The 72,089-nt window shown below is 45.2% G+C and overlaps 1 protein-coding gene across 1 annotated transcript; it reads left to right on the top strand.

Annotated features, from left to right (window-relative positions):
- The first annotated feature begins 23,972 nt into the window (after positions 1 to 23,972).
- PROKR1 (prokineticin receptor 1) lies at positions 23,973 to 53,915 on the top strand. The gene is made up of 3 exons (XM_059720088.1): positions 23,973 to 24,758; positions 46,696 to 47,363; positions 51,896 to 53,915. The coding sequence occupies exons 2-3, from the start codon at positions 46,699 to 46,701 to the stop codon at positions 52,590 to 52,592; spliced, it is 1,362 nt and encodes a 453-aa protein (XP_059576071.1). The 5' UTR covers positions 23,973 to 24,758; positions 46,696 to 46,698; the 3' UTR covers positions 52,593 to 53,915.
- The last annotated feature ends 18,174 nt before the right edge of the window (positions 53,916 to 72,089 follow it).

Raw genomic sequence — 72,089 nt, 5'->3', positions numbered from 1 at the left:
CATGCACTTTTCATGCTGTGCAGAGAAACAGATCAGACTATCACCTAATACTCAATACATGAGTAGGAGTGGCTGGAGACCATGGGTAGCTTTGTGCTGCCCATGTTTGCCTGCCATAAACAAGCAGATGGGGGCTACAATAAAGCAGCCCAATTTTTTATTACCTTCTGTCATAGCCACTAATTTGAATGTTTGTGGCGCACCAGAACTTTGTGCCTCCATTATAAATTTTATAGGGGTACAAAGGTACGTCTGTTTTCACCCACTGAATTAGAAAGAGTAAGTAGGTGAAATTCTCTGGCCGGCATTATGCAGTTTTTTCAGACCAGGCAATTATAATAGCCCCTCCTGCCATTAGGCTCTGTAGAACTGAAACCCATTATGAAACTCCATACAATGGATATACTGAAATCCTGAGGTCAATTAGCAATGGCTCAATACCACAAGGTGCAGCCTTGGTTCAGAGAAACAAAATACCTGAACTGTGCAGGGGCACTATGCCTCTGCCTCTGCAACAAAATCTTATGATGACTCCTGACTACCATGTACTCAGTGACTTCCCATTCATTAAGCCACAATGCTCAGCCCTGCTAAGTGTGCCATACAACATTCTGGAAATACAACAAAACAACCTGCATTTTTCTTTTACTTCATAGGTGCCGCTCAAAAAAAATGAAAATATTTAGACAAGCCCTCTGAGGTGAAATCACAAAGTCTCACAGGCTTTTACCATCACTCACATGCTGCTCTCTACAAAATTGTATTTCTATTTTTGGTATTAGTCTTCATTTCATTTTCAGGTGATGTAGAATATCAGTCCGAACCTGCACCATATTCCTTCCCCATGTGACTTACATCTTTCTATTTTTAATGCAGATATAAAATCCGCACCACAATTCAAACACAAAACTTGAGCAATAAAACAACCTGCCAACAGTTCTTTTCTTTTTTTTAATTTGAACTGTTTTCCTAACTATGCTTCCTGTAATTTTTAAGCAATTTACAATTCATTGAACTTCAACAAATGAGATCTTTGAAAACAGAGCCACCCTGAGAGCTTAATAACTACATCTCACTAATTCTCACCTCCTCTTCCAGGACTCTAAGATGTTCATAAGTTATGGCTTTCCCTTTCAACCTAATTTTCATCCATAATTAAAGAGGAAAATGCAAGAGCAGAGCAGCCATAAACAGTTTTTTAAGCATGAAGATTTCAGAGTGGGATAGGCAATAACATTCCATTTTAAAGCAGATGCTGTCTTTAATATGGTATTATCTCCAGTTTTCAAACATAAAATGAACTTAAAGCTAAAGTTAAGTGGGTTTATAAGTTCCCATGTGATAATAGGAAAATTAGGTACCTACAGAAGGCTTGTGAATGCCAATGAACTAATAGGTACTACCATTACATTTTTAATGTCATAGAATGAAATGCTCTCTTTCATTAGGTTTTTCTCAACATCAAGAAATCTGAGTCTTCCAATGCTGTAGTGTTATTGCTATAGGACGTGACTTTTGGGTAAAAATAAATCCAGAATTTATGAAAAACAAGATGGCTGTTCCAGGCAAAACATGGTAGCTTGAACACAATGTAAAATAGTCAGTGTAACTATTGAGTTCTAAATATCTATAATGGTCTCCATTAAAAAAAAAAAAAAAAAAAAACAGTTACCAAGAATTCAATCTGAGGTATCAGAGATTCATCTGTGTAAGAATGTATTTGGGAATTTCTAGAGTCAGAATCCCACTTTGCAATAACTGTTGACATTTAAATGGAGATAACTGTATTTTGCAAGTCATTTGATACTTGTTCAAAGAAATCCTATCAATTTTCCACCCATATCACATGACAGATAATATCAAATAACATGTAAATAACTAGAAAATAGCCTCATAATAGTCTATTATATTTCTTTGCTGAGCGGATGACCACCACTATAAAATCATTACAAGTTTGTCAATTTTTCTTAGATCTACTTTGGACAAATACATTATCAGGGAATGTGTATTTCAAAAGCTCAACCAAAAATTATTGTGGAGTTGCGCAATATGGAAAAAAACAGGAAACTATTTTTTCCAGTGTTTATGGAAAAACACCTATTCTACTTTCTTGCTTTGGTCTGCACAACACTTGTCAGGGCATGGAATAATGTGGCAACAGAAATATATGGCAAATGCATAAAAATGTGAAAAACATGGTGTAAATCTAATCCCATTTCAATTTTTGAGTGGTCAGTGTCGAATTCTTTTGGCAGGGTAACAGAACCCATCTTAATGTTTATTGTTTGTACCATCATTCCACTGTGCACCACAGTAACACTTGTTAACAAGTTATAGTGTGATTGAACACCCCAAACCTTTCATCTCCAATAAGTGGCACATCTGTTGAAGTTTCCAATGAATATTAACCCTGACTTATGAACTAAAGCAGATATATACTTTCTATCACAGACATTATATCAAAATGAATCATAGATATGATATAAACAATGAAGCTGAACTGATGTTCATATCACTGAATTAAAAAAAAAACAAAGGATACAATGCTATTTCCTTAATCGGGTCATGTATATTTCCAGGGCTAGCGAATGGAACTGCATTGATTTATACGAGCTAAAATTCTGGACTCAATATTCAGATGTATAAAACTATTGCATGTTGTGGCTACTAAATTACATGAAACCTGTGAGGCAGATTGTGGAATGTAGTACAGAGGTCTGGCACCTCAAAGAACTATGGCGAGTGGACTATAAACACAATATAAATTCTGATAAATTGTTGTTTTCGCAACAAACATGAAGGAATGGCTTTAAAGCAAATTTATCGAAGATGAGCAGATTTGGTGTCCCTTTAACTTTTTCTGTTACAAACATCTAGAATGGAAATGTTAAACCTCTGCTCTTATTAACCATTCAATAATCTAAGGATAGCTGAGACATGGAATGGATTTGATTGTTAAACCAATGCAAAATGTTTTTACTTATTAACTCTTACAAAACTAAGAGGTCTTTAAAATGTACAGGTATATATGGATTAATAAAGGAATGGCACACAAATGTTATTCTAGTTTCTAATGATGTGAGAACAGTGTGTATTCATGAATTAATTTTACTTTTCTAATACTGCTGAAAATTTGTTTAGCAAGAACAATATACATTTAGCATACTCAAAAACTTAATACTATGCAACATGTAAGCAACGATGTAGGAAGTCAGTCAATGAACTGGAGAATGGTTACTATACTTTTGGCAAAAAATCCTGAATCATTAAATAGAAAGCTTGCCCAACTCCATTCACAGGAGGTGGGACTGTTTACATGAACAGAGACTGCATATGCAAATGCAAGTTCACAGGATCAGATCCTTATGATGAGAGATGCACTATTCCTCAACTCTGCTCAAATAATTTGATATTGGTTATTTTAAACCTGATTTACTAGAGATTTCAGTGAATTACAGGTTCTGCCAATTAGTCCTTTGTTTAATTCTGTCTAAGGACAGCATTTTTAGGGATTAAGACACTGCCCAGCTCAGCATGTTTAATGTCACCCCTGAGGAGGCATAAAACCTGGGCAGCAAGCCATACTCATGCCAGCTACACAAAGACAACCTTTCACATGCTGGTATACTGAACTTTGAATGGGGATGAAAAATAAACCCACTTGTTAAATTAAGCTTGAAAAGCAAATAGCAGCTTTGCTTGTTCCCCATGACAGAGAGAGATTGACTCATGCAGTTGCACAGTGGTGCTGATATGGAAATTCTTCTTCCATCCTTCATAATGGCCTGCAGAAACAGCAGTCTCTACCATGCATAGGGCCTGTAAAGAGGCAGGGAGCAGGAAAAGCCTGGCAGATGCCTCTTGCAGAACTTTGTAAAAAATGCAGAATTGTTCTCTCCATCAGCACAATGGAGAGCTCCAGGGAGCCCTTTGCTTCTGAGACATACTGGGTATTTGCAGACATTTAAAAAACGGCACTTTAAACTTTGTGCATACCCATGCAGAGCCCCACACATGCCCAGAGTAGGCAGCATATCATTTTAACCCAGCTTGCCCAACATCTGTAAAGACTGAGTGCCTTTGTGGGGCATTTATGCCACTTTTATCTAATAGCCAGCTTTAGCTAAAAGCGCCAAATAGCCCTGCTGAAGTGCCCAATCTTTACAGACACTGGACAGCCAGGTCGAAGTAACGCACTGCTTTTTCCAGTAAAGCACAGTTTGTTTGTATTTTTAATGTCTGCAAGCAGCCAAAGTGGGCAGTGCCCCTCTTGTGGCAGTGTGCCCTGAACAGGCCCAACCAAGCATGAGAACACTGACCACATCTACATGAGACACTGATGGCTCAGTAGCCCGTGACTACTGCACAGTAGCATTGTGTGGCAGGAAGCATGATGTGACGTTATTGTGCAGTAGTCATGAGCTACAGTGCAAGCAGTGTCATGAAAAGGCCCTTCCTCGACTTCACTAGGAAGTACTCATTCCTAGTGCTTCTATAAACAAGTACTAAATGACTGCGCAGTAACAACTGCGCAGTCAGCATTTCATGTAGATGCCACCATTATCAGGTTAACTAGGTCTTCTAGCTGATCATTAGCCCTAACTGCTGTAATTCTAATATTTAATCTAAGAGAACATAAACCATATAGGAATAGGAAACCTACTGTGTTTGTCACAGTCCTTTCCTCATTTTACTAGCTTCTACTCTCCCTGTCAATGATGCATTTCTGTGTGAGTGTTTCTAAAACCTCAGCTGGTTGTATCCTGAAATAATGCTGTTTTAAAAATCTGTTTTCCAGATCCTCTTTCCATATGCAGTTCCTCAGGGCAAGAATTCTACAGCTTTGCCCCTTCACGGTTCTTCCCCAAGAGAAAATGATATAGCTATCTGAGAATCCGCAATATTACTTTGTATTGCCATTTACTTATATTGTAAAAAGCACCTGGAATAATGCAAATACTGAGCTTTACTTAGCTCAGGGAGCTGGCAAAATTTTAAATACCTCCCCTATAACTGCCATCTTCTCCTCTAGACTGCAAATGTAGTACATTATGAGAGCTCTTTCTTATTCATAGATTCATAGATGTTAGGGTCAGAAGGGACCTCAATAGATCATCGAGTCCGACCCCCTGCATAAGCAGGAAAGAGTGCTGGGTCTAGATGACCCCAGCTAGATGCTCATCTAACCTCCTCTTGAAGACCCCCAGGGTAGGGGAGAGCACCACCTCCCTTGGGAGCCCGTTCCAGACCTTGGCCACTCTAACTGTGAAGAAGTTCTTCCTAATGTCTAGTCTAAATCTGCTCTCTGCTAGCTTGTGGCCATTATTTCTTGTAACCCTCGGGGTCGCCTTGGTGAATAAATACTCACCAATTCCCTTCTGTGCCCCTGTGATGAACTTATAGGCAGCCACAAGGTCGCCTCTCAACCTTCTCTTGCAGAGGCTGAAAAGGTCCAGTTTCTGTAGTCTCTCCTCGTAGGGCTTGGTCTGCAGGCCCTTAACCATATGAGTGGCCCTTCTCTGGACCCTCTCCAGGTTATCCGCATCCCTCTTGAATTGCGGCGCCCAGAATTGCACGCAGTACTCCAACTGCGGTCTGACCAGTGCCCGATAGAGGGGAAGTATCACCTCCTTGGACCTATTCGTCATGCATCTACTGATGCACGATAAAGTGCCATTGGCTTTTTTGATGGCTTCGTCACACTGCCGACTCATGTTCATCTTGGAGTCCACTAGGACTCCAAGATCCCTTTCCACTTCCGTGCTACTCAGCAGGTCATTCCCTAGGCTGTAGGTGTGCTGGACATTCTTCCTCCCTAGGTGCAGCACTTTGCATTTCTCCTTGTTGAACTGCATTCTGTTGTTTTCTGCCCACTTGTCCAACCTGTCCAGGTCTGCTTGCAGCTGTTCCCTGCCCTCCGGCGTGTCCACCTTTCCCCATAGCTTTGTGTCATCTGCAAACTTGGACAGAGTACATTTCACTCCCTCGTCCAAGTCACTGATGAAGACATTGAAGAGTATCAGTCCAAGGACCGAGCCCTGCGGGACCCCACTGCCCACACCCTTCCAGGTCGAAACCGACCCATCCACCACGACTCTCTGGGTGCGACCCTCCAGCCAATTCGCCACCCACCAGACTGTGTAGTCATCCAAGTCACAGCCTCTTAACTTGTTCACCAGTATGGGGTGGGATACCGTATCGAAGGCCTTCCTGAAGTCTAAGTATACGACATCCACCCCTCCTCCTGTGTCCAGGCGTTTCATAACCTGGTCATAAAAAGAAACTAGATTGGTCAGGCACAATCTGCCTGCCACGAACCCGTGCTGATTTCCCCTCAGCATAATTTGTCCTGCCGGGCTCTCACAAATGTGAGCCTTGATAATTTTTTCAAAGACTTTGCCAAGGATGGAGGTGAGACTGACAGGTCTATAGTTGCCCGGGTCCTCCTTCCTCCCCTTTTTGAAAATGGGGACCACGTTGGCCCTTTTCCAGTCCTCCGAGACTTGGCCCGTGTGCCACGAGCTTTCAAATATTCCCACCAGTGGCTCTGCAATGATGTCGGCCAGTGCCTTCAGCACCCTTGGATGGAGCTCATCCAGGCCTGCTGACTTAAAGGCATCCAGTTCTTCCAAATGACTCTGCACTATTTCAGGGTCTACACATGGAAGTCTAGCACCTTGCTGCTGCCTCTCTACAACCCCAGTGAGAGACTTGTCGTGTCCCTCACTTAAGAACACTGAGGCAAAGAACTCATTGAGGAGTTCAGCCTTGTCCCCCCTGTCCGTCACCAATTGTTTCTGCCCATTTAGCAGGGGTCCCATTCCTCCCTGGGCCTTCCTTTTACTCCCTATATATCTAAAAAACAATTTCTTGTTGTCTTTTACTTGGGTTGCCATCCTCAGCTCCATGGTAGCTTTGGCCCGTCTAACTGCCTCCCTACAAGCACGAGCAGAGGAGGTATATTCATCTTTGGTGAACTCTCCCTGTTTCCACTTTTTATGTGCTCCCCTTTTGTCCCTTAGGCTGCCCTGGATTTCTCTGGTCAGCCAGGGAAGCCTCCTGGCCCCTTTCCCTCTTTTGCCTTGCTCGGGGATCGTCTCGCTTTGTGCCTGAAGGATCATTTCCTTAAGGCACAGCCACCCTTCTTGGGCTTCCATCTCTTCAAATCTCCTACTCAGCAGTGCGTCCTTGACTAATCGCCTGAGTTCATTGAAATCAGGTTTCCTAAAGTCTAGCACTTTCACCCTACTAGTTACCTTACCCACTCGCCGTCTTATGGTGAATTCTATTATTAGGTGATCACTGTCCCCCAGATGGCTACCGATCTGGAGGTCTGCTACCATGTCATCTCCCGTTGCCAATACCAGATCCAGTATGGCATTCCCCCTAGCGGGACCGTGTACCTCCTGAGTCAGGTGGAGGTCCTGTACACAGGTTAGAAACCTGCGTGAGCGGTGGGACTTTATGGGGAAGAAGTATAGCCTGCTTTAATTTTATAGCACCAGTGTGGATTTATTTAATCTTCAACATCTTAGCAAGGTGCTCAAATCACTTCTGACAATATTTACAAAGTAATTCATGGCACTGAGCTTCTCCATCAGCCTGCACCTTGCATAACTATTTATCCTGAGAAAAAAATAAGTTCAAAATGTTACCAAATTTTTATTTTAACAGCCACAGTATAATGACCACAGCAAATACTGCTGTATGGAGAATTAGGACTGATAAAGATGGCACAAGTGGAAATACAGGCCTCTAGTATTAGGCACACTCAGAATAAGTATAAGTATCAGAATGGATAGGCTGAGAAACAGCCCAAAGTGCTTCAGATTGAAAGACCAAGAAAGTTGGCTTTTCTGTTGTTTGGAGGGAAGGGGTGTCCCTGGCACTGCTCTAAAATCTGGTTTGTCTTGCTCAGGAGTGATGGCTTGGGGCACCCATAGTCCATCTTCACCACCTCACATCCAGGCTGATGTATCTGCAGCTGGAGCACACGGCCAGAGCTCATTTTCTCAGCAGTGTGACTGAGCACTCTGCCACCGCAGTGTCAAGAGACTTTGAGAAAAGCCACTAAAGGTGACTTGGTTCTATACCGCAAACCCCAAAAGCAATTGGATTATATTCTTCTCCACATATAATATTACTGGTTATTGTAAATGAGATCAGCCAAGGACCTTAGAGAGCAATAAAACCTCTCTTCTGTTTACCATTTCCAATAAAGAGTGGCAAAGACTTTAATCAATGGAAGTTTCAAAATCAATTTTGTGGTTAACATGCATCAGTCTTGTTTTGCTTGTGCAGTACATACTGCATTCTATTCCCATTTCTCTGCTATATCCAGGCTTATAATTCAACATCTATCTGCATTATAGTGTACTTGATGTCAGTTTACCTTTTGTGGCTAGATTCTGTACTCTCTATCTGATATTTGCTTTTCACTTGTATTATCCACAGTACAGCTTTGGAAGAAGATATGATATTGAACAGTTTCCTTCAACTCACTTCACCATTAAACCAATGTTTGAAAATGAATAATGGTCCAGGAGAAAATGTTAGGACTTCTATTCCAATTGATGCCATGAGTGGATATGCAGAAACCAGGACTAAGACGTTCAGACAAGTTTCCCAGTACTTCTTAGTGAGCACATCTACCCAAGATGCTACATCACCGTAGCAATGAGCTACAGAAATTTAATTTGTCACTACAGTGATATAGGATCAGCGGGCACTAACCATGACACTGCCACTACTGCTCAGTAGCAATAAATTTGTTGCTACAGTGCAGTAGGGTCGAAAATGATCCATAAGCCATCAGGACTGTGCAGTAGTTTAGCAAGTACTAAATGACTGCTCAGTACCAGCTGTGCAGTCAGGGGCACATGCCCACTGTAGCCTGATTTTCAAAGGGCCTGAGCATCTGCAGGTCCATTTAGGTTAAAATGGAGAAGAGCAGACTGAGCAGTTCTGAAGAATCAAGTCACATGAGCTGAATCTTTACCTGGAGAAAAATCAGTGTAACATCAGTACAGCTTATTGTGTTGACTTCCACAGCTGACAATGTGGGCCATCTCTGTCTTTGTCTAGACTGCAATCTACCTGAACTATGGAGCAATTATAATTTGGTCTTGTACAGTGACAAATACATGGCAAGTACTTAACAAATTTGTTGTTTATAATAAATAATTATAATGGAGCATCTTTGTGCTAATCTTCAAAGGATATTAATTTATTTAAAAAATCACATTTTACCTTTCCACATCTAAATGGCACTTACACAGTATTTGAGTCCTTTTTGCACTTTAGCCTAAGAAAAGCCACAGGTAAAGAAGATGATGGTGGGTCCTGTCTCTAAGGGCCTAGAACCTGTCTCTCCCATTCTTCTAGGCTATTGAGCTAAAAGATAGGCACATCCATGTTCCTTTCTTTTTCTTCCTCCATTTTAGGTTAAGCAACTGCATGCATACCTGAGCAATTACACTGCAGATGGAAAGAGACTGTAAGGCCATGTCTACATGTCATCCTACATTGCTGTAGCAACACACTACATTGTCATATGATGTGCTACAGCAATCACGAGTCTACACATGATTGGCAGCTACTTCACCATAGTGGCTCACTCCTGAAGTACTGGCAAAAACTAACTGTGCGCTATGCACATGGTGCAGTATAGGCAGTTACTGTACCGTGCCTTAGTACTTCCAAAAATAAGTACTAAAGCAGGGCGCTGTAACAACACTGCCATAAGGCGACGTGTAGACATGCCCTAAAAGTACCAAAAATTGCACTCAAGCCTGTTTAAGATCCAATGGGCATGTCTACATGTGTGCTTTAATGGGCAGTAGCCTATTTTATTGCACATTAAAACGTCATGACAAAAACAATGCTAATACTCTAATGAGCAGTTAAATTAAGCTACTGCGCATTAAGCGTCACTAAAAAAATGCATTTGCACTACTGCACATTAGGGCAGCCTAATATGCATTTAATTAGTGGCTCACATCAGAAGGCACTTTTACATGTGCTCCAGGGTGCAGGGGAGGGGGCAGAGTTGAATTAAAGCGGCTCCAAGAGCTGCTCTAATTAAAGCGCTGCAGTATCTTGTGTATCAGAGTCCCTGTGATTAAAAATGGCGGCACGGGTACTTGAACTAAAGCTCTATGAGCTTTAATTCTATGAGCTTTAATTCAAGCACCCCTGCTGACATTTTTATGCATGGGGACATGACACACAAGACACAGGAGGCTGCTGGAGTGAGGTAATTGCCATGCTGTAGCAAACTCCATTAATTGAGTCTGCCCAAACATGCTGGATTTCAAGTGTGTCAGAGCAGCCTCTGCACACATGTATAGGTGCCCAGAGGTACTAAATTTAATGCACAGTAGCAAAAGTGCATTAATGAACATGTAGATACACTTACTGAAATGCATAAAGATGAAACAGTATTTGGCCCATAGCAATTTTCAGCCCCTCTAAAAATGGTTTCATTTCAAAAATACATTTCTGCATAACTGATCAGTTTATTATCTAAAACAAGCAGATTTCCCCAGCCAATGGAGTCTTGTTTCAAACCCTTTGTAGTGCTTTCCACTTACACTGATAGACTATAAAACTTGCTCACTACTGAAATGCATACTGAGCTTGCTCTCTTTACAGGAGTTCGCCACACCATTCCTGATACAGCCTACAGCAACAGCTTCACAGTTGCCCTGAACAGACTGAGATACACCAACAGTTCTCTGTAACACCAATGCGAATTCAGCTACAGATTGAGGCTAAAAGCATAGGTTATCAGAGCACAGTCCTCAGATCCTAAAGAGTGATGAGACACTTGCTGGGGAGATGTAGGGCACATGGAAAGATTTGCCCCCAAATCCATTTAACATAGGGGGGGGGTTCAGAATGACAATGTCAATGATAGCTGATTCAAGCTGTCAAATCTAATAACTATTTTATGAAAACAGTTTTCATAACAGAGGTGTATTTCCATTTCTATATGCACAGAAGTGGACAATCATGTTTTACCCATGCTCAGTTGTTTCTGGACACTTGGCTAAGTTCATCTTGTATTTTTACAGTCTGCTCTAATTATATTTGCATTGCACTCATATATGAAGTCTCTGTTCAATATCCTGTCCCCATTGTGCCATGTGCTGTTAGGGTTGGTTGAAAATTTTCAGATGTAATTTATTGCAATGAAAATTAGATTTAATAAAATACAAAATATACCCCCCCCCCCATCTTTGATTTAAACTTGGTTTGCAATTTATAAAAAATTATTCTGGGAGGTATTTGGTTTGAGAATACAACTCATAAACAAGGCATGGAAACAATGAGAGGGAGGAATATTGCCATTCAAACATGCAGGAAGAAATGGAAGAACAGAGAACTCAAGTGTCTTGCCAGTGTTATACAGAATCTACAAGACAGCTAAAGCATTGTGCCCAGAGTGCCAGATCACTGTTTTACCCATAAGGCCATGCACTGCATTCATAAACATGCCCCAGCAGTCCGTCCACCCATACTCCAAAACTGGTACACCTATTGTTTAGACATTGCATCAAATGTGTTCTAATAACCACCAGTTTAAATGCAGAGTATACGAACATCAAATTCTCCTTAGAAATAAGGAAAGGCTGATGGAGTTAAAGATATTCACTGGCTGGTAGGAGGGAAGAGTAAGAATTGGCAAAATGACTGCTTGAGGGCTAAAGTGATTTGGCTCTGCCCTGTTTAAAGGGCCAGCCCCAGAAAGGTATTCTGCAAACAAAATTTTCAGTGAACCAAACAGCCTTGCAGTGGATACAGCTGGTATGGATCAAGAAATCACTCAGCCAGATTTTCCTGAGAAATCACATAGAATTGATTTGTATCCAGCAAGAATTGTGTTGAACACTGGCCTTACAGCAAAAATATGACCCAAAACACTTGCTTCTATTTTCCATTGGCTCAAATCTCCAGACCTCCGACAGCCTAAAGTATTATGTAGGCACTGCAGTGACCAATAGTATTGTTTTCAGCAGGATCCACATTGCCACTACTGTATGCCAACATCCATTTAGTAATCCAGTTTTATAAAAAAACAACCCATAAAACCTTGCATTCAGTCAGCAGCCAATCCGCACCTGCCTTCTGGCCATCTCTGCTGTTTTATACAATGGCTTCAATTACTAAAATTTTCAAAGTCCCTAGCAGCACCAGTCAAACATTACAATCTATCACTAAACTATCAATGGTTGAAAAGTATCGTGTTGGTTCTGGTTCTTTATTCAGTATTTAATAGTACCTTAATTATTCATTTATATTTAAGCTCATGGCTATGTGCATTAGTAAATGTCTCTGGCAAGAATATTTCCATGGTGCTGTTTTGCCAAATTTTACTATACAAAGTCTTGATCCTATTCTCAGAAACAGGCATGGCTTTGCTTAGAAAAACATCTACTTAATGGTAGCCAATCTGAAAAGAAAAAACAATTCACACTTACCTATTATGAAAGTAGGAGTAAATAGTGTGAGCAAAATAATGTCCTAGAAAAAATAATCCAGAAGCCAAGCCCTATAATTTTTTTGGCTGCTGTAGTAATAAACTAATTGAAAAGAAATGTTTAATCAACTTAAATACTAGTTCTACATGTCATCATACATTTGCTGAGCCCACACTTTGCAAACTGATATATAGTTTGGTCAGCCTGATATTGATCAGCTAGCACAGTGTCCAACTACTCATACCTCTATTTTGACAGCTTAACAGTCCAAAACAATGTATTTGTTTGCCAATTATTTTAGAATATTGCCAAGATTGAACTATGGTTTTTCATTAAATAAGCCACCACTCTACGGGTCCCTTTGACTGTCCCTAGCAAAAATGAAAAGGGCTGCTTTAAAAAGATCAGAGAAATGTAAAGAAAACTTAGATTTAATTTTCCTTATAATAGTTCTCTTGAAAAAATTCCTCCCAGTGTTCCTAATAATTATGCTTATGATTTAACATATGTAAAATTATTCTGCAGAAAATAATAACAAATAATAAATTACAAGAAAGTAGTAGTACTGAGGCCACTGCAGGCCACTGTGTCTCCCTAGGCAAGCTGTAGGCTGGCCTCACCAACCTGTCTGCACCCCAGTGCTGCTGCCTGGCACTGCACTGCCATGTGGCTGCCACACCCACAATGTCCAGGCCTGCAGGGTGCTGCAGGCTGCTGCAGCTTCCTGCCAAGCCTGCCAGCCCCTGGGCCCAGCTGCAGGCAGCTTCTGGATACACCTGCCCACAGTGCACCTCTAGCAGCCTGCTCAGAGTCTACAGGTGCTGTGGGGCATTGCCTCCACCACGCGGGTGCCAGTCCCATGCTGTGCCCCTGCACTGGGTGCTGAAGGCAACGATGTGGGCCTGGCAGCACAGGGACAGCTGTGTAGTGGTTCAGAGCACCAGTGCAGGATCCCTGATGGTATTGTCCTTGCCCAGGCCTGTGCCTATGCCCATGCCCACCACCCAGGGCCCCAAATGGCCCAAGGAAGGGACTGGTGACCTCATTTTACTGTGGGATGAGGCAGAGGTGCAGCACCAATTCAAGCGGTGTGGGTGCTCCAATGCCCACATCTGTGAGTAACTGTGCGGTTGGATGCAGGTGCATGGGAACAACTGGTCAGCACAGCAGTGCCACATAAAAGTCAAGGCCTCGTGGGCAAAGTGGGTCACCATGACTGACTACAATCATTGGTCTAGCAGTGCCCGCAAGTCCATGACCTTTATGCGGCAACTGAAAGATATCCTGGCACCCAGGCCACAACTGTGCTGTTTACCCTGGCCTGGCAACTCTGGTGACACACCACCAGAGGAGGGCCCCTCAGGCATCCAGCGACCCATTCTGTTAAGCTCCCCAGCTACACCCTCCACCAGCAGCTTGAGGAGCCTGGGCCAGCATCTGTCTCACCAGCTCCACAGCCCCAGGGCCAGTCACAAGGTGCAGCCAGCCATGACACTGTCAGCCACCAGCATTGCCCGCTCCTCTCCTGCCTAGGTGCCTGCACACCACACCCCACCATCCAAGGATACTACCTGGAGCTGCACTCCATCGGCACCAGCCAGGATGAAGTGGAGCTGCCAGCCATGCCAGCCCTGGCCACATGGTAGGCCATGCACTGTGGGAAGGCTCCTCTCTGCCCTGTTCCTGCCCCACTCCCTGCCAGGCCTGCCTGCACTCCCCTGGCCCTGGGTTCCCCCCACAGCATGCAGGATGGTGCAAGAGAAGGTGGTTGGCTAGGGCCTCCTGCACCCGGTGCCTTGGATCCCACAAGCATGTGTGTGGCTCACTTGAGGTCTCAGCAGAGGGGGCCTGTCACTGTTGCTTCCATTGCTGCTGCTGCTGCTGCTGCCACAAGTGGTGCTCCTGCCGCCAGTCATTCTCCACCCATCACACTTCCTCCATGCAGGCCTCATGGGACACCTTCCCCCAGGCCTCACAGATGTTATGCAGCACACAGGCTATGATGACCCAGGGGAGGTTGTCATCAGTGAATTCAAGAAGGGTGGTGAGAGAGCATCAGTGCCCCTTGAAACGGCCAAAGGCGCACTCCACCAGGGTGCAGGTCCAGCCCAGGCAGCCATTAAAGTGGGTCTGATGGAGGTCTGGATGGCCAGTCTAGGGCCTCATGAGCCAGGGCAGGAGTGGGTTGGTGGTGTCCCCAATGAGGAGGGGCGAGACCACAGTGGTACCCAGCTGCATGTCCAGCACCTTCAGCATGAAGCACCCACTCTCCACCAGGCCTGGCAGGGCAGAGTTTCAAAACATGCTGGCATCATGGGCACCATCCACCCAGCCAGCACTCACATGAATGAAAACACCTTGATGGCCCAAAACAGCCTGGAGCACCATACAGTGAAATCCCCCGCAGGTGTTGTAGGGCCAGTCTCCATGAGCCAGGCAGGGGATGGGGATGTGGGTACCATCCAAGACTCCGATGCACTGCAGAAGCCCAGGGCATGGAACCCCACCACCACTGCCAGGGGGTTGTGCAGGTGCAGCACAGTGGGCCCCAGCACATCCAGGGGGCACCGCACACCTCCAAGATGGTTTTCACAGTGGTGGCCTTGCCTGTCCCAAAGAGATAGCCCTCACAGCAAAGGCCTGTGGGTGTGGCCAGCTTAAGCAGGACAAGAGCCAACTGGGTGTCTGCAGGGAGGGGCGGCCACATATTATTGTCCTAGGTGGGGCCAGAGCTGCTTGAGGAGATCCCAAAAGGCCTGGGTCATGCAGAATGCTTCCAACCACTGCTCATCGCCCCAGGTCTGCTGGATGACATGCAGCCATCAGTCTTGGCTGGCCAGCAGCCCAGTAGTGGTGAGGCTGGAGGCCTAGTAGGGCAATGGCAGCCCCAGCAGTGACAGCCAGGAGCCCATCATTGGCATCTCTTCCAGTGGCAGCTGTGCGGTGGTGGCTGCGGTCCTGGGACAGCATGCTGTGGCTAAGGAGGCGGTCACTGTACATGGGGCAGCTAGGAAGGCCATAGTGTGGGGAGGCAGAGAGGGCAAGGAGAGAGTTGCCACATGCTGTCCGTGCACTGAGCACACAGATCCTGGCCTGGGAAGTGGCTGACCAGAGAGGAGTAAGCTGGGCTGCCTTTTGAAGATGGCTGCCAGCTGCTGGTACCTGCAGCCAGAACCTGGAGCTCCCCCCAGCGGTAGCAGGGGCCCATTGCAGGGGTGCAGGAAGTTTGGCGCTAATCTGCTGCTTAGTCCCTGCATGTATAGATGCCTGCCCGGGAGCACTTAATCCACAGAAGTTGACTCGCGAGTAAACTGATCCTGGATCAAATGCATGTTTAGATGCACCTATTATATACTAATACATGTAAGAGAAGCTAATTAAACCTATTGTATAATATATTCCTTTATAGATCAGGTATTCTGGCTCTGTCTCTACTTATATTAAATATGTATACCAAACATCATGCCACTAAATTATACTAGTACATGTATGAGAAGACTCAAACCCTTCTATAGTTTTACCTAAAACTGTAGTGGTTTTTGTCCTTTGGTCTAATAAAATCAAAGCTTTGATTTTACTTTTAAGTAACACTATTCCATCAATAATGTCAAAATAAATACATCACCACAAGTCTCCCCCAATAGCAGCCAACTGAAAAAAAAACTAACAAAATTACTTTTCCTCACAGCAGCCATGCAAAGATGGAAATGTCACAGCTTAAATGTATGTAATGAAGCTTTGCTTGCCACTTTCTGCACAGGACAACTATACCTTGAAAGAGCAAGTGTTCTGTTGCACAGTAGAGAACATTGCTCAGTACATTTGCAAAGGTTGACTTTCAGTTTCCTAAATGCTAAATTTTACCCATATCTACAATTGGCAATTGCAAACACCTCTGCATCCTAATACATCTCTGCCTGCCATTTTAACAGCCTACCACCTCTCTCCAGACAAAGGTGGGCACAAGTTAATATGCTAGTGCAGGCATTCGTCTGTAGAAAACATGTCCACAACTATCAAAACTTTTAAAGAGCATACAGGCATTTAGAGCAGTCAACTGTCAACTAGTGCAGAAATGTTACCCCTGCCATGTGTTAGAACACAGTGGTATGCCCAACCTCATGCTATCTATGTTAAAAATGTAGATTCCTTCAGAAGAAATTAATGAGTTGCTTTAAAGCTACTTCATCTACCTTTGCCAGATCATAGTGTCCCTTAGATCATAATGTCCCTTAGCTCTTAAATGGTGTTTTCATCATGATATCACAAAGCACTTTACAAAGCAAGTGAGTGTTGTCATCCCCAAATTGCAGATAGGGAAAGTGAGGCACAAAGAGGTGCCTCACAAGCAGGTGAAATAACTTACCTAATATCACCCAGCAGGATAGGCAAAGAACCAAGAATAGAACCCAGGTTGCCTTAGCCCTAAGTCCAATGCCCTATGCCCTAATATACATAGCCTTCTAATGCTTTGATCCAAAATCTAATGAACTCAATGACTTTCCATTGACCTTAATAAACTTTAGATTAATTTCTATAAGGTTAGTGATAGATCTAGCAGTACAAAAGCATAGACAACTGACCTCTGTTCCTTGCTCTTGACTCATGCATGAATATGTGATGACATATTTTTGGAAACTTATCTTTTTTGTCCTGCAGACCTTGGATTCAGTTTGGGTGCAGTTCCTGCCTCATAGCATAATCATATTGCAGACAATAACAGGATGAAGTGAGACTCTTTCATTGAGTCCACTTTAGGAATTATTAACCATTTCTATTATTTCTTAGTGAAAACACCTATGCATATTTTTATGGATCATGGTATTGCTTCAAGCTATTCTTACCTGTACATAAAACACTGTCCATAAAACCAATGTACATCTGTGAATTTTTAAATCAGTCACTGATACATTTTAATCAGCCAGTATCCTGTAAGACAAAAGTTTAAAAAGCTAAAGACTTTGCAGGAACAAAACTTTCTCCCATTGAAGTCAATCAGTGAAGTCTATTGTTTTAACTTGAAGCTGGAATGGTCACAGCTATTTTAGGCAAATATATTTGTTAAAAGGAAAAGATTGTTCTAAGACCATATCTGAGACATTAATGATGAAGCTTGCAGAACCCAGCAAAGCCAGCAGCAAAGGTTACTTGTATTAGGAGAACTCTTGATAAGTGAAGGTCAGGGACACTCATCAGGCAGGCAAATCCTATCCCTGCCATGGAATAGAGTCAACTTTGTGAGAGGAACTCCAGAGACTATTTTCTCACATGAATTCCTCACTCAGTCTGACCTTTAGAGCAGATACATAAAAATTCAGTCCAGTAGCAGAAGTACTAATTTTTTTTTTTAATCAAACATTTTCTTCATGCATGTGTAGTTCAGGCAACATCAAGGAGATGTCTTCCCCATCCTTCAGATATAATATCTTTCCTTATCAAGAAAAGAAAAGGCACATTTAATTTAACATCACAGACATTCTCTAAAAGAGCAGGGCTTGATCACTTACTTCAGCATAACTGATGAGGCACAAAGTGACAGACAAAGAAGATTCTCATTTGGTTACAAATCTAGTATTAAATGCAGTGCACAAATTCTATACTCATTATCATCTTTGATCAACCTTCTATTATACAGTATTATAACTATTAGTAACCTTTTCCAATATCTTAGCTTTCTGATTAAACTGTTGTTGTCAAAGTAAGTGACGAATAAATTGCATTGCCTGCATATTTTTTTGAGATTAGTTTTACATTCTCTTTTTTGAAGCCCAAAGGACAAAACTTCAACCCCTGTTTAACCCAGTTGAGGAGTCCCTAAGTCAGAGAATCTTTGAGAGGCCAAAATGCCATACATGGCCACAAACTCTTGTATAGCTAATAGAATAACATCTGAGGAAGAAATATCAATTACAGCAGGCCATACCAATAAACTCCTTGCTGCTGGATGTTTGACTTCATGACTTAGTCTCTTCAAGCAGACCTGCTCATGGAGCAGAAAGGAAAACCAGGTACATATAGTCTTAAATTACGGGCGTGCTGCCAATAATACACAATTATTATATTTGGAACTCTGATCCTTCAGCTCCAAAAACACAACATGAAGTCAAGAAAACTCTTCCTTGGTTGGCAGCAGTAATAGCTCTATTGTCTTCTGTACGTCAGCTACTAAAAGGTGCAATACTTACATCTGGCTAGTGCAGTACACCCTCCTTAATCCATCATAGGTGGTCTGAAGTAAGCCAGCTTTAGGCTCTGACAAATGATTTCTTAGCTACACGTGCTGAAGTAAAGAAAAAAAGAAAACCAAGTGAGGAAAAAGCATCCCTCTAGCTATGCAATTTTTTTGAGTAGATGCGATGTCTTTTATTAGACCAACTGAGTAGTTGGAAAAAGTTCTTAGCAAACTTTCAGGCACAGTCACCCTTCTTCAGGCACAGGGAGTCTCTGCTGTTCTAAGACTCCAAGGAATGAGAGAAGCTAAAAGTATGGCAGATGTCAGTGAGAATGTAAATAGGTAGCGATTAGAAAGACAAGGTAAAGCAGGGAAGGGGAGGGGAAAAAACCAGGGGGGAAACAGGCCAAAGGACAACACTCCAGCGATAGTAATGCGAGGTAAAAAAGAGACTGTCTGTGAAAAAGGAAATAACTGAAAATTGGGAAGACAAAGGGCAGAAAAATAGGGGAGGGAAGGGGAGAAAAGGTGGGTGAAAAAAAGAATGTAAGAGGTCAGGTCTGGCAGGTACCTGATGAATCAGATGTCAGGCACATATTGTACTGTGTCATAAATCCAATGTCAATATCTAGTCCATGGTTTTTTGCATCCAGTAGATTTATGAAGTAAAGGTCATAGGCTTGTTCCCTTTGATGATTAGAACTGAGAGATCAGAGAGGGAGTGATTGTCCCATAAGAAGTGTGCCCCCACATCTAATTGGGTATTCTTGTCTTTGATAGATGTTTGGTGTGCATTTATTCTGGTGCGTAGTTGTTGTTTGGTTTCTCCTACATATTTTCCATCCAGGCATTTGATGCACTGGATGAGATATATAACATTTCTGGAGTTTTAGGTGTAAGATCCAGGGATGGTGATGGCTCTGTTGTGGGATGTAGTTATTGTGAGGGTGGTGGAGATGTGTTGGCAGGTTTTGCATTTCTTGTCCTGGCACCGTCTGGATCCATTCAGTGTGGTTTGGGCCATAGGGAGTTTGTTTCTGATGATGAGGTTAGCAAGGTTCAGTGCTTGTTTAAAGGCTAGGATGAGTGGTTCTGGAAAGATCTCTTTAAATAATGTGGTCTTCTTAGAGGAGTGTCCTTGTTAGATTTGGAGATTAGTGAGGTGGTGACCACGGGCACTCTCCTTGCTGCAAATTTGATGGTATCAGAGAGCTTGGCTGTAAATTATAGCTTTCTTGGTGTGTTTAGGGTGATTGCTGGTTCTGTGTAGTAGGGCTGTGCAAAATTTTGCCAGGTGTTTTATTTCAAAGCTGTTTTGATGCATTTCAAGCTTGAAACAGTGAAACAAAAGGCTTCAAAGCAGCTTTGAAATGAAACAAGGGCACTCAAAACGTTTAGAAAGTTTTGAAACATTTCAAGTTTTGAAGTCGGGCTTACTTGGCTTCAGTGCAGGTCCCAGACGACAGCAGCAGCTTGCTGTCACCCCACATGCAGATCCAGGGGCCTGCCCTCCTGGGGAGGAGTCTGGCACAGCCCCACAGCCCTCCTAAGAGTGCGGGCCCCCGGATCTGTGCGCAGGATGACAGTGTGCTGTCACTGCTGGCTGGGGCCAGCTGGCAGCAGCAGCCTCCTGTCATCCGGCATGCAGATCCAGGGACCCACACCCCCCAGGAGGAGTCTGGCACAACCCAACAGCCCTCCTGGGGGTGTGGACCCCTGGATCTGCATGCCAGATGACAGGAAGCTGCCGCTGCCAGCAAGTGTCATGAGTTTTGCTTTGAACATTTTGAGATGCAAACAGTTTGAGATGCAAACTGTTTTCCAGAAGCCTCTGCACCTATCTCCTTGAAACTTGGCAGACTTCATACCCTCAGAAGGGGCTACTATTCCTACAATTTTCATCCAAATCAGGCAAGAAATTACAAAGTTTTAGGCATTTTCATGATTCCCCATTATAGATGATGGGTGAAAAGTTGAAAGGCATCGAAACAGCGAAACAGTTTCAATGAAACCTAACAGAACAGTGCTTCAAAACAAAACAAAATGATGAAACAAAATACTGTGCCTTTGAAACGGACAAACAGAAGTCAAAACAAAACAGTGCTGTTTCACACAGCCCTACTGTGTAGGTATGTATGTTGGTCCGTGGGTTTCTTCTGGTGGTTTGAATGTTACCATCTTGGATATTGATCATGGTGTCCAAAAAGGAAATGCTAGTGTTAAAGTATTCATGTGATAGTCTGATGGAGGGGTGATGATTGTTGAATTTTTGGTGGAAATCAATCAGAGACTGCAAGGTCCAAATGATGAAGATATCATCTATGTATCTCAGGTATAGTAAGGGTTTGATGGTGAAGTTCTTGAGGAATTCTTCTTCTAGGTGGGCCATAAAAGGTTGGCATATTGTGGGGTCATTTTGATGCCCATAGCTATGCCCATGGTCTGGAGGAAGTGTTAATTGTTGAAACTTAAGTTGTTGTGTGTGAGGGTGAAATACATGAGTTCAGTGATAACCTAAAGTCTGTACTCTGAGTTGTAATCTCATTCTTGTAAACAAGTGAGGCAGATTTGAATGCCATCCTGGTTTGGGATGTTGGTGTATAAGCTAGTGACATCCATGGTGGCTAAAAGGGTATTGCTGAGAAGGTGGTCTATGTTTTTGAGTTTTTGCAGGAAGCTTGTTGCGTGTTGGGTGAAACTCAATCTTTGGGTAATGAGCAGTTTTAAGATGGATTTGATGAAACTGGTATTTCTTCCATTAGGGTACCATGGTTTGAACTGATACGTCTGCCGGGGTTTCCTTGTTCATGGATTTTGGAGAGCAGGTAAAAAGTCCCTGGATTGGGTAGTGGAGGGATCAGGGTCAAATTTTTTCTTGTACTTCCGATGGAAATGTTGTAATAGTGGTTTTGAGTTTTGAGTTTTCCTTCTAGCTAGGAAGCCAGTGTGGAATGCCCAGGTAATTCATCCATTTTTGCAGGGGGTAATCCTGGATCTCATCCTGTAGTCCTTTTCCACTTATTGGTCCCTTCATTCTTTAATAAGAGCTTGAAGTAAGAACTGTAGAATTCAGTTCCTCTGTCACCAAAGACACATCTCCTGGTAGCATTTTTTTCTGCACCTAGTCAGGTAAAGCTCTAAAGCGTCTAGGATCAGATTCCAGATCAGACAGAGCTTTGTTTAGCTAATCTGAGCAAAGGGGGCTAGATCACTTTCTAGTACCATGTCTACCAGTCCCTGGAAAGCTAAGGACCCAGGGCAAGTTATTAGTCTGATGCAATCCAAAAAGGAACAAGCTATAGATAACCAAAAATCTAGGGCAGTGGAAACATGCCATATCCAGTCTGATAAAAAAGCATTAGCTGGGATACAACTATACAGTGGTGGTAGATCAGCCAAGCCACTGAAAAAATAACTCACTTCCACTCAGTTCACATCAGTCCCAGAAATGAGTGGGTAGAGAGGTTCTCTACCCACTCATTTCTGGGACTGATGTGAACTGAGTGGGTAGAGATGCCCTCAGCGGTTCACCTGGCACCATGCTCAAGACCCGGATTTCCTGTGCGCTCAAGGAGGGCACTTTGGGTCACCCCAAAGGCATCCCCCACTACCTCATTTCTAGAATTTGCACAAATGGAGGGACACTGAGACTTATTTCCTTGGCAGCATGACTGTAACAGTACAGACATATTCTGAGTCCCAAATTACAGATGTTAACTGAAAAGCATCTGCCATATCATAACCATGTTGGGGAGAGCTTCTAAGGGTTATAAAGGAGGATGAGATGGGGAGAAACATGCTGTCAAATGTTCAAATATTGGTTTGTGTACGTGAGCTGTCTTCCCCCTTTAAAAAGGAATTTAAAGAAATACAGGGACTGAAAGAATACGAACATTAGACTTTCCAAGTGATTCACCTACTGATAAGTGACAAAACAAAAAGAAAATAAATAATTTCATCAGAGCAGAATTTCATCAAAGCAGGACAGCTTGGTTTAAATTTAGTTATTTCTGCTGGGAATGTCTCACATTTAGGTTTCCAATCTAATTTAATTCAAAATATACTCAGAAGAACAGTGCTGAAAAAAATATATTGGCTTGCATACTCGCTTCCTGTTGAAATTTACAATCCAGCAAATAATACACCAGTTGAAATATACAGAGCATAGGTTGCTAATTTTTCACATCTCCCCCCCTTCTTGTTCACTTCATAATATTGCAACCACTAGCAAGTAGATCCATGCCTAAAGAAGCATTGGGCATGGATTTATTTTGGAGCATTTCATTCTAACTGAATACTCTATGAAAAGAAAAGAGATGCTGAATCTGCATCCAGCATTTAATACCAGATCCTGACTTTTTTTCATGGTTCTGTTGTATTGCTGCACAACGGAGTTTTCACCACAGTGTCTTCTGTGCTACCTACAGGGTGTGTGTACATGAGATGCTTTACTACACATTAGGCTAATCTAATGTACAATAAAGTGTCACTGTCTACATGTGCACAGCAATTACTGTGAAGTATAGTAGTCTAATGTACCATACAGATACAGGTACTAGCAAAACAGTGCGTTAACTAATGTGCCATACCACACATGTAGATGCTGACTGGAAGCAAATTGCTTCTTGTCAGCCTAGGCAGCAGGACCACAAGGAATGGGAAGAGCTGATTTGGCTTTGCAGGATGCTGCCTGGCAGCCATGTGGAGATCAGGACCCCCACATGGCTAGGAGGCAGCTTCCCAGCAGCAAGACAGCTCTCCCAGCCACATGGAGATCAGGACCCACCCTTTCTCCATGTGGCTGGGAGGCAGCTGCTCGCCCATCCAGAACAGCTCCTTCCCCCACCTCAGGGCCGACCTGATTTCCCCCCAGCTGGGACACAGCTGCCTGCTAACCCTGAAGCTTCCCCTGGCTGCTGCAAGGGGGTCAAAGCAGGGCAGGAGCAGCCCTGGAGTGGGCTCAATTGGCTCTCCATGGGTGTGTCCACACATACAGGCATGTGCACTTGCACCAGTTCAAATAGAAGTGGCACAAATTTGAGCCAGGGATTTTTGCCTGAGTGCACATGCCCAGACATGCACTTTGGTATGGGGCAAATTGTGCTACTTGGGGCAAAATAACCCTGCCTGGCTCCTCCCAGATCTGCAGCCAGGGGGTGCTAGAGCCTGCAGCTAGCACCTGTGCTGTTCCCAGCAGTTATAAAAACCCACCCTGGCAAGTAGCTCAGAGCTATTCACTGTCAGAAGCTTCTGGGGGAAAAGCCTCTGGGTGGAAGTTGGCCATGCCCCTTCCTGTCCCCAGGTGTTGCTGTTGCTAGCTTGGTTTTAGGAGCTTTTGTGGAAAAGATGGCCAGGCCCTTTCCTGTCTCTGGCTATTGCTAGCTGCTGGCTTGTTCTCAGAGCTTTTGGGGGCAAGTTGGCCACACCCCTTCCTGTCTTGGGCTGCTGCTGCTGTTGGTGCTGCCCCCCCTACAGGGGGGTCCTCTGCTGCATGTCGCTGCCCCCTCATTAGGGATCAGCCCACTGCACTACACTGCACCCTAGCTTCTGCATCCCTGTTTCAGCCTGCTGCCCAGCCCACCACCAAGCCGCAGTCAGAGGACAGCCTGGGAAGGGAGCCTGCACTGCCTGTGGGCCCCTCCCCCACCATCACTGCCGGAGCCTAAAGGTGCCTTGTCTGCCCCAGTTGCCTTGGCAGGCCACCCCCCAACTTCACCTCCACTTTCACCTGAAGCACACCCTGAGTGGCTGAACTAGATGGCTGCTACCACCACTGCTGCAGTTGCTGCTGCTGCTGCCACCTGTTCTGCTGCTGCCCCCTCTCAGGAGAGAGGGAGATTCCCTGCTGTACCACTTTGCACCACTCAACACCACACCTGCACTGGATTACTCCCTAACTGACTGATTGCTCCTGCACTCCCCCACAGCTGCCTCACTGCATCTGATCCTGCTCTTTTCCTGCCTATTGCCCTGCTGCTGAGTGCCTGGCTGGAGGCCTGAGGGGTTCCTGGACTGATTTTTCAACAAACAAAGCCCCTCTACCACTCCAGCCATCTCTTGCATCTACTTCAGCATCCTTCCCTGTGTGTTTTTGCCCTTGTGTGGTAAGTCCTGTGGTCCACTCCCCCGGCCTGGTGTTTGTTGTATGGCTGAGTAAGCCAGCTTAAGTCTCCCCAGCCCTTGAGTGTGTTGCCCCGTCCCCCACATTCCCCAAGCATAGCCCTCCTGGGTATTTTTTTCCTGTGGGACTGTACCTCAGTGAGCTTCAGCCCCCTTCCCCCCACCATTACCCTCACATCCCCAGTCAGCCCCTATTTGATTCACCAGCCCCATTGTATATTTTGGTTTTCTTTATTGTTTTCCCCTCCCTCATATGAAGCAATGACACAGCAGGAACCTTCTGGAGGGGGACAGATGCCCCCACAGAGCCTCCTGCAGCCCCACTATGGGGGCAGATCTAAGCCAAGCCCCTGAGGGTATGCATGCCCCTGCAGCACCCACCCCGGAGGCAGAGTCCAAATGACCTGCCAGAGTCCCACTTGCCACCTGTCTGGTTAAAGGCTTACAGGGAAAACCCTACAAGAACTGGCTGAGGGTCCTGAATCTCTTCAGCCTCTGCGAGAGAAGGCTGAGAGGTGATTTTGTGGCCATCTACAAACTCATCAGGGGGGACAGCAGGAAACAGGGGATACGATGTTTACCAGGGCGCCCATCAGGATAACTAGAAACAATGGCAACAAACTGAAGGAGAGCAAATTTAGATTGGACATCAGGAAAAAATGCTTTACAGTGAGGAATGCCAAAATATTGAATATGCTTCCAAGGGAGGTGGTGCTCTTCAATACCTCCAAGCAAGTCACAGTGGGGTCAAAACTGCAGGCATGCTAGCCCCTGCTGAGGCAATGAAGCCTGCCTGCAGTTTTGACCCCACTCCCCTTTCTTGGAGGTATTACAGAGATTAGACAAATACCTGGCTGGGGTCATCTGACCCCAGTGCTCTTTCCTGCCCAGCGAGGGGGTCTTCCCTGGCCAGCCTCCCCCTCCCATCCCCCGGAGGGGTTCCCAAGCCCCCTGCCCCACCATCAGAGACCAGGGGCAAGGGCAGTGGGAAGGGCTCCTCTTCAGCTTCCTCCACAGCTGGGCATGGGAAGGGCAAGGGCCCCACCCCCAAGCCTAGACCACCAGTGCCTGACGGGACCAGGTGTGCCACACCAACCAGCACACCCACTCAGCCAGTCCCTGGCCCTAGCCCCAGCCCCACCGATGCAGCCCCCCCAGTGGGGGAACCTCAGCTATGCACAGGCAGCTGCTGGGTGACCCAAAGCCACCAGGCCTGGAGCGTCCACTGCCAGCCCTTCCAGCTCGGGTGACGGGGCCCCCTTTACAACACTCGCCCACAGGCATGCCAACTGCCCAAGTGGGAGAACCTGCACTTTGAGACCTGGGTGCAGGCCCTGGCTCAGGTAGTGGGGGCCACAAAGATTGTGGCAGCCTCCCATTTTCATGGCAAGGGGGTCTTTTTCCTTGTCTTGGAGGGCACCACACAAAAGTGGGTGGAGAGAGGGCTTGTGGTGGAAGGAGAGTACATCCCCCTTGAGCCCCTAGAAAAGCTGGGGACTAGGGTAGTGCTCAGCTCCATTCCTCCCTATATCCCTAATTGGATCCTGCTCCCCCAGCTCCAAACCCAAGGGAGGGTTATCTCCCCGGTGGTGGCCCTCTCGCTGGGGTGCCGAGACCCCAGCTGCAATGCCCAGATTCATAGGCAGGCCCAGTTTCATAGACACCCTCTACGCTTATAAGAGGGTTAGCCGGTGGACTCCACACTGGGCATTGAAGTGCACCAGTCCCGCTGAACCTGAACTTCACTCCCACCTTTTTATTTTTGGGCACCCCATCCATGACCCCACCAAGTTCCAGGTTGCTTCTAACTGTCAAAGCATGTCCTCCTGGCCCCAAGTGGCCAGGAGGTCAGCCACCTCCAGCTGAGTTCCGGGTGCCAGCTCTGACCAGGCTTCTCTGCCTGGGTGCTGCTACTTGCCTCCCTAGCAGGAATTCTGATGTTCCCTATTTAAAAATTGCAAAATCCCCGATATAAAAAATCCCAGAGTCACTCTTTAAAATACCCCAAAATCCAAGTTCTTCCACAAGTAAAACAAAAGACAACTAGACATATATATGTAGAGAGAGAGATCAAATCGGTTGGGCAATGTTTTATTGATATATTTTCAATTTAAAAGCAATTTGGAAGCCTACCAGTGCCTCTATCAACATAATAAAATAAATTATAAATATCTATATGGTTTGGCATTGACTTTTGGCTTTTTTGTCATAGAAAAATCAGAGCTTCCCCTACCCCCTTTGCTCACCAGGATTTGCAGTGTTGAGCAGCACTGATATGCTAGTGCCCCGCAACTGCCCTTGACCCTCACTCTCAACCCACAGCTGCCCCCATCCCAGTCCCCTCACTCCTGACCCACAGGGACAGGTATGTGGGTGAGGGGTAGCCTGAGGTGTGAAGTTTGTGGATGGATTGTGGGGGGACTGTGGGTGTGGGGGGGCATATAGGGGGTGAGTCCCCTGCTCCCCACAGGGCACAGCCCCCCTGCACAGCTCATGGGCTGCACTCCCACAGGGCCACAGCCCCTCAACAGGGTCCCACAACCCCCCAATAGGGACCCACAGCCCCCCTAACAGGTCTCACGTGACCCCCACCCAGCCCCAGCCCCTGCTCACTCCTCCAATCATTCCCCCACCCAGCCCCAATCCCCGCTTGCTCCCCCAGCCTCCCCCAATTGCCCCCCACCCAGTCCCAGCCCCCATTGACTCTCCCAGCCTCCCTCCCAATCATTCCTGCACCCAGTCCCAGCCCCTGATCACTGTCATGCCTGGCCTCAGACTCCCCGCACTCACTGGCTTTAGCAGCAGCCATTGAGGCTGCTGGAGCCTCATGGCAGAGCCCCCCTGCACAGCTCAGGGCAGCAGAGATCAACCCCAGCCTCCTGGCACCCACACTGCTGCTGCTGATGCGGATGCAGCCTGGCTTGGCAGGGTGCTGTATGGTGCCATGCACTGTCTGGCAGCTCGGGGCTGCTCCGGCTGTCACCCAGATCCTGATGCTGCTCAGCCCAAGCAGCCCTGAGCTGCCAGATAGCACGCGACACCACGTGACACCCTGCTGAGCCAGACTGTACCCACATGATGTGGCAGTGGCAGCATGAGTGCCAGACAGCTGGAGCCAATCCCCACTTCCCCCTTCTGCAGTGGGAGAGTGCAGGGACACTGGGGTGGGTTGGGGAAGTAATTGGGACCAGGTGGCAGAGTGATGAGGGGGGCTGGGGAAGCGAGTGGGGGCTGGGGCCACCTGGGGGAGAAAATAGGGCCTGGGACTGGGCCGAGGGATGATGGCAGGCTGGGAGAGCAAGCAGGGGCTGAGGCTGGGGCTAGGCAGGGTGGGTGATCATGGTAGGGAGTGGGGCACAGGGCCAGGTGGGGGGAGGGAGCGGAGGCTGGTCCCTTCCCCCTCCTTCAGTCCCCCTCATCCCCTACTTACCTGGAACAGAGCCTGGGTCCAGGTCCCTGCAGCCTGCACATTGCTTGCCCTGCATAGGCATATGTGCTTCAACACTGGGGCAAGGGCCAGCCACAGAGATACTCTGGCTGGCTACCAGAGTGGTGGATCTGAGCCTCTGGTTGCCTCAGGGCACAGTCTGGGGCCATGCCCTGCCCCACTTTTTTCACCTGGGTTTTATTTTGGTACCTGGATATCCAGGTATCAAATTTTGCCTCTGTGTTGCAAATATGCAGTGTGGGGAATGGTTTTTTGTTCTTGCATGTGCATCTTGCAGCATCTCAAAGGGGTTTGAGACACTGCAAGAGCACGTGCATGCTCATCTGGATGCACCCCGGGGGGCAAACTTTTGCATGTGTGCCAGGGAGTGCTTTAATGAGCTTGAATTTTCTGCAGAGAAAATCCAGGTGCATTCATTGCACATGTAGACCCTTCCATAGACTATATGGGCTTGGTAGTATTTGAGTTCAATAGAGCACCATCAGTATTTGTAGACTTCCCCCCAAACCAATCGATGCTTTAGAATATGCTGTGAACTTCTGTTTATAGTAATTCTTCAGGAACTAGAATTATAGTTTATCCACAAACTCAGTTAACAAAACAACAGCTGGCCATTTGCTTTGGTAACATCCAAAAGGGGCCAAAGACATCTAAGGTGGGTGTAAAAGTTTGCCATCCCCAGCGGCATTTTAGTGGCCTATGAGGGGCACCCTTGAAGTCCTTTAATACTTCACTATGTTTTGTACTATATCCCGCCTTTACTCACCTGCCATGTCTTGATGTAAATATTGTTTAGTTGTTCTTACAAGAGGAGGACTACTCATTGTACGCCCCGATGACTAGGGCTGTCCTTGCATGCTCTGAACTCCCCTATGCATGCACCATGCCTCACAGATGTTGTTTGTACTTCTATGTTGGGGTTCTCAGCCACCACGGGCTTCTCACCCCCATCTTTCTCTAGCTAAGCCTACCAGCCTAAACCCAGTGGGTATGGTTCGACTCTGAGGCTCTAGCTCCTTCACCAGGCCTTCTGCCCCCTCCTCCCCACTTCACACAGTGCCTCTGGGTGCTGAGTTGTTTGGTCTTCTGCCTCCTCAGGCTTGGCCCCTTTTTTATAGCTTGGGCTACAAGCCTAGATCTGCCCACTAGGACCCAGCTTCAAAGTCCTATTTTCCTGCAGCCAGCTCTGGGCCCCTGGCCCTATATAGTTGAGCCCACTAGTGCACTGGGCCCTTTGGCCTTTTATGACTGCACCCCAAGGCACTAATGAGGTCTCTTCCTTCCCTACAGCCTCAACCACAAACCACCGGGCTACCAATCAAAAACAAACAGTAAGCCCATGAGCTATAACAAAGATAAAGTTAAGGAAGGCAGCCTGCCAGCTCACAGCTTCCATGGCGCTGTGCTTCTGCTTCCCACCATCTGCTGTGCTCCTTCTTGTGGGGCTGCCACAGCTTCTCTGGGAGTCATCTGGAGTCCATCCCCTCTGCACCCAAAAACCCTCTATAGCCAGCTCAGCCCAGGGTTATTATAGTTTTAGCCTGCCCTGTTTTACTCACCCAACTAACCAACAAGGCTCAACTTTTAACTCCTATCCTGCCAGCCGGCTGTGCCTGAAAAGTTCTGGTCTTAAAGGGGCCAGCCTGCTTTCTGGTAACAGGGCTAGGGTTCCCTGTTAAAGTGGGATTGAGGAGGAATTTAGACAGGTGTGCAAAGCTGCAGTTCTGAAGACCAACTCAGCTGCTCTTTACCCCTAAGGCAGTGAAGGTGACTCAGTGTTCAACATTAGAGTTCCCCAGATGCATAAAGTTGCACTTCTGTACATGAACCAAATTGTCTTTGGCCAACACAAAGCTGAGCAACTTGGCCCTTATCTCATACCTAAACCCTATCAGGATCCAAAAACAAGGCATTCTGCCACCGCTTTTATTTGAGAAGCTCCTATGGTCAGTAGTCTCAGGACAGGCCTAGCAGACTGGGAAAAATGCAGTGGAGGGAACAGAACCCAGGTCTCCCACATCCTAGCTAAGTGCTCTAAACTTTGAGCAGTTGCTTAGAGGAGGAACATTTCTATCACAGCAGATGTGTTTTAAAAGAAAATACTTTTAATGTTTTCTTTTTTTAAAGAAGAGGTTCAGGTGCCTAACTTCAAGAAATGGTTCCAGGAAGTAGATCCTGAGTAAGAGGGAGGCATCTCTTGGTTGCATAAGACTAGGAAAGGGGTGGGATTTAAAACCCATCTTTATCTTGAGCTTTTCCCTGGTAACTACATCTGTTTAGCGTTCTCAGTTTCTGGATCCCACTACATAGAGCTTCCCTTGAAAACTGTCTGGAAGCTGCAGCTAGTGCAGAACATGGTGACCCTTCCTCTAACAGAGGTGGTTCACCAGAAGCACATAACTCCAATCCTCCAACATCTGCATTAGCTTCCAATAACTTTCCAGGCACAATTCAGGGGGCTGGTTTTGACTTATATATGTCCCTAAATGGTCTGGGCCCTACGTACTGAAGGGACCTTGTTCTTCCTTACTCCCCACTGCAATCCCTAAGGTTAACCATGAGCAACCTTCTGTAAGCATCATCAAGTCCACTTGGAAAAAATATGCAAAAGGTCATTCCTGGCAATTGCTTCACAGCTCTGGAACCTCACTCCCTCTTGAGGCCTGCCAGAGCCTGAGCCCAGATATCTTTAGGAAGTGGTGTAAGATCTTCCTATCTGGGCAAGCATTTAGCAAAGCTAGGCTGAGATATTGCTTGTGGTTCTGTTACTGGAAGCTATCCTGAACTTTTGTTGAGAAAGGCAGCATCTAAACTGCATGAATAAATAAAAAAAATGATAGACCACTTCTTCTTGTACATTGTATAGGGAATCCTGAATTCCTACCTCAAGTTTGTGGATCCAACTTTGGATCCACAGAAGCATGAAACCTATGCATCAGGTATATCGATTTTCAATGTTATCACAGATCCAATTCTTCATCTGGATTTGCACCTTAGTCATTTTTCAGAGATCTTTCAGGAATTCCAACTGTATAGCCTTAGACATCAAAGGCTATTGTGAAGAGCAGTTGACTTAGCTCTATAGTCTGGATGCCATATCAAAGAAGTTATGAAATCTTTTCATGTAAAAAATGAGATGTGATTATAGCAGCCTTTCATGACTCATGCTGGTACCAAAATTGGGGTTTCATGCTTTGATGAGCTTCAGACGAAACTGCTATTAGACACCATTCTGTTGCATCTGTGTTTGTTAAAACAACACAGAAATGTTAGCCAAGATTTTTGCTTTCAGTAGGACTTGCACAGAACATTAATCCCTTTCTTAAATTGCTATTTCACATTGGATGATCCCTAAATTCCATATAAATTACAAGCTAATTAAGTAATGCAGAAGGATGGCTCAGACTATGAAACTACTTGCTCTTTACCTTTTATGTTACCTAAAGTGAAACATGCATTATGAGTATTACATTATGTTGTATGATTCGATATTAAACGGGTTTAGAAGAAGTGGTATAAATGTGGAAAGGAAGAGTCTTCTTTAGCTATAATTATTGGTCTAGGCATTCTAGAAAAGGGGGATACTTAGAGGAATTATAGTTGAGGTAAATTTACAGGCTGAAATTTAGCCTTGATTGGAATGTAATACAAAACTCCTGCTGACCTCACCGGGGCCAGAATTTCACCTCCAAGAGCAAATGGAAATAGGAAAAATAATAAGGAATCGATTTAATTGAATAGTAAAAGTAGCTAAAAAAAAGTAGAGATCAGAATAGAAATCCACAAGGCTTCAGAATAGCATTTTCTCAAAGGCATGGGTAAGTTGGACAAGTAAAAGATAAAGTAGGATCATAGTAGAAAACTGTAAAAGCCAGATTTTCAAGAAGCCTCAGCTTCCAGACACTAACATATAGGTACTCAAATAAGTGGGAGATTTTCAGAAGAATTATTTTTTTAAGCACTTTAATTAAAAAGCAACTAGATGTCCAAAAGTAGTGTGTAGCCAACAGCTCCCATCATAAGCAATAAGAGCAGTATGGTAAATGTGTCTGAAAATCTGGCCACTTCAAATTAGGCTTTTAGCTGAAGAATGTGGACTCCTTAAAATCTGGCTCCATAGTAAGGGAGAGACAGGCCTGATATAGTTCAGAATCAAAGGCTTCTAAAATCAGAGAAATTGAATTACAGTATTAGTAAGCCAAAAATAAAAAAAGGAATGCAAATGCAATGTTAAAATCTAGATTGGGGTATTTAAATCTAAATCCTGGAGAAGGAATATCCAGAGATATATATTATGGAAATAAAAGATGTTTAGTAGTTGGTATGAGATATATATATATATATATATATATATATATATATATATGTCTTAAATTGGTTGGAACACTCTTAGAAAGAGAACAACAGAAAAATAAGTTAGTGTGGAAACATCTACACAAGACATTACATCACCGTAGCGATGAGCAATAGTGACATAGCACTGACGGGCACTAACCGTTATGATGTCACTGCATCACCATAAGCAACAAGCTACATCACCATAGCTCATCACTATGGTGACATAGGTAGGGTTGGCTGCTGGAGTTGCACAGTACCAGCAGGTACTGCACAGTCATTTAGTACTTGCTAAAGCACCACCTGTGCAGTCAGGGGCATGTATAGACACACCCTGTCCCTGCACTGCCACAATCCAAGATAAATTTGAAATTCAGATGACTCCCCAATAATTTGATAGATAGATAGATAGATAGATAGATAGATAGATAGATAGATAGATAGAAAGAAAGTAGTTCCATATATAAAATGTAATTATTGGACAGTCATCTTAAATTCATCTTCCCCGCCCACCCTGACCTCTATGGAAGGGAAAGCAGCAGCAGCGTGGGTGGCAGTGCAGGGACAGATGGTGGGGAGGAAGCAGCCTAATCCCCACCCTTTGCAACACCACTGTCTGTCCTCTCTGCTGCCTGCCTCACCAGTTCCTGTTCCCTTGGCACATACACCGCACTGCCTCTTTCCCCCCACCCCCCTTCCTCCCATAGCCTCTACCCACCACAGCTTCTGTTCCCCTTGCACCTCTGCCACCCTGCCTCCACCCCCCTCACAGCCTCTGCTTCTCCCTCCACCCCCAACTGATTACCTTCTGGCATGGCTTTGGCCCCATTCTTGTTGGGCACATGGAGCATAAGGTAGCTCCAGCCTCAGCCCAGCCACGCAGCAGGTAGAGGGCTGGCAGGGAGGCAGAGGTGATGGAGGGGTCAAGTGGAGGCAGGGCAGCTGGCTGCTGTGGCTCTGACTCCAACCCCAAGCCTAGGTTGGGGCTACAGTGGGAGCTGCAGCAGCCTCCTGCTCTCCTCCCACCAACCTTCCCCTGCCCCGCCTTGTACTCAAATCCAAGATGAGGGGCTTCTTCACCATGTTGAGGGTGCTGATGGAGTTGGCTGATGTGATTTCAGAGCCACTAGTCATTATCTTTTCAAACTTGTGTTGATTGGCAGGGGTGGGGGGAAGGAGGGTGCCTGAACAATTGGAAAAGGACAAATATAGTGCTCATCTTTAAGAAAAGGATGAAGCAGGATCCAGGGAACTACAGATGAATCAGCCTCACCTCAGGCCCAGGAACAATCATGTAGCAGATCCTCAAGGATTCCATTTCTAAGCACTTAGAGGAGAAGAAAGTGATCTGATCAGAAACGGTTAGCATGGATTCACCAAGGGCAAGTCATGCCTAACCAATATGACTGCCTTCTATGATGAGATAACTGGCTCTGTGGATGCGGAGAAAGCAGTGGACATGATATACCTTCACTTTAGAAAGGCTTTGATATGGTCCCCCACAGCATTCTTGCAAGCACTCTGAGGAATTATGGGTTAAATGAATGGACTGTAAGGTGGATAGAAAGTTGCCTGGATCACCAGGCTCAATGGGTAGTGATCAATGTCTCAATGTCTAGTTGGCAGCCAATATCAAGTTGAGTGCCCCAGGGGTCAGTCCTGGGGCTGGTTTTGTTGAATATCTTCATTAACAATCTAAAAGATGGGATGGATTGCACCCTCAGCAAGTTTGCAGATGACACCAAGCAGTGGGAGTAATAGATATGCTGGACGGTAGGGCAGTGACTGAGTGACTGAGACAAATTGGACGATTAGACCAAAAGTAATTTCAGGAGGTTCAACAAAAACAAACACAAAGTATTGCACTTAGGATAGAACAATCCCATGCACTGCTATAGCCTGGGGACTGATTGGCTAAGCAGCAGGTAAGCAGAAAAGGACCTGGGGGTTACAGTGGACAAGAAGATGGATATGGGTCACCAGTGTGTCCTTGTTGCCAAGAAGGCTAACAGCATACTGGCCTGCATTGGTCGGATTGTTGCCAGCAGATCAAGGGAAGTAATTATTCCCCTCTATTCTGCACTGGTGAGGCTACATCTGCAGTACTGTGTCCAGTTTGGGGCTCCCACTATAGAAAGGATGTGGACAAGTTATAGAGAGTCCAGAGGGGGAGCAACAAAAATGGGTAGGGACCTGATGTATGTGAGTTCTGATGAGAGACTGAGGGAGCTGGGCTTCTTTAGCTTGGAAAAGAGAAGACTGAGGGGAGATTTACCAGCAGCCTTAAACTACCTGAAGGGTGGTTCCAAAAAGGATGGAGCTAGACTGTTCTTAGTAGTGGCAGATGACAGAACAGGGAGCAATGGTCTCAAGTTGCAGCAAGGGAGGTTTAGGTTGGATATTAGGAAAAATGTTCTCACTAGGAGGGCGGGTAAGCACTGGATTGGGTTACCTAGAGGTGGTGGAATCCTACTTCTTGGAGGTTTTTAAGGCTTGGCTTGACAAAGCCCTGAATGGAATGATATAGCTGGGGGTGGTCTTGCTTTGAGTAGGGGGCTGGACTAGATGACCTCCTGAAGTCCCTTCTAACCCTAATTTTCTATGACTCTATGAAGGGTGGGGAGAGTATGAGTGACTCTAAGTATGAGTGACTTCCTTTAGAAATTTCAGCTTGTTACAAAAATCTATAGAGACATTCTGAATTAAAACACATGTTGAAGTTACCAGCATGAAACACTGCAATCAACAAGCTCTTTGTCTTTTTTCCCTTCACAAACATTTTCAGAGTTGTGGCACATTTTTCTCTCAATTTAGGACAGAAAAAAATAAGAAATTGTAAACATTTTAATGAGAAAAAGAAAAGAGTTTTCCTTCCAGCTCTACCTTTTATCTATTTCCTGAATTCATCTTAAGTCAGTCAGTATTGACTGAAATTTCTTACCATGGGATAGATCTTAGTCAATCTATAGAAAATGGGTTTTGCATTACTCAGAAAAATATTGGGTACCCAATTAATAGTGCATTGGTGCTCCACAAAAAAATGTCTTCTTGGCCAAGGCTTCCTCTCCTCTTCTTTTCAAGGATGGATGAGGAGGTGGGAGCATATGTTCCCTTCTGCTGTATACCCTCTGCTCTAGAGAGAGAAACAGAGAGCCACAAACCTGCCTCTGTCTAGGTGGCTGGAAATTAAATGAGTGCAAGGCCTGTACTGTATCTGGCCAGGGGCCAGTGTTACAAGGATGGAGAAGGGTCTTTTGGAATCCTCCTCTCTTGCATACCCATTTAGGGATAAGGCACAAGCTTGGATTGCAGAACCTTAGTCATATAAATCAAGCTGGAAGCCAATGAAGCACCTTGCATCATTCCTCCCATACGGGAAAGATGAGTACAAGACCTATTCACAATTTAAGTCCTTCACTGTAGGGCTGAAGTAATACATTAGCCTTGTGAGGACTCTATCCACCAGAGTAAACAAATTATGAAAGCTGGAATTTACTAAGTAAGAAATTAGAATCCTATCCTTGACATATTCAGAAGACTAAAAGCTCTATCCTTTAATATTTAAACACTATGTTTAAAAACTTTAATGATTTTATGGGTATTGGAGCAGTATTAAAGTGAGATAAAAAATGGTTCATAGTCCCTCAAATGGGACTTTCACTGCAATGCTACATATTCTATCATTCTGGGGGAGCCCTAGAAGAAGAATCGTTTATGCCATCTGGAATTACAAACTTAATTTGCAAATATCTTTCCCAGTTCATAGTCAGTGGAAAGTACTTCTACAGAACACCTCAGCTGAGCAAAATTGGCTCTTTTTGTTGTGTGACCCCATACAATGATGAAGGAAAAGGAGAAAGAGAAGAGAAGGCTTCTTGGCAGAAAGTTCTTAAACTTACTTTGTCACTGTAACCTGATTGTTACACAATATAGTTCAGTTACACAGCTTGTGATTTCACTGTGTGATCACCCCATGTTTCATTCCCCACTTATAAATCTCCAAAAGCTTGAAAGGTGAAGTTCTAATGATTTGGTGATACTTTCCACTGTTTTGTTCTTATCAGGGATATTTGCTGTCCTTGTAGTTTATCACTCTGTTCTTCTCTTGTCCTGAGATGCCCTGGTCCCCATTTAGAAATGGTGCCAAAGTGGTGCCTGTTAACTGACAGTAAGTCTATATAAGTCTGCATGCTGAGAAAGCTGAAAGGGTCTGAGAAGGCTGAAAATAGGAACATCACATGATGGGATAGAAGTTATTTTATTTATACAAAGTAAGGCCTGCAAATAGGTAGAATAGTCACTTTTTGACAAGTTCTACTCTATTCACTGGGGCAGCACATTAAAGCAAGTGGTTCAAAACTTTGCCCTAAGTGGATTGATCATTTAACAATTATGTTCTTCTGGTACAGCAAAGCATATTTTTGCATCTTCTAGGATCAGGATCATAGGAAATTAGTAGTGCTGTGCAAAATTTTGGCAGCCATTTTGCTTTGGAGGTGTTTTGGCCCATTTCGGCACCTGAAACACTGAATTCCAAATGAAATGGATGGCTCCAAAACATCTCCAAAATGATACAAAACCATTCAAAACATTTTGGATGTTTCAGAATGTTTTGGAGGTGGGCTTGTGGGAAAACAGAAACTCAGAAGAGAGAGAGGAAAGAGGCAGGGGGGAGAATTGCTCTGATATGGACATCTGTAGCTGGCCAGTGTCTGCAATCTGTCCCTGAGGTCCCTTCCAGTCCCAATGCTCTGGTGGAGAGATGGAGAAACAGCATATAAGCCTCTGTGTGAAGCCTTTCTCTGCCTTTTGTGAGCTGTCTGTCTAAAAGCAACAGCGTGTGAAAGGTAGTGGCTGGCTGCAGTGACTGGCTTCCTAGTCAGTCTCTTGCTAGTCTCTCTTTTTGAAAAAGATTGGATACACTTTTCCAATATATTACAGATAGAAGAAGCAGATAGAAGATACAGTAAACACATAGAAGATATATTACACACACATACACACAGACATATTAAACAGATAAAAGATATATTGCACAGAGAAGATATATTACACACACACATATATTAAAAGCATACAAGATATTTTACACACACACACACACTCTATCCAGCACAGCAAACATTATGAAGTATGCTGGAAAGCCAGGTGCCAGGTGTTCTGGCAGGGGAGTGAGAGGGAGAGCTGTAAGTTCCCCCAACCCCACCCTACCCTAAACTTAGATGCAACCTCTTGCCTAGAAGGCATGAGGCTTCTGCTGCTAGTGGCAGCAAGGAGGTGGGAGCAGTGTCTGCACCTGCCCAACCTCTACTAGCACCAGCAATAATAATAACTCCCAGCACCACCAGCAAGATAGTCTCCCAGCATGAGCCTTCCAGTGCCAGAGGAGCTGGATCTGGAACCAGGGGAGCTCAGTGCCATAGCCAGGGAAATTCTGGGGAACAAGGGGGAATCTGAGTTTGTGCTCCACACCCATCAAAGTTCCCCTAGAGCCAGGTCTCCTTCTCTGGAAGGCACTTCAGAAGAAGTTGAGGTTGTGGAGGCAAGTAGCTCAGCTGAGTCAGCTCCTCCTGTTGTGCCTCTGCCTGCTGAGGAGGGGAATAAGGCAGGATCCACACCTACACCCCAGGAGTGAGAGGGTAGTGTAGTGTAGGATCATTTTGAGGTGACAGGTGATCCCAATTATGCTATCTGTCTGCACTGCCAATGCAAGACCAGCCAGGCCAAGGATGAGAAACACTTCAGCACCCCGGGGATGCTGATCAGGAGGTACCACCCTCTGGCCCTTGCTCCTCCTCAGCCTGGCACTGGTGGGAGTGTGCCCAAAGGGAAGTCCCCCACTCACTCCAAAACTCCCTTCACCCAGAAACAGAGGCAGGTCACCCTGGACCAGTGGGGGAAAGGTGGGGACAAAAGGGGGCATGTTCTAAAGGTGAGCAAGGTCACCCAGAGCACTGGAGAGATGCTTGTTCTGGATGGCCAGTTATTCTCCTAAGTACAGCAGCCAGGGTTCAGGCAACTTGTGGCACTCATGGCCCCATCCTACCAAGTGCCCGCATGCACCACCTTCATCAGGACGGTGGTACCCTCCCTGTATGAGGCATGCAGGGAGTACTTGAGAGAGGCAGGTCCACAGGTGGCCTTACACTTCACCTTGGACATCTGGAGCAGCTGGGGTGGGGATTATGCCTGCCTCTCCCTCGCAGGGCACTGGTGTGATCAGTCAGGCCATCAGTGGGCTCTCCTTCAAACGGAGACACAGATCATGGGAATCATGAACCGCATGATGCAGGAGTGGTTCATTGGGCAGGTTGAGATCACCTGTGGGTTCATGGTCACCAACAACAGAGCCAATATGGTCAAGGCAGTCTATGATGTCAACTTGGTTGGCATCTGCTGTGTGGCACACAAGTTCCACCTTATAGTCAGGAACACCTTGGAAGGGGACAGGGCTGCCAGTGAGGGCACTGTCACAACCAGTCAGCTCATTTAAAAATGCAGGAAGGTGGCAGGATACTTCCACTGGAGCATCAAGCAGGGCAAGATGCTGCAAGACAAACAGGCAGAGCTGAGCATCCTACAGCACAAAATCATGCAGGATGTGGAGACTCGGTGGAACTCCACAAAGCTGATGCTCAAAAGGCTGGTTGAGCAACAGAAGGCCATCCATGAGATGGCTTTGCTTGGGGAGATTGGGATCAGTGGCCCCCTTAACAAAACAGAGCAGGATACCATCTCCCAGATCTTGGTAGTTCTCAAGCCATTCCTCGAGACCACCAAGAGCCTCAGCACTGGCAATGTTCTCCTTAGCCAGGTGATCCCCATAGTGAGGGAGCTTCAGAACCAAATAGAGAAGTTCCAGGGGACTGACGTTCCTGGCTGAGGCAAGCTGCTGTCACCAGATGTGCAGGCACTGGTGAAGTGGCTGAAGGAGGGCATCAAGGATTGGCTGGATCCATTGCAGTCCAGTACAGTCCATGTGCTGATGGTCACATGCAACCCAAGGGTGAAGGGGAGTGTGTGCACCTGCAAAACCCTAGATCGCTGGATGGAGGTGCTGGTGAACAGGGCCAGGGAGCCAGAAGGGCAGAGGTGGGGGGACATGGAAGAGGGGGAACCACTGTGCCATGCCAGCACTCCATCCACCAGCCAGTCTCCTCCCCCACAGGCACTGCCAATGTGGGCCAAGGGCATGGATTCCATGTTCGGGTCCAGAGGCACCAGACCCCAGCATGCGGCAGGTAGAACCAAGGTCTTGGTGGCTACCCATCTCACCAAGGATGTGGAGCCACTGGTCTGAGGCCCCTTGGCCTACTGGGCAAGCCTCATCCAGATGTGACAGGATCTGGCAATGGTTGCCTGGGAACACCTATCCTGTCCACCGACCACTGTTCTGAGCAAGAGGTTGTTCAGCATTGCTGGGGATGTTGTGACACCCCACTGCACCTGCTTGGATCCTGGTTTGGTGGAGCAGCTGGTGTTCCTGAAGGTGAACCTCCCACTGCTGAGGTTCCCCAAGCTACACGTACAGATAGAGTGTGTGTCACCCTCCTCACTCCATCTGCACCTATTTTCCATTTTTATTTTTTATTAAGCATTTAATGCCCTGCTCTCAGAGCTGGAGGGGGCACTCACTGAATCACCAGCCAGCATGAGAAGAACATCATCCTGCTGAGCTCCCATGCCAGGATGTACTTGCAGGTATGGGCTATGGGGAAGGAGGATGCCCCAGGTCCTGGACATGACCTAAAACTGCATCCTGCCAGGGTCGGGAGGTCTGGTGGGACTGCCAGTGGTACTGCAGCCCCCAAGAAATGCCAGGACCGCAAACCTCCCTGGAGAAAGGCAGGTAAGGAGGCACCTTATAACCTCCATCTACCACACGCATGCACAGTCCTGGCTAGGGAAAGCCCAGACCTGTAAGATCTTTGAGAGGCCTGAGGCTTGCTGGTTGCAGTGGAGTAGTGAGGCTTCAGGTGAGCCTAGCTGCCTGGGATACCATCTGTGAGGCATGGGCTGCAGTATTTGGGGAGGTATGGAGCTGAGGAATGGATGTCATCCCTAGTCATCAGGGGCCTAAATGGGCAGCCTCCCAGCTTAGAAACATCTGAATTGGTTTTCCATCAGGGTGTGGTGAAAGAGGGGCAGGTGTTTGGATCAGGAATAAGTGGGTGGACCAAGATCTCACCCACACTGGGAAAGCCCCCTGCTTTTCCTGGATGGAAGGAATAGTGAAGAAGCCAGAGGCTGGCATGCAATGCAGGCAAGAAAGCCAGTCAGTGAAAATTTAAATTGAGGTGTCAGGGGGTGAGGGACAGGCTGGGGCATGGGGGAGCAGGGTGTAGCAGGTAAAAGTGGAGAGGTACCTGGGGAGTCAGATGTCTGGCAGGTTATAGTGCGTCATAAATCCAATGTCTATATTGAGTCCATGAGTTTCTTTATCTAGGAGGTTGGTGAAGTGAAGTTCATAGACTCCCTAGGGAATCCCACTCACAACTAGACACAGAGCCATTAATGACTACTTGTTGAGCACAATCCAACCAGTTATTTATGGAAATACATCCCTGTAGCTCAGGGCTACCAGCTCTCAGGAGCTTCTGGGGCCCAGTCAATTGGTACCTGGGGACACTACCCCTTGTGCCAGCTGGACTGCTGAAGCAGCCCTGAGAGTTCCCTGCCCCTCTACCCACTGCAGCAGTCTGGCAGTGGGGGCTGCTGCCTGGCTGTGACCTGCTGTGCACCTGCCAGACGCAGATGAGGACTGCACAGCCAGTAGAGGCATCTGCCCCTCTGGGCCAGCTGCCAGTGGGCTGTGGCTGCAGAGCTGGCCTTCGTGCGGCACTATTGCCATGTGTATCCCCTGCCTGGCCATCTGGGCAGCTATCATCCAGAAGATGTTCCAGGTGTGGTGGCCAGCTTTGAACTGTCAAAGCATGTCCTCCTGGCCCCATCTGGCCAGGAGGTCAGCCACAGCCAGCTGGGACCAAGTTGTCAGCTCTAAGTAGGCAGGGTCCTGCCACTGGCCTCCCTAGCAGCAATTCTGGTGTTCCCTGTTTGAAAGCTGAAAAATCCCTGGTAAAAAAAATCCCAGAGTCACTCTTTAAAATACCCCAAAATCCATGTTCCTCCCCCTAATTAAAACAAAAGACCACTATAAAGAGAGAGAGAGAGACAGAGACAGCAATCAGTTGGGCAATGTTTTATTGATATATCTAGTGTTAAAGCAATGTGGAAGCCTACCAGTGTCTCTATCATAATAATGAAGTAAACTCTAAATACGTGTTTCATGAATTCATGAATACATGAATATATATATTTTGCTGCCCTCCCACAGGGGCTATGGTCCCCACATAGGGGCTACAGCCCCCACACAGGAGATATGGCCCCCCAACAGGGGCTACGGCCCCCCAAGGGCCAAATGGCCCCCACAGGGGCTACCATCCCCCCTGCAAGGCCCACCTGCCCCACCCCAGCCCCCCAATTGCTGCCCCACCTGGCATTCCCCACCAGCTGCTGCAGCCCCCCCAATGCCTGCCTCACCCAGCCCCACCCTCCCACTTGTACCCCCAGGCCCCCATGGATGCCCCCTCAACCCAAGGCACTATCACTTTAAAAAAAAAGACAGGGCAGGGATGGAGGGGGCTGAGGGAGTAGGCAGGGCCAGTGGGAGCCCCCCCCTCAATAGTCCCCTCCCCCCTCTTCCAGTCCCCCTGACCCCTTACTTACCAGCACTGGAGCCCTGGTACTGAAGCAGCATCCAGGGGTCTAATTTTCTCCCCGTGCTGCAGGTTTGCAGTGCAGGGAACATTTTTTCGTTCCCGCACATGCCTCTTGCCCCATCTCAAAGGGGTTTGAGATGGGGCAAGAGGCACATGCATGCTCGTCTAGACGTGCCCCAAGAGTTCTTTATCCATGAACAGTTTTTCGTAGAGAGAACAAAGACTTCTATTTCCTATTCCAAGGATATTTTATGTCTTGTTTCACTGAGCATTGCAAATTTGTATTGTTTCTCTCTACCTTCATTCAGCTGCTGGTATTTTGTGACCTAGTGTATGACAAGGACAGCACATCTGATCTCATCATAGTCGCATGTTTTCAGCATATTAATCATAGCAAATCATTCATGTGCTTTTGACTTGCTGCTCTGAGTATTAGAAAGAAGGCTGTATTTGCCAGGTAGGCTTTATACTTACACAAAATGCTGCATTTTCTGCAAAACAGTTTCCCTTCCTGAACACTGTCACAGACACATTTTCAAAGCTAAGCTCTTCCAAACACAGTTTAGTTAATGAAAATCTCTAGTTCCTGAAATAACTGATGGCTGAGCACTGAGGAGCTCCCACAGAAGCCCAGTGCCTGCATGTGCACTGTGAAATGCACAGCCCACACTCCCTACGATTTTAATGGGATTTCTATGTCATCACTAGCTCCATGCAACCTTCATACTCCTCCACAGGGGCCTGATGTGCCTCCTTCATACGCAGTTGGAGAATGCACAGACTTGTGGTAGTGGGACTGAAACTGTGCAAGTGGGAAAGCACATTTGCATGCTGCATGCTTCCTCCCTCCTAGAAAACTGAAAGCATCTCTGAGAACAAACCACCCTCCCCCACAGAAGCTCCTCTCCATATCCTGATGCCAGTGCTGCATAGGCAAATAGGGGTCTGCATAACCTAAGCTAGGTTTCCCTCACAATTCCAACTACTGGCATTTTCTCTTCCTTCTTCACTCAGTCTTTATTGCAATGCACTTCTATACCTGCAAAGGCTGTAGGAAGGTAGGAAATATCACAGATTATCAACAGGACTTGTGTTGGTCTTGGTTACCTATTCAAGTCCTCATACTTTTGTTTTAAAAACATCTGTGATAATCAACTTGGTACTTTTTGTGGAAATCTTTAAAATTTGCAAAAATATCCTTCAGATGGTGATTAATTTCCCAGGGAATCGCAACTTACATAAAATTTTCAAAAGTTCTACTTTGTCTTCTTCCTAGTGTTTCCTCTCTGCAGACAACCTGACATTAAAATGGGATGACATTTTTAAGCCAAAAAGTCAATTCACAGGAAAAAGCCATTTTGGGGGACAAAAACTACCTGCAAATTTGGATCAAATTTGGTGAATAGGTTCACACAACAAATTTTGGAAAAATGGACACATTCTATTTTGATATCTTTAAAGTGCTAAAGCATTTCAACTTTTCACTTCAAAATGTTTGTTTTGTTTCCAAATTAATCTAATTAAAGAAAAAAAAGTTAAAACTAAAAAAGAAACCTAGAAACTCCATTTTTCTTATTTTTCTGTCTTTCTGAAGGAAAAAAAATGAAAGATTTTTCATTTCAGGTAAAACCAAACCAAAAACTTGTTCTGATTTTTTAAATTTTTGGTTTGGTCTTTGAGCCATAAAGTCCATTATTCATATATCTCTATGTGAAATTGAGATATTGTACACTTAGTCTTAATGAACTATTGGGTTTGTCTCTTAAAAGTTTGATATCATTTGGATTATTTGATTAGATACTGGAAAATTTTAAAATGTTTTTTCCCCCAAAATTTGGATGTAGCTATCCCAGAATTTCCAACTGACTGTCAAATCCAAGGGTTGTACTGTTTTTAACCCAAATTTGTGGTGACTTCACAAATTCTTCAGAAAGATGGCTAAGAGTTCATTGTCTTATGCTGCTATGGAACCTAATTTCTCTATTCATTACTCTGTCATATTCTCAATGGAATATAATTCAGGTTCTCTTTGCCACATCTCACAATAGAGGACTGAAAAGGCTGAGCAGAATCATAGGAGAATGGAGCTGATCATCGGCTGCAGGTAGGCTTTCACCCCTTTTCAGCTAGTGAATAGGCAATGTAAATCATTTCTGCTCCTCCCCACAGCTGCTGAACTGCAGACAGCAGAACAGCTGCTGAAGGGGCTGCCCAGCTCTGGCTGTGTCCCAATAATGCTAAGTTGACCTTCCAATGTCTGCAACCAAAAATCATGCCTAGGCAATCGGTTGGGAAGTCAGAATTTAAATAGCTGTCTCTGGGGTCCCTTCCCATGGGGTTGGATCCTGCCCTCATTTCATACCTAGTATAAGTAATCACTGACTAATACATATAGAGATCAGGCAGCAAGCAATGACCAAGGCTGTAACAGACTCCTCTGCTCTGAATCTGGTGACAAGAACAGTGCATGTGTTCAGTGCATTAGGGATCTTCCAGTTAAACAGGGGGTGTGGTACCATCCATCATGTACTGCCTCTTTAAAATTACATATGCATGGCCAACAGCAAGGTGCCTCCTACTGAGAAAAGGCTTTAGATGCAGGCATGCAGACAACGGAGTTCTGATCCTGTTTGAGTTCCCCGGCAAGACATGCTATTCCTGCTCTGGCAATAGTGTCATTAATTTAACCATCCCAGCTACGTCTCTAGTGATCCCTGTGAGCACTGCTGACAGCAGTGTATTCACAGGGTGTAACCCTACAGGTTACCTCCTGAAAGACAGAGACCATAAGGAAGATGAACTCTGCCACAGGTACCATTATTTCTGGTTTGGTTTGATTTGGTTTGGTTTTGTTATTCCCTCTGCTATTTGCCTGTTGGAACTATGCATCCTTACTTTGTAAAAGCATGGCAATTCAGGGACATGTGAATTTTGCATGCAAAGATTTCCTTTGAATCTGTTTGTTGTGAAGGGAGGGAGAGGCAACGTATATGTTTCCAAGTGGCTGCTGTGTGGGGCATTGTGTGGTGTGGTGGGCTGTTTTTAATTATCCTCTAGTTTCCGTATGTGGCCTCTATCCTTTTAGATGGTGCATGTCAATGCACCTCTCCTAGCTGAAGTGCACTTGGAAATAGAAGTTTTGCATGAGAGTTTATTTTGCAAATTGTCCTCGTTGGCTGCAAGGCTGTGTCTCGGAAAACAAAGTTTGGGATTAGGACAGCTCCTTTTTGGAGATTGTCATTTATAGCCAAAGCATTTGACATTGTGGGGGACCCAATATTTTACTCTTCCTGATTTCCTCCCAGTACTTTGTGTAGCTGTCTGTGCAGCTGTGAGTGTATCTTAGTGATGATAAACCTGAGGTCTGGATCACTTTCATCAATGAGGTCACAGGAGGTAGGAGAACATCACTGTTGCACTTCAGTGCCCAGAAAAAAAACAAAGAGAGTGGGAGCAAAATAGACAAAGTGATGCACTTTTTCAGTGAAGAGAATTATTGCTTCTGTTTTTAGTATATTTTTTTAGAAATGAGAATAGAGAGTCAAATAAAGTGCGTCATTCTCCTCCCTCCCCCTCCCCTTTCACAATTGCAGGCACTTGTTCTTCAAGTCAGAAGAAGTTCTCTTTTCACATACAGAAAGTTTCTACTTTCATAAGCATCCTTTTGTTTCTAAAGAGAGTCACGTCTGTGTACTAAGGTTCCTGTTCAGTTTCAAGGGACCAAATCCTCAGGTGGTGCAAACTGGTCACTGAATATCAGAGGAGTCGCAACAATTCATTCTAGCTGAGGACTTGGCCCCATGCAGCCAATTTATTATTGCCAAAAGGAAATTTATGGGTGTGGTGTCAACACTTCTCAAGACTCCTTGCACCTCTAATTTAATTAGTTAATGTATTTAGGAGCCAGCTATGCAGTTCTTCTTGCTTGTCAGCCTGCAATGTGGCTCTGTCAAGAACGCATTGCAGAAGAGGAAGGCTTTGTCTATAAGGCACTATTCATGCTTCTCACTCCATTTAGGTGCCACATCCTCCAAACTGCTTGTGCCCTCTCAGGTCTGACTGTGCTGCGGACAGTCAGGTGAAAAGATTTCACACTCCTCCCACATGACATTGCAGACTGTGCGGTAAACAGAAATCCAACCCACAGAATGCAACTGCTTGGTCAATCCAGTGGCTCTGCTCAATTAAATTAAAAATCCAATCTGCAGTAAGAGTTCACAGGGGATTTTACAATAACAGTATTTTTCCATGGTAGGTATTTGCTCTCCTGTGTAGATCCCACATGCACAGCTTCTGTCACTAAAGGAGAGAATAGCAGTGCAACAGGAGAGATGACACTTGCCCAAGAGCTCTGCAATTGTTCTCTATTTCTCGCTCGCTCTATATATATTTTCCCTCCCTCTTTTGTTTTAATACAAGGTGATGAATGAAGCCATTGCTCTACAGCTTCATGGTATCAATGACAAGGTGATTTGCTGTTTGGAGAAAGCATCAAGTGAACTTCTCTACCAGCTCCTTCCCAATACCCTGAGTGATTACTACATAGAACTCAAAGCTCAGAAGAGTCACTTGCATAGAAACAGAAGAGGCAACACCATGGGGCAAGAAGAACGTAACCCCAATGCCACCCAGAATATCAACTTTGCTGCCATCTACAACCTCCACAGGAGTGACTTTGCCTCCTTTCGAAATTTGTCCTTCCCTTTCAATTTCAGCTACAGTGATTATGACCTGCCCATGGACGATGAGGATGACATGACCAAAACCCGCACCTTCTTTGCAGCCAAGATCGTGATTGGGGTAGCTCTCATTGGCATCATGTTGGTCTGTGGCATCGGCAACTTCATCTTCATCGCTGCACTAGCTCGCTACAAGAAGTTGCGTAACCTTACTAACCTCCTCATTGCCAACCTGGCGATCTCTGACTTCATCGTGGCCATCGTCTGCTGCCCCTTTGAGATGGATTACTACGTGGTAAGGCAGCTGTCCTGGGAACATGGCCACGTGCTCTGTGCCTCCGTCAATTACCTGCGCACTGTCTCCCTTTATGTCTCTACTAATGCTCTTCTGGCCATAGCCGTAGACAGGTAAGCAGAAGAATGGGATGTTCTATCTGTAAGGTGAGAGAAAACCAGGAATTTGCACACCAGTGCTTTCAAACCTGGTTGCCACCTAAGTAAGTGGTCTGATAGACAAGAAAGGGACTTGTAATTTTCAGGTACTCTGTATTATCAGGTTACTTAAGCATTTTATCCCACAGTGTGCTAAGCATTGTTGATGGCTGGGGATTTGCCAACAAAATATTTTTTTTGTCAGAAAATGCAAAATCATTGAAACCATCACTCTTCCCAGAAATGTGTCTGTTTTAGTGAAAACTTCCTCAGGATCCAAATGGAATTTCTAGGCTGAGAGAAGACAGAAAGAGAGTGAGAAGAAAAGAAAGACAGCCCCCCCCACCCCCCCAAATAGTCTACAGTCCAGTCATGAGGCTGTTCTAGGGACACAAGACGCTCAGGCTCATATCCCTATCTATTTGGAAAGTCTAAATCATTGAACTATAGAGGCAGCTTCCCTCTCAAGCTCTCTTTTTGGAGCTGTATATTTTATATGAATAATTCAATATCCATTGAACCCAACTTCATAGCTTGGTGATTAGAATACTCACCTGGTGAGACCTTAACCATTGAGACTCTCTCTGTGCAAAAAAATTCAAAGGGCCTAATTGCTGTTCCAATATTATGTGAAAACAAATGACAAAACCTCAATATAGTTTCCAAACATTTTCTAGCCAGATCCTCTGAGCTCATGCAGCTAGCACCTAATAAACTACTTTTCAGCGAGCTCTCAGCTGGGTGTTTAAATACACCTTTTATGCCTTACGTATATACACCCAAGTTGGACCAAAACATTTGGTAACAGTCTCCTCTTCTCACCTCTTCACGTACTGCTGCAGTTTGCACTGTATATAACAACAAGTTTCCCACATGATCTGTGATCTGAAGGTCTTGTGGGATCTGAGGTGAACAGGCCAGAGACTCCTGCATTTTCACAACAAAATTAAAACATTATCAGTTTAAGCCCCATTTCCCTTGTGTCCTGAGATGACAGGCATCTCTTTACGCTCAGACATCAGACTGTTTCCTTAGTCCGTGGCACTGAGACCTTTGTATGACTTGAACTTCCTGAAGGCATTTTAAAAATAGTCATTGACTTTTATTCTTTCCTTCCACCTGTATACCAAAAAAGTATTGAGGTAAAGGTGCCCAGCTTTTACGTTTGATATTCTTGGCCCGCTGAAAGTAGGAGAGAAAAGATTGTTTATAGGAAGAACTAAATGACTGGCCACCCATACATCATAATGTCACATGACTTCCTTTGAGGACCTAGGACAATTATTAGCTATATTGTTCCTCTCCTTAATTTCACTTGTCTAGTGCTGGAGCCAGATTCTTCTTTCACACCAGTTTAACTACACTGACTTTGGTGTAGATATGGTTAAAGCAGTGCTGAGGCAGCCTCCAGTGAAATCAATGATAATCTTTCTAATAACTTCTGTAGAAGCTAGAGCAATAATATAAGCAGAAGGAACACCAGCTTCTACAAGCCGAATCCTCAGCTGGTGTAAACCAGTATGGCTCCAATGTCATTTCGGTACACTAGCTGAGGATCTGGTCCTGGATTTTTCTTCATTATCTTGTACATATTATTGTTTTTCTACTATTTATATTCAAACTATAACAAACTGTTTGGAAAGAGCTATTAAGTCTTCTCCTCCAGCCATGAGCCACATGCAAGCATACTCTCAGACTGTAAAAGCAATGTTTGTCATCCAGTCCCTATGCCTACTGAAAGACTAGAGATTTGCATGATATCTCCCAGGCTATCTCCTAACTAAAACAATACTGGAAACGAATAAGGAAAGATGTTGTTATGAGCAAATCCTAAGGCATAGATTTTATATAAAACCTGATTTGCATGAATTTAAAGAAAAATAGCTAAAAGTGCTATTGTCCCCAAAGCAATTAACAAGCCCCTTCTGGTTATTCCTCTGGTTGAGATGATGCATATCCATATTTGTGTTGCTCCAAATTGTTAACAGAAAAAAATAAGTTTCCAATATTCTGCTGCAGACTTTGCTAGTTCTGTTCATCTGAGAACACAGATAATTATATGATACACGAGCTGAAGATGCTTATACTAATATAACATGCTATTTGGGGAAAAAATTATATTTCAGGAAAACAGCTCTGCAATAAGATACAGGCAATACAAATATTAAAATCCTTAGTGCTCTGTTTCTTGGAAAGTCTCACGGATTTGACAATGCAAAATGTTGACTTTTGTGGCTAATTTGGAGTTCATTACATTATCTATGGGATAACAGATGGGAAGAATTCAAGGAGTGGTACATTGATACCTTAAAACCAACTCAACTGGCCATAGACAGAACTCTGTAATGGGGCTTCTGTATCTATTTCTATCAAGTAGTAATACAAAACCAGCGCAGAAGACAGGACTGGAAAAAAGGAGGCATTATATTCTTATAACTTTGTAAACTCTAACTGCCATCATGGCCCATGGGGTCCAAAACCAGTTAGGCAAGTTAAAGCAACCTGGAGGCTGCTCTGGTTCAGTCTGGTTCCAAGAGGATGAGGACAGGAAGGTAGATTCAAACCTTTCTTTACTTATTTTCTTCAGCTCTTCCAGGTATTCTTCAGCTACATCTGAAAAGCTAGACTTGTGTTTGTCTGCTTTATTGTTTGTTTGTTGAACTGTGAACTTCTGACTTATACTGAGAGTTGCTACTCTTTTGACTAAGACAGAGGCATTTGTAAATTTTGCTGCATTGCTATATTGTTCCATCATGTATCTGGCCTTAACCATTAAAAATATTATGGTCATCTTGATAAGAAGCCAACTGAAGTTCTGTTTCAGAATATGAGGTATCATATACCCTATCTACTTAGATACCACATGCATCTTTTCCCCAAAAAGCAGCCGTCCAAATTGGGGTGCAAGTGAGGAAGTTAATTTCCAGGCTGAAATTGAAGCATTGAGATGTTGTAATATAGCTGCCATAGGCTGTGCTTCTCTCCCAGCCCAAGAGAGAGGGGCAGAGTGTAAACTTCAGGATCCCAATTAGTTTTAGCCCCATCACTGCTGCGACTGAATTGACAGCAGCTTTTAACTGAGCTGCCAAAAGCTGCTGCCAATTCAGCAGTGGCTTTGATAGGGTTAATACTGTTGTTCTGAATTTGTAGCTAGAAAGTAAGTGACTTATGCTGAGCCTGTGCTGTTAAGAAAAAAAAAGGATATTCCCAGAACTTTCATTCTGCCTTCCTCAAACAGACAGAGGGATGTGGCATGCAAGAAAACATGTTACATGCAAGCAGAAACCCCTTTAATGAATAAAAAAAATGTACACCTCTATACATAGTTTTGGAAGATATATGTATTTTACATCAATATATTTAGCCTGAAAACCTAATATTCTTGTGCAAGGTCATGCTTTCAATTACGCACATTTTTTCATCAAGGACTGCATAAAAACCAATCACATAATATGGCCTCTTGTGCATATTTAACTTGATTGAATCAATAGTAATCTGTCAATTTTGCATAGAAAGTACTAAGGTTTCTCCTTACGTTTTTGTTAAATGTTGGTGTAGTAGATGGCAGCAGTACATTGATTACAGTTTTCTAGTCACTCTTAATGAGTGCCAGCAGCTGTCATCAGGGCAAGTAGCGTGGCAGAGAAATGGGTAGAAAACATTTAAAACAGTTACCAGCAGTCTCACTACCTGCAGAACAACAATGCATGTTAAGATGACTTGCCAGATGCTGGCTATGCAGCCGTTTCTCAATAACATGAAAGCATCCTCAGCCTTTAAAATATTTGGAACTATTCAGAACAAATTAGCCTTACCATGGACATAGCAACACTCCTCCCAGTGAAGGAAGCAGCACACATAGACCAATCTCACCTTCCTGAGGGTACCGTTGGTGAGCACAATATATTTTTCACATAGACGTAGCCTTAAGCTAAGCATGCAACTGGATAGTCAGGACTAAAGTGCTCATTCAAGTGCTCCAGTATGGATTTTAGATTATTCATCTGGCTTTAGAGTCAACCTGCAGACCAGGGGCAGGCAAACTTTGCCAGCTGCAGGCCAGAATGACCCATTCTGGGTCAGAGGCAGGTAGGTGGGTGCTAAGATGAGGCTATCACTCACCCCTGTGGTGGCATAGGAAAAGCACCTACAGCTGGTGCTTGTCCTCATAGCAGCATGGGGAGAGTGTCTGCAGCCAAAGCCACCTGCCACCAAATGCCACCAAAACTCTACAGCCACGGGCCAGATCTGATTACATGGGCTCGATCTGGCACACAGACCATAGGTGCAGGCCCCCTGCTTTAGACTATTATTTCTGACTGTTTTTTTTTTAATCTCTTTATCATCGCTTTTTCTGAAATAACCACATTTCTATCAAGCTCTCCTTTTTGAAACAGTGACATTTTCTGTTCCCTGTTAAGTCAGTCAGCCTGCTTGTAACTAGGAATGTGTTTTGATTACTAAGGCTCCCTGACTTCCTTTTGAATGCACTTCTTTATCTTTTGTAGGTATCTGGCTATCGTCCACCCACTGAAACCACGTATGAATTACCAAACAGCAACCTTTCTCATAGCCTTGGTTTGGATCGTCTCCATACTCATTGCTATACCATCTGCATATTTTGCTACTGAAATTGTGTTATTCACAGTAAAAAATCAGAAGAAATTTTTTTGCGGCCAAATTTGGCCAGTTGACCAACAAATGTATTATAAATCCTACTTCCTTTTCATCTTCGGTATTGAGTTTGTTGGACCTGTGATTACAATGACCCTGTGTTATGCCAGAATCTCCCGAGAGCTTTGGTTTAAGACTGTACCAGGCTTTCAGACCGAACAGATCAGGAAGAGGCTTCGCTGCAGAAGAAAAACTGTCATGGTGCTCATGTGCATCCTAACAGCCTATGTCCTCTGCTGGGCTCCTTTCTATGGATTCACAATTGTCCGTGACTTTTTCCCCACGATCTTTGTGAAACAGAAGCATTATCTCACAGCCTTTTACATAGTTGAGTGCATTGCCATGAGCAACAGTATGATTAACACCATGTGTTTTGTAACTGTCAAAAACAACACCATGAAGTATTTCAAGAAGATTATGTTACTCAGGTGGAGGTCCACCTATAATGGGAGCAAATCCAGTGTAGATCTAGACAGCAAAACCAATGCAACACCAGTCACAGAAGAGGTTGACTGCATAAGACTAAAGTAATTGAAGTTTGGTTGTCGTGACATGTGCATCCCTGGGGGAGGGAGGTGGGGAGGTGAGTTAGTATTTTACCTCAAAAAGCATCTCTCCCAGTTTTTGTGTTGATACCTACCACTGCAGAGAGCTCTGGATGAGGATTCAATAGATCACAGATCTCTTTCCAACTACGTTGTTGAACAGATGTATGACCATGTGCTGATCATATTGACTCTGCCTCACCTTTCTCTTCTGCAAAACAGGGATAACGATACTGATTTTCCTTTGTTAAAGCCCTTAAGATTTAGGGACGGAAAGCTCCGTGGAAGAGCTGAGTGGTGTTATCTGGGTGCAAGACTCTATCTCAGAAATGACATCAACAATTCTCCCCTTTTCTCCTTGCCTTAGGGACTGACCTTTTTTTCCTTCTCTGGAGGAAGACCCTTGGCTTGAAAGGTCTTTTTCTTCTCCCATTTCCTTTTTGCAACCAAACATACTACTTTGGTGACAAGAAACTCTATGCTGCTGTATAGCACTTTCTTACACACCCAAGTCCTAGAAAGCAAGTGACATTTCAGCGTGTCATTGTCTCCATAGAATGCTACCCTGTTCCCTGGCCAGTTTTCTATACAGATATGAATACTGCTTCTTAGTCTAGAATAGACCCCAGATCCTTTAGTGTGATAACCTATACAGAACTCTGGCTCCATCCTTCTCGAATTGTATGGGAAATATTGCCAGTAATTTACTATTATGTACCTGAAAAGAGAATGTGCATAAGGCCCAGGTATCACCTAAGGGCCAGGCATCATATAAAGTCCATGTATACCCCACAAACATATTAAAGTGGGACAAATAATGTGGAAACCTTATGGTAGTCCTTTGTATAGGGAGGGAATTTTAGCTCTACAGTGGGCATGACAGACTGAACAGGCTTTCAGTAGTCATTGATTTGCTGTTTGATTTTCACTTGGTATCCATTTAAACCTAGAACAACTGTACAACATAGCTCAGTGAATATTGCGTGAATCTCCACTAATTCCACCTCGCTTATTCTGATTATGTGCCCCCCTAGGATTGGTGTGTCTTTCAACTGATAACTGTGTTTTAAACAGGTGGTAATGTCAGTAAAGTATGCTCATTTAAGTCCACAATTATGAAATTTGATGAATGTTCATGTCCTAAAATTGAGGCTTTTCTACTGCACTACCAAACGCTTCTCATTTTTAAATGTGTGATACTGCCTGCTTTTGAAGTAATTTACTTTTGTAAATAATTTGTTTCTTTGTAAATTTAAATTGAGCAGAAATCCCTCTTAATTAATAAAATGATACGTGTGGGAACCTAAAAGCAGCATTCAAAATTATTTTCAAGGATTTTGTTTTTATTCCCCATCTTTTTTTTTCTCTTTTCTTTTCTTACATCAAACAAATGACTACTGTGTGAATTGGCCCATTTTAGTAGTAAAGAGCAATTGTGTGTAATGGGATGAATACATTCAAATCTTCCTATAATTATCTGCTTGTAATGCATAAAGTACTGAGGGGGACCTAACAACTATACTCACACCCTTGGAGGCTAAAAAATTATTAAAGTCTCTTTTTAGAGAACAGTTTGTGCATCAAAAATGTATTAAACCTATTTGTTTCACTGACCTACATAGAAATGTGAAAGGAAAAGGGGTAATTGAATGGCTAATTAAAAGACCCTGAGGGTTAGCATATTGTATTATCAGCTATGTCAGTGAATTGTATTGTGTATTTTTACACTAAAAATTCCCTCGAAAGATGTGTTGATATTTACTCCTTGCAACAGGACATACAAATTATAGACAGGCTGGATAGCACCACCTACTATTAAAGTTGCATAGTGTTTCCCATTAAGGACCCTTTTTTCAGAATCTATTCAGTTACTTTTAACTCTCTAAAACTTTAATTATTTAAGCTGGAATCTTCTATGCTAGATACTAGGGGTGTGCAAAACAGGCTATATTCAATTCGGATTTGGATCCGGCCCGAATCAGGGACAGTGATTCAATTAGTTGATTCAGATCAATGACCCCGATTCGACTCGGCCAAATCCGCATCTGAAGATTTGATACTGATTCGGAGAATCAGTGATTCGGCCATAGACACAGCTTTAAATGTTTTTTCTACATACCTTGAGGTACTGGGTGTGGTTTGTGAACTCTGTTATGCTGGTGCGGATGGAACATCCTATAGGAGCGCAGGAGGGGGTGGTCTCCAAATGCTCGGCGGCAAACCTAGAAGTGGACCAGAAGTACTTCTGGTCCACTTCTGGGTCTACCAGGAAATGCTCAGGGGGCCCTCCCACACACCCCCAGCTCAGCAATCAAGTGCAGGAGGACCCCAGGTGCCCCTCCAGATCCAAGAGGGCCCAGTCGATGAGCTGGGGCATGGGGGAGCCCAGCATGCTCCCCAGCAGACCCAGAAGTGGACTGGAAGTGCTTCTGGTCCACTTCCAGGTCTGGTGCTGAGTGTGCTGGGGAGCCCCCCACATGCTCCTGTGGGATGCTCCATCAGCCCCACCATTGCAGCATTCACGAGCCACCTGGTACCTTGAGGTATGTAAGAAAAACATTTAAAGCTGTGTCTATATCCAAATCACCAAACCTTTCTGAATTTCTCCAAATTGATTTGGAGGGTTCCGATTCAATTCAGAGAGATTAAAGGGTCTCCTGATTCAATTTAGATTCAGAGATTCAGCTGCTGAATCGGGCCAAATCTCCACCAAATCGAATCAGTGACCGAAGCTTCGTACAGCCCTACTAGATACCCGTCTTGAGGGACCAAATCAAATGAGGGGCTGGCATGAGATTATACTTGGCAGGGCCAGGAAACAGGAACTAGTTATCTATGGGGAAAGAGGAATAGAGGCACACCTGGCAGGGTCTCTGAGATCAGCTGAGAAGACCTAGAAGAAAAAATAGGACTGACTGGGAGCCAGTGGGGTTGAAGGGAGGAAAGAGAGATGAAGGAAGGAGAAAGATAGAGGGAGCATTAGTAGGATAAGGAACCAACAGTAGGGAAGTAACATTGGAGGGGAGAAGCTTGGGAGGAATGGTCAGGTGTGTGGTCCTACAAGTGATCAATAAAACACATTCTCCTACAGAGCCTGGGACCCAAGACCTAAGTCCTACCTTTCCTTTTCTGTACACCTTTCTGTATAGTCACTGGCAAGTGTCCCATCTCCCTCTAGTGTTGGACAATATGAAGAACAACAACCTACTACTGCTATCACCTACTCTCTCAACTCAGAAGCAGAGGTCTGTGTGCTAGATCTAAAGGTTCCAACAATCTCCAAGATTTTAACATTTCCGTTTCATAACGCCTCTCGAAAAACCCCCAAAACCAAAAAACATCCCCTCTCCCCCCAAGATGTACACATGCAAAAAGTCATCAGCTGCCTAAAGCAACATTACTGTGCCTTTGTAATTAGCCCTGCTCACAATTCAACTGAAACAATGCAATACAGTATAATATTGCATAACTGCAATACCCAGTAATGTTCCATTTGATTAGCATAGGTGCAAGGAAGGGGGTGGCAAATTGTTGAACCAAACCATGTTTAGGGGCACTGTCTCTATAAAACACTTCTTTTCCACCTCTGAACAGCTACACTTAGCATTGGTACAGCTTTTGTGATCTCAAGATCTCTATCAATTTTGTCATTTGACAGCAGATAGTACAGGCACAAATAGCTTTGAGGAAAATATTTTGTCCTTGGCACCTGAAACCCAGGAGGTGGCAGATGTCCAAAATATGCAGAGGTGCCTTCCCCAAAACCTTCTGTCTTTCTCCTGGAAAGATTTTTAAAAGGTAATGCTAGCTGGTGATTATGGGAGGAGTCAAGTATGAATCAGTGAAGCATGAGGGGGAAGTCTTTGTGGAGAGAAAACTACCTATTCCACCTTCCTCCACCACAGTGAAGAACTAGAGCATTTTACTTAAAGGGTACAGAGAGCAAATCCTCTAGTTATCCCTCTGTAGCAGGTTTGGGATTTCTCAGCTCAAATAGTCTTTGTTTATAGTTTTTATTTCCCTGGGGCACACTCCCATCCCACAGAAATCAATGTAAACAGTCAACAAAACAAACACACAAATAGTATAAGGTCTTTTCCCAGACCTGAAGAAAGCTCCCGGGCTCAGTGTTGCAGCCATTAGCCTGCACTCTTCCTTCTCTTTCTGGTCCCCTCCACCAAACTCATGTGTCTGTATTCCCAGACCCTAAGAGAGAGGAACCTCTGGCACAGTGCTCAGGGTTCACCCAGGAGCCTAACCACCTCCTCTCTCCCTCCCACACTTACATGCACACTCTGGTGCAATGGGAGCACTCAAACTTGTGCTTGTACTTCCACCTTCAGCCCCACAGCCCTCCTGTCTTTTCCTGGGAGCTTTTTAACTCCCACAGGGACAACCAATTATCATCATCAGCTGGCCCAAGCCATTGAGGCAGGTTTGTAATAATCCCCTGCTTGCTTCCAGCTGGGCTGTAGCCTCTGAAGCACTGCTATATCCTCCCTCCTTTATTCCAGCTCTCCCCATGGGAGTGTCTTTTCTCCTATACACACTCCTGACTTAAGCCTAATTTCTCCCCATTCCCTCAGTAAAGTGCTGGCACAGATAGCTTCACAGGTCTTGGGCTGGAGAAGCCATTTATGGAACACCTATCCTGCACAACCTAGGAACAATACAGACATTATTTCTATTAACCAACATCTATTCTGGAGCACTAATGAAACATACACTTACTGCTCCAAACACACCCCTACCCACCCAGTTCTTCTTTAGTCAACAGTACCATTGTCACTCATTCCCCTTCCAGTTCAGAAGTGGCCCCACCCCCATCCCATCAGCAATCTCCACTGCAAAGATGTGTCTTATCTCAGTGAGGGGTTATTGCAGGGCCCTTGGCATGGCTTTACACGCTCGTGGTGCTCAGGCCAGGTGCCAGATGATTGGAAGATGGCCAATGTGGTCCCCATCTTTAAAAAAGGGAGGAGGGAGGACCCAGGCAACTATAGGCCCATCAGTCTTACCTCAATCCTGGGGAAACTCTTTGAGAAGATCATCAAGGAGCACATCTGTGATGGGCCAGCATGGGGGATGATGCTCAAGGGCAACCAGCATGGGTTCATTAGGGGCAGGTCATGTCAGACCAACCCGATTGCCTTTTATGATCAGGTCACAAAAGCATTGGATGCAGGTGTTGCCGTGGACGTAGTCTTTCTGGACTTCAGCAAGGCCTTTGACACTGTCGACCACCCCATCCTCATTAAAAAACTAGGCAACTGTGGCATTGATGCCTACACAGTCAGATGGATTGCAAATTGGCTAAAGGGTCATACTCAGAGGGTGGTGGTGGATGGGTCATATTTGACCTGGGGGGAAGTCGGCAGAGGAGTCCCCCAGGACTCGGTCCTTGGGCCCGCACTGTTCAATTTCTTTATCAGCGATTTCAACGACAGGGTGAAAAGCAACCTGTTCAAATTTGCTGATGATACCAAAATTTGGGGTGAGGTAGACATGCAAGTAGGGAGGGAAAGACTGCAGCAAGACCTGGATAGGTTGCAGGGGTGGGCTAACAAAAACAGGATGCGTTTCAATACTGACAAGTGCAGGGTGCTACACTTGGGCAGTAGTAACTGGCAGCACACTTATAAGATGGGAAACTCCCTTCTTGAGAGCACGGAGGCAGAAAGGGATCTTGGAGTCATTATTGACTCCAAGGTGAACATGGGCCGACAATGTGAGGTCATGGTCGGCACGGCCAACCGGACCCTATTGTGCATCCACAGGTGGATCTCAAGCAGGGCCAAGGAGGTGATCCTCCCCCTCTATGCGACACTGGTCAGGCCACAGCTGGAGTACTGTGTCCAATTCTGGGCACCCCACTTAAAGAGGGATGTGGACAACATCAAGAGGGTCCAGAGGAGGTCCACCCGCATGATCCGGGGACAGCAGGGCAGACTGAGAGGCTATGGGACCTGAACCTGTTCAGCCTTCACAAGAGACGGCTGAGGGGGGGCCTGGTGACCGTCAATAAACTCACTAGGGGGGACCAGAAGGATTTGGGGGAGACCTTGTTTCCCCTAGCGCCCCCCAGGATAACAAGGAATAACAGCCACAAGTTGTTGGAGAGTAGGTTGAGATTAGACTTCCGGAAGAACTACTTCACAGTTAGGGCGGCTAGGATCTGAAACCAACTTCCAAGGGAAGTGTTGCTGGCTCCTACCCTGGGGGTCTTTAAGAAGAGGCTTGATGCCTACCTGGCTGGGGTCATTTGAGCCCAGTTTTCTCCTGCCCAGGCAGGGGGTCAGACTTGAAGATCTACAAGGTCCCTTCTGACCCTACATCTATGACTCTATGATTCTATGAAGAAAAGGCCAGATCAGCCTGTCATGTAAAATATATAAGTTGAAGGGCAAAGACTAGATATTTTTAAACAAAGTGGGTACCTTTGCAACACCAAAAAATTGATATGTGGTCCTCACTATTGGTAAAGGTGACATAGGGTGTCATAAGAACGAACTAAAGGATTTTGGAAAGGGAAGGTTTAGAGATGTATTTTGACTGGGTAATTTTGTTGAGATGGGTTTGCCACCATTCTTTGACATTCCTTTTCTTTGTTGCTTCGGAGGGTCAGGGCGCAGAGAACAGTTGACAACTTAAGTAAAGCTCTTTATGGGTCTTTATGGTATTATCTAAAGACTCTAGATAATACGATCACAGTGCTGGGCCTTTATTTCTCTGCACAGGCTAGGCAATTTCTCATCAAGAGAAAATTTATGTCATCACTAACACAGCTATGCAGCATCTAGCACCAGCTGTAAACACAGGGACAACTCATGTGTATTGGACAAAATGTTGGATGCTATTTTGCGGGCTAGTTAAAATTATGCGTGTGCAGAAAGCAATGCAAGTCTTGATAAAAAACAATGTCTAAGTCTGGGCCTAAAATGTCCTTGACACAGTATCCCTTCACCTAGGAAGCAATCATGCATACTATAGGCCCAGACACATCTGGGTCAACCAAGGACATATAAACGAGGTCTGTTTATATTCAAACCAGTCAGACTACTGGCAAATACAGTACTTGCATCAGTTCTTTCATGGCTGTTTCCAGTTTAAACTTCAACTTGGTGCACATCTTAAGTCTTTTTAAGGATCTTTGCAAACACCACCAAGGGCGCAGACAGAAGTATTGCTCCCTGCTATAACTGAGAAGGCTTTGCAGGAAGTGTTCTGAATTACAACAACCCCCCAGCCCAAACAGAAGTTCAGTGTTGGTTCCAAGAGGGGCGGGAGGAAATCTAGCTGCTGCCTGGCAGCCTACAGCCATTTTCCCCCAGCAATGGCACTTCCTCTCTCCCAGCCTACTACTACTACTTCTCTTTGATGGTAGAAACTAAAACTTTCAACTGTTTTCTAATGAACATAAACATTCTCATACTTCTCTAAGGCTAAGTACAGACATTCAGGGGAGTTAGGGGGAGGTTAGATCATATTAAAAATGGCCATCTGATCTAATTTAGTCTTAATCTAATTTAGTGTGGCCCTTATACTTAGATCCCTAGTTACATGGAGCTAAGTGTGAACTGCACAGAAGTTCAGCACACAGATCTAAAAATGGTGGAATCTGGTCTAAAACAGATCTGTATTGATGAGGCATCACCATAGTAGGTGCCATGGACTCCTGGCTCTCCCATATGGAACCCCCAGGCCATTGACCCCCACCCCTTCAAGGACCATGGACCTTCAGCCCTCGCCCGTGCCCGGGGCTCATGTCAGGCAGCTGACTGAAGTCCAGGGGCTGCCTATCTCCATCAAGGCTGGGTCACTCCCCACAGTGGGACCCAGGCCAGAAGTGGGTTCACAAGAAGTGGAAGACCTCACCCCTGGGCCTCCTGGCTGGCAGGTGAATGAGCTAGGGCAGCCAGGCTCTGCTGCCAGAAACTGTCCCAGCAACCAGTTGCCCTGGCAGGCTGGTGGGCTGCACACTTCCCCTCTCCATCACCTTCAAGACTGGCCTGGAACCACCTGGGGGCCACAGCATATGGGATAACCACCAGTGACTGGGGGTAGCAAATTAGGCCTGGAAGGGGGGTGGTGTCCTTGATAGCCCTGGCATCAGGTCTCGGGCAGCCTGGTGCCACTCCCCTAACCCAATGCTGCTCCCCAGAATGGGCCCCACTGGATGCCTTTCTGCCTCCTTGGACCATGGGTCAGTGACTCCCACATGCTACATCTCCTGTCCCAGCTTTCCCTCACCTCCCAGTACCTCCCAGTTATGGCATGGCAGGGTGCGTTCTCATAATCTACATTATACATATACATTTGTTTTCCCCAGACAAGTTGGAAAATAGTGATGCTACATCTTAGTACGTATAGGTGCGCCAATGTACATTTGAGCATGTTCAAGTATATTTTTTATTGTAATAGGAGTTGGGGTTCCTGTTTACACCAAGGACTTGGTAACAGCATTTAAAAAGCACAATACAATTTAACAAGGTTACAGAGCTATTAAGTACCTTGGTAGAGGCTGGGTTAGAGGGCATTTTCATCACCAAACTTACCTTGATGCCATTCTAAACCATGTTAAATAGCTAGGATTTAAACATGATTCTATATCAAAAGCTTCACATCCATTAGGGAAATTGTCCATTGCCAAAAATCGGATGAAATCAATTCTTAAGACAGGTTAACTGTGAGCAGAAGTCGTCCTAATGTCTTTGGGTACTTTTACACGTGTTCCAATGTGCTCTGATTAGAGTGCATCAGTGCAGAGTTGATTAATCAATTAATCAAGTCTGCTGGAACAGTCTAATCAGAATACTCCAGCATACTGCAGCGTCTCATGTATTCATCACCCCTGCATTTCAAAATGGTGGCAGGCACACTTTAATTAAATCTTGTTGAACAAACTTTGGTTAAAGTGCCCCCACCACGATTTTGAAATGCGGGACACTGAATACACAAGATGCTATAGATGTTTTAATTAGAGCAGCTCCGGAGAGCTGCTATAATTAAAATGCCTGCCCCTGACTCACAGCACATGTATAGGTGCCTGCTGAGCCTACAATAGCACATTTAGCCACTTGCTCAACTTCACTCATAACAATATGTAATAAGAGAATTCAGCAATAAGCAGTTTTAGTTGTGTGGATGGATCTATGCTAACTGGAAGGAGGACACAGTGCTGGGGACAGAGGCTTTGCTGACTCTTGTCAGTGACAGCTTGGGGGCAAAGCCAGCCCAGCAAGCGTACAGACCAAATGAGCTTTGGCTGAAGGTAGAGCATCACCCATGGGATCCCAAACATGAGTTCCAATGGGATCTGGTATAGATGTTCAATACAATGCTCTAACCTACAGCACTGGACTCTGGTACCACATTTATCCAGGGTTATCTTAGAGCGGACTCTGCCATTTTTATAGCACTCTACATGTCTGAATCATCCGTTCAGTTATATCAGTTCAGTAAAGCACTTTCTACACACTTATCATGCAATAAGTGAATGTCTGTAACTGACCTGAATCTGTAAAGTACTTGTATCATGCAAGTACTGGCACCATTTTCATGCTCCTTTCTTGAGACTCAATCCTGCACAATATCGGTCTGATCCTTTTCCTTCTGATTGCCTGATGGTCAAAAGGAGTTTGGCTATTGTTTCTATAGGTGCAGGGAGAGGCCCTCTATCTCTTTTCAGCCAGTCCTGCAGGTTCTTAGAGCCTCCAGAAGAGCTCCCCGTAAGACAACAGGAACAGAGCACTCAGCATTTCTTAAAGGCATTCATTGTCTTGTACAGATGTATTATCTAACATCTTTTCAGATAGCCCAGGCCTAAGTAATGCAGCATTAAAAAACAAAACAAAACATGCAAGCTTCTTCCTGTGTGTTGAAACAGAGTTTAAAAAGGATTTTTTTCTAACCCTCAAAAAGGTAACACACTTCCTATGAGGGTATAAATAAATCCCATGTTGGCAATCTGCAGTGATGCCTAATACATTGCAGTTTTCAAGGACTTCAGCTTCTTATGAAAGAAGCCATTACCCTTAATCAAGGAAGCTGAGAAGTATTTCCATGCTTGCAATCTCCGGTTGATGAATACTCAGGGCTCAGTATTTTTATTTCTCCTTGAGAAATCTCTTTCATGCAGAAAAGGAGCTACAGCACTTATTTTATATCCTTCACATTGCTATTTTTTGAGTCTTAAGTACTAATACAGCATTTGTAGAAGCAATTAATAAGAGTTTTCAAATGTGGCTACATCTAGAAACAGCATGGTCTTCTGGGGGAATTTCTGAAAATACCTTGCGTCAAGGAAGGCAAAGGATTGCTCTTCTTACCAATTGTTGCTTCTTTTAGTATTGCACCAGACTTCCAGCTAGAATTGACTTTCCATGGAGTTTTCTTCTGCTCCTTTTATCTGGGTTTTTTTGCCAGCATGTCAATTTACATTTCTGTAAACATTTCAGTATGAAATAAATAGTCCATAAAACTACACAGCCCATCTTTAGACAAATCAAGCCATAAGACCCATCTCAAACAGCATGCCTCAAAGTGAAATGGGAGGTCTGGTTCAAAAAATAAATAAAAAAAGAGAAGTCAAGAACACACAAGCATAGGTGCTTTTAAGTAAACAAGTACAAAACAGTAATGGGACCGAAGGTGTCTGCTCACATCAAACCCTCCTTTTCTTGGGTCTGATTTTCTTTCTTTTGAAATCAATGGGCAAAGCTTCCAATGACTTCAATAAGATCTGTCCAACCTTTAAAGCACTTCAAGATCAGTCCAACTTCTAAAGCATTACTCTCACTTCTGACCAGGGATGGCATGTGTGGGGAAGTAAGATGTATGCAGTGCTGCCACAGCATAGAGGCCCTTGAAGTTGTGAATTCTCTTTCCCAAAGGATTCTCAAGGGCAGGCTGGGAAATAGATGGAGATGAAAGCAAGAAGTAACTTCAGAGGCATGTGTACAATGCACTCCTGCAGGTCTAACCTTCCTCTTACATCAGAAATACTGTAGAGAGTAGAGGTAGTCACAGCAACTGCTTTATGAAGAGGAATCTGTTTCATATCCTCACCATGAACGTCTTTGGGAAGAGATAAGGGCTGCTGCCAAATTTTTCTCTTGAATGTCTTCGAACACTAGTGTACATTTCAATCGTCTACCTTCTGGATGCTCATATTCATCCTTGAATGACTGCAGAAGACTTTGAATCATGGAGAGAGTGAGTAACCCCCCATAAGCATACAGCTTTTTCCATTTCTCATACAAAACATCTAAGACTGTAGCCTGGACTATTCAACAGGATAATTTCAAAGAAGAAAGCTTTGCCATTGACAGTCAGCACCAAACTCCTTCAGGCTCATTTGCAGATTGTAGCCATATATTTATTTGAACTAAACTTTCCCATCACTAAGGTAAATGAGTTAAATTGAGCCATTTTTTCAGTTTGTATAAACTGGCATTAAGCTATGGAAACTGAGTAATGTACTCATTTCTGCATATTCTGTCCTTGTTTCCCATGTGGAAGCGCTGTTTCCATTCACAGGATATAAATGCTACAATACCACTGCTAGGCTTTGGCTGGGGAGTATTGACCATTAAAGATGAATCTATATCATAACTCTGTTTCTTTTAATCCAAACATACTTGGACATCGAAACACACAATTTATTATCATAGGTCCTGTCCCTCCACCAAATGACTCAATTATTTTTCCTAAATGCCACAAACTTTTAAATTCCAGCAATTGAATTGCAATATTATTCACCATAACTAGGAACTGCACAGCAGAGTGTGAGAGCTGTTGGCCCAGAAAGAAACAACATGTAATATCCGGTCACAACTCTGTGCTCTAAAAGAAAAATCAATTCAAGTTTTATGAAAATGAAACAGCTTAATTAGGAATGAAGGTTCAAGGTCATTTTCTGTACTTCTGAGACAGTCCTTGCAAAGCACCAAAACAGGCACAGAGATGGTGATAGGAAAATCGCTACATTAAAAACTAACCTTCCTCAATACATTCACAGCAAAAGAATCATGCAAATATAATTCTGGCCTCATTTTTGCTATCTGTTCTCCCCACTGAGTAAGGGTACCTCTCTGTGGATTATCCCAGTGAAATGAATGAGACTACTTGAAGAATATGCGTGGGCATAGGGATACAGCATACAGTAGCTATACAGCATCAAAGGAAGGAAGATTTCTGAAATGCCCTATTCAATCACTAAAAAACTAAAAAAAAAAAGAGATTTGTTGCAAGCATTGCTTATTCTCCATCCTGACTCTCCTGTGGAGGACACACACACCTAAACAACTGGGGAGCCCAAGCACTATATAGCAGATTAGCACTGGTATAAGCTTTTCTCAGTGGCTGGAAGATAATAGCATGAGAGAAAAATCCAAACCTTATTTCTAGTATGCTACCCCCACTCCCCTTTTACACTGTAACATACAGCTGGAACTCAATTTCCAGCATGTTATTCCTAGAAGAATTATGGCTGAGTCACCCAGGGTCCCTCTGATGACGTGTCCTACCACACAGCTCTGTACATAGTGTAACTAGTACCTCAGTCTGGCTAGTAGATAGTTAATATGTCCAAGAGCATTTTTCCTGCTAAAGCCTTTTGAGAGACTTGCTGTACTGTATTTTGTTAGCAGTAGACACTATGGCTGTCTATACATGTGCATGTTGGCTTTCTTATTAGAACATGTCAGAGCAGACTTGATTAATTGTACTAGGCCCTGTGCATTTTAAAATGGTCGTGGGACATTTTATCTAAACCTCATCGAATAAGGATTAGATAAAGCATCCTGCAGCCATTTTTAAACATGTGAAGGCTTAATACATGTGATGGTGAGGCATTTTAATTAAAGCGGCTGTCCAGGAACCGCTCTAATTAAAATATCACCTCCCTCCCACCCCTGAGTATGCATATAGGCAGCTTATGTTCTAACCTCAAACCCTTCTTTCTTCTGCCCAAGAGATGGACTCTGTAACAGTAAAATCAGAATCACCTGGCAGAAATTATCTTGTTCCTCTTCCTCCCTGCCTGCCCTCATTTCACCTTGACCCTTACTTGTCTCCTTCCTCCTTATTATGATTTTCCCCATTTGTGAAACTCGCATCTCTCATTTACTTGCTCCTCTAAATCCAGACTTTCATCCCACACCCATTGCTTTCTCCGTGACCTTTTCATGCTTGCCTTTCTGCAGCACTCTTATTCAAACTCCCATGTTCCTTTCCTAGTAAAACTGCCCCTTGACTTTACCACCTATAGTTCTAACTAATAACCTCTCTCTCTCCTGCCATTTTTGCTTTACATTTTTTAGAGAGTAAGTTGATTGACTTAGCTTTCCTGATTGCCCTTCTTCCATTTCTCTCTCTTTCCCCTCTTATTTTTCTTTCTTCACTCCATTCCTACTGCTTTTACCAAAGCTACTCACAAATTTCACATTGGCAAATTGTTATCCATTTCTTTGAGTTGATTTTGACAGGGCTAACGAGTAGAGGTGCACCAAAAGAGATTTTTTGGGCTGATACTGATCCAATTGCTGATATGCAGTCCAGCAGTGTGGAGAACAGCATCAGGCTGGTTAGTGTGTTGTGGTGGAAGGGGAGGGGGGAGGGAAGGGGCATGTGGGGGAAAGATGGAGGCTCCTGCAATGAGGGAGGGAGTGGGGCTGGGACAAGGATAGGGGTAGGCGCTGCCCACCCAGGGTGGGGTGGCGCATGGGACAGAGTCACAAGCAACTCATCCAGGAGACACGGGGGGGGCAGTTCCCACCACTACGTGCAGCCCAGGAGGGCATGGAGGCGTGTGCCCCTGGATCTGCACACAGGATGAGAGCAGGCTGCTGCTGTGGGCTGGTGCCAGGACAGTGCTGAGCTCCTCCTGGTGGGGGGCTGGGCTGGGAGGGGGCTATGGGGGGGGCCTGCAGCCACCCCAAAATTTACCGTAGTCCCCACCCCTCCTCCCCCAGTGCCACCGCTGCCCATCCTGAGTGCAGTCTGGCCCAGCCCCACCATCAGGAAGAGCTTGATGCAACCCCAACCCCAGCCTGCAGCAGCAGCCCACCCTTGCTCTGTGTGCAGATCGGGACACATGCCCACTCATGCCCTCCCAGTATGCATGCAATGGCAAGAGCTGCCCTCCCCCTCCTTGTGCCCCCTAGATGAGCCACTCATGGCTCCATTCCATGCCCTGCCCCACCCCGGTTGGGCAGCCCCTGCCCCAACCCCACTCCCTCCCTCACCACAGAGGCCTTGATCTGACTCCCCCCAGACCCCTTCCCTCCCCCCACCCTTTCCCTCACAACAGACTTACCAGCTGAACCTGGCTGCACTCCACACTGACAGGCTGTGCTCCTTACCACCTGCTTGCTGCGCTGTGGCTGCATGCATGCACAGGCCATTTATCAGCCACATCAGCCAAAAAAAGCCGATTGCTGATACAGTCAATTTTTCATATATCAGGCACCTCTACTAACTAGTCTTGTGCTTTGGGCTTCTGAAGCACAAATCACTTTTAGGCCACAAACCTGCAGAGGGGACTTGATTGACAGATTCCTGTCCAAAACCTCAGTTTTGTTTCCTCCTCCTGTACCACCTATAATTTCCCCTCTCCACAGAATCAAGCCCCCGTGTGATAGGACCCCAAATTGGCCAAGCCTGTGAGGGTACAAACTCCCTATAAGGTGAAATACACAATTACAGGACAGCTACATTTCAGGGATAACTGCCCTCGTCCCCCAACTTTAATAATTAGGAAAAAAAACCACTACCATATAACTCGGGAAGATAGAATATAAAAATAAAAGCTCAAAACTCACTGCCTCCTTATACTTCACTCTCATCCCTGGCCAAGGCTTGCTTCATGGTCCACCGCTAGTTCCAGTAGCAAGCTAGAATTATCACTGTGTCTGCAGTGAACTCCTTATCCTTACAAGTCTCAGCTTCTCTGTTACTATAAGCAAGTTGCCTCTGCCCCACCACTACACCTTTTCAGTTGATCATGGCAGACTCCCTCCATCTCCACTGTCTGGGGCTTTGCACCAGTAGGTTTTCATGGCACTCACAAAGCAGCAAGCAGGCACTGACAAAGGCAGGTGTACTCTCCAGCTCCCCTGCTTATGTCTCCACCCCCACCAGCTTCTACATAGAGCCAAATTACTCCAGGCAGGGGCCCTTCCAGCACAATTCACAGGGTGAGGTGGCATTAATCAGGCCATACCCAGCCCCTCTGCAATCCAGCCAATTAACCCCCTCCCCCACCTCAAAAAAAGAAAAGAAAAAACACTTACAACATAGAACATGGAAAAAAAAATACAACCAACTAATCATCATGTCCAGGTTGGAGCAAAAGCACTTGAGGACCAAATTAAATTGTATACTAAAAATGATATAAATAAAAGACCCATTGGACACATTAACATATGATGCTACGCTGCCATAGTTAAATTCATGGATATCTACACATGACCAGCAGCTACTTCACTGTAGTGATGCACTCCCTAGTGCAGGGCACTGCTCCAGCAAAGTAGCTGCCAAAAATAACCATGCGCCACACATCCGGTGTAGGACGGATGGTTATTGCTCCATGCTTTAGGACTTCCACAAGAAAGTACTAAAGTACAGTGCAGTAACAATATTGCCACAGGACAACATGTAGATGCACCCATTGTGTTCAAAGATATTGCCCCTTTAAGGCGCTTGTTGGAAGCAGGGTGCACTTATAAGATAGAATTGTCTCCCAGTTATATTCCCCTCCTTTTTTATGGTACTAATAAAATTTAATCTGTCCCCAAAAGTTTGACTATGGCATCTTTACAGAACTCACAATGACACACAAGACTTGCAAGGAAAATAATGTGAAAAAAACCCATAATTATATATGCACTGAATGCCAGATGTAGATAGGGAGAAGACTTCCATGAAATAATAGCAACTAACTTAATTCTCAGACCTTATGATACCCAGGTGCTTTTATGCACTTGAGATAAACTTTGTCACCTCCTGTGGCTGTCAGTGTTTCCCTGACTGGCTAGAGATAAATGCTATATTGCTTAAACAAGACTCAGCAACAAATAGAACATTTCATATGGCGCTGCTTCCATCTCGCACTTTCTGCCCTGAACGCTTACAGCTATTTTTTCAGTTTTTATACAGTATTTCCTGAACACTGCTCTCACTTGATAACATCTGAAGGCATACAAGAAAACTGACTGGCACCAAACTTAACTCATTATTCTGTCAGGAACTTGCCATTTCACTTCAATGACAAACTATTTATTCCTGACATCACAAACATGTACATTTGCTATCAAATAAAAGGTCAAATTCTTGACAGAAATAATTAGTTTGGTGACAGGAGACAGGACAGACACCTTTCAAGCTGATTCTTCTTCCCTTTTGGCATAATGCTGTGCTATAATACAAAGCTGGATTTCTGTTTAGCTTGTGAATAATTCAAAACACATGTGATCTTTAACCTCTGTGTGCTATATGTCTTTTTTTAGACAGTATGAAAGTTATATTCAAATATTTTATTGGACTGTGACAATCTTACATGAAGCCCATACAAATGCTAAGGGGTGGATTTACTCTGTCTTATTCTTTGATTTATTTCTTTTATCACTGGTGAAAATGCTTACATGTCTATTCTCTTGTGACGGTACATCTTACAATCCAGATGTACATCACAACAGGCCCAATAAGTCAATTACATGTCAGAATTAGAAAATATAGGGCATATCTATATGAGAGGCTTACTGAGCATTAGCCTAATAACCAGGGATCCTGGTTTTCACTGACAAAAAAAAAAAAAATCTAATTAAACCTGCTCCCCCCAAATCCATATTTTTCCATGGTTAAAACAAAACAACACTATACACACATACATATATATATAAACATACATATATATAATATTATATTTTTCTGTGATTAAAACAAAACACCACTATATATATTTACAAAATAGTGTGTGTGTATATATATATACATGTATCAGCTGAACACAATGCTTTATTGATATATTTACAATTTGAAAGCAATTTGAAAGCCTTTCAGTGCCTCAATGAGAAGGGTGAGTGTGCCCGAAAGCTTGCAAAGAAAGATTTTTTTTTTTTGCAATTTCTTAGTTGGTTTAATAAAAGGTATCATCTCTCAACCAAGAGTTCTAGAGTTTTGCATTTCAATCAGTATAATGCAGAGGTTGTCAACCGGAGGTATGTGTACCCCCAGGGGTACTTAGAAAGGTTGTAGAGGGTACACCTGGGTGGGCGGGCGGACGGGGACAGAGCATGCCCCAGGGCATTCCCTTGCTTTACCTCTTACGTGGGGGAGGGACATGCCGGGTGCCGGCGGCCCAATGCAGCACACCACAGCACCTCCCTGTCCCCCACCCCAGGTCACTGTCCTGATTGCCTGTTACCTCCTCACAGCAGAGCTTTGAGGTTCTGAATGGCAGGAGGAAGGGGGGAGAGTGTGTTTTGTGCCCACCCCCTGTGATTGGTGAGGCATGAGGCCTGTCAGCAACCTGCAGAGCCACAACCGGCCATTGGGAAAGTGGCGTGGTGCATGGCCTAGCAGGGTGGCAGTGGTGGTGGCAGCAGTGGGTGCTGTGTGAGTCCCTTCCCATTCAGCCCCTCCTCCTAGCACCACTGCTACGCACCTCCCTGGGATGGCATGAGGGGTACATGCCCCCAGCTCAGCAGTGGGGCAGGGTGGGCTGTGGGCTGCTGCAGGCTGGGGTTCGGGCAGTGCTGGGCTGTTCCCGGCGGGGGTGTTGGGCAGGGTTGTGCTGGTAGGGGACTAGGGGGGGCTATGGTGAATTTTGGGGTGGCTGCAGCCCCTCCTGTAGCCCTACTCCTAGTTCCATGACTGCCCGCTCCAAGTACAGCCCGGTGCAGCCGTGGCCCCAGCCCACAGCCACAGCATGCCCTTCGCCCCACACAGATCCAGGGGCACATGCCCCTTATGCCTTCCTCAGGGTGCACATAGTGGTGGGAGCTATTGCTCCCCCATGCAGTTCAGTCCTGCACCCACTCCAATTGTGCAGTGCCTGCCCCAGCCCCAGCCCTACTCCCTCCCTCACCTCATCACATCCTCCCTCCCTTTCTTGGTGACTGAGCTGGGTGGGGGGGGCAGATCAAGACCCCCACAGTGCAGAAGGGAGTGGGGCAGGGGCAGGGGCAAATAATTCACCCCTGCTCCTGCCCCACTCTCTCCAGCACTGTAGGGACTGTCCCACGACCTGGCCTAGTTAGTGCCCCATTCACCATTCACTCCCTCTGCCTATTCAGCTCCTGCCCCCTGCCCCACACCTCCCCCCATAAAAAAAAGAAAAAATACAAAGGGGTACGTGAGACTGAATGGATACACTTGTTCAAAAGCTTGAAAACCCACGGTCTAATGTATTCTCATTACCTATACATTTTGGCATTGAATTCTGTTTTTATTTATCATGGAAAATCAGAGCCTCCCCCTGCCCCCCTTCACTTTCCAGAATGCGGGTCCATCTGCCACTCTCCCTCCCCACTGCTTTGTGGTGCTGAGCAGCCCTGATATACCAGTGCCCTGCCCCTGCTGTTGCCTCTCACTCCCACAGGTTCCCCAGCCCTGCCAGTGTCCCTCACTCCTGACCTACAGCCCCCCCGGTCTTGCTGGTGCCTCTCATTCCTAACCTCTAGCCCCCCCAGCTCTGCTGGTGCCCCTCACTCCAGACTGCCAATCCCCCAGCCCTGCTGATGCTCCTTACTCCCGATCTGTAGGTCCCTGGCCCTGCTGGGACTCCTCACTCCCAAACTACAGCTCCCATGTCCCCCTGTCCTGCTGCTGTCCCTCACTCCTGACTCACAGCCCCCTGTCCTCCTCACCCCTGCTGGAGGGGACCCCCAGCTACCTCGTACCGATTCGCAGGACTGCAGAGGGTGGAGACATGGGGTCCTTCAGGGGTGGTAGGGAGCTGCATGGTTGGGCCATTGGGGGCTGGTGCCCATACTGTTAGGGGCAGGGGCAGCCTCATGCAACCAAGAGACACTGCCCAGGTTGGGGGGGGGAGGCACCATGGCCAGGCCACTTGGGGTGACACAGGGGCCTCAGCTGAGGGCAGGGGATGCCATAGGTATTACCTCCTTATCTCTTCAGCTTGTGTCGGGGCTGGACTTGCTCCGCCACCACGTGTATGAGTAGAAGCCACCTCAGCCACCATGGGAAGAATAGAGACTACCTGGAGCCCTCCACCCTCCTCTAGCTGCGGGCAGCACAGCCTGAGCCAGAGCTGCACTTGGCTGTATACTGCTATGCCAGTCCTCCCCATCATGCTGCAGCCATAGTCCCAGCTCTGGCCCTAGTCATAGCCCCAGCTGGTGGTACAGGGCAGGGTGTGGTGCTCCAGCCACTGCCTGTGCAATGAATCTCCCTGCTGCCCCTGAAGGACCCCCCCCCACTCCCTTCTGCTGTGGAGCTGGGCTTGGGAGTGTTATTGAGT

This window comes from Alligator mississippiensis, chromosome 1, assembly GCF_030867095.1.
Source record: "Alligator mississippiensis isolate rAllMis1 chromosome 1, rAllMis1, whole genome shotgun sequence".
Taxonomy (NCBI): Eukaryota; Metazoa; Chordata; order Crocodylia; family Alligatoridae; genus Alligator; species Alligator mississippiensis.
This window is presented reverse-complemented; position numbering and strand designations above follow the sequence as displayed.

Bases quoted from the DNA above. Each gene is read 5' to 3' on its own strand.
- PROKR1 (XM_059720088.1), top strand. From the start codon at position 46,699: ATGAATGAAGCCATTGCTCTACAGCTTCATGGTATCAATGACAAGGTG. The intron at 47,364-51,895 runs GTAAGCAGAAGA...TATCTTTTGTAG, and splicing joins CTGGCCATAGCCGTAGACAG to GTATCTGGCTATCGTCCACC.